This window comes from Cervus elaphus, chromosome 22 (genome assembly GCF_910594005.1).
Source record: "Cervus elaphus chromosome 22, mCerEla1.1, whole genome shotgun sequence".
Lineage (NCBI taxonomy): Eukaryota > Metazoa > Chordata > Mammalia > Artiodactyla > Cervidae > Cervus > Cervus elaphus.
The window spans coordinates 64,243,148-64,313,859 of record NC_057836.1 but is presented as its reverse complement, the minus strand read 5'-3'; positions in this window follow the sequence as shown (position 1 = coordinate 64,313,859).

The following is a 70,712-nucleotide window of genomic DNA, read 5'->3' as shown; positions in this document are numbered from 1 at the left end:
CCTCTTGAGGTGCTTGTGGTAAGGTGGTATTCCTCTGGAGTCGAAGCCAGGGACTAACCTCTCATCTCGAGTTGATTTTTGGTCCACGGAGCTCTTTCTTGTTGCTACAGTGACCTCAGGATCCCTCTAGTCTTGAAACAGTGTTCTTGGGGTTTCTCTGGAGTGCCATCAAGGAAATCAAGGCTCCTTTCATGTGTGATGTGCAACACGGAATTCCTCTGCACGCAGTGCAGGGGAATCGGGCCTCATCTCGCTGCGAGGGGGAAGTCTCATGGTTTTTCTCGAGTTGCGGCGGGAACCTGGGGTATATTCTCGAGTTACGACGGGGATGGCCCTTCCACCCACGTGTTTGTTCAGCGACGTCAGGACTCCTGCCTAGTTGCGAGTGACAACTTGCGATTCTCCTCGAGGCTTGGCAGGGCAATTGGGATGCCTCTCCAGCTGAGGCGGGAGACCAAGGGTCCCTTTCCACGTGCCACAGGAATCCTGGGACTCCTATCAAGTTTCACGAGGAGTCAGGCATCGTCTCCTTTGGAGGCACTGATCTCCGCGTACCTCTGGAGTTTTCAAAGGATGTGAGGCCTCCGGTCGCGATGAGGTGGGGAACTAGGTCTTTCTCTGTGGTCTCCACATGGGATTCAGACATCCTTTCGCCTTAGGAGATGCAAGACGAGCCTGCATTCAAGTCACTGCAGGGATATCCGGCCTTATTTCGAGTCAGGGCATCGCGGTGTCCATTCCACTTGAGGCCGCAAAATCAGGGTCCCTCTCACATACCTAGAGCTGAGAGAAGCCTCCTCTTGAGGTGCTTGTGGTAAGGTGATTTCCTCTGGAGTCGAAGCCAGGGACTAACCTCTCATCTCGAGTTGATTTTTGGTCCACGGAGGTCTTTCGTGTAGCTACACTGACCTCAGGATCCCTCTAGCCTTGAAACAGTGTTCTTGGGGTTTCTCTGGAGTGCCATCAAGGAAATCAAGGCTCCTTTCATGTGTGATGTGCAACACGGAATTGCTCTGCACGCAGTGCAGGGGAATCGGGCCTCATCTCGCGGCGAGGGGGAAGTCTCATGGTTTTTCTCGAGTTGCGGCGGGAACCTGGGGTATCATCTCGAGTTACGACGGGGATGGTCCTTCCACCCACGTGTTTGTTCAGCGACGTCAGGACTCCTGCCTAGTTGCGAGGGACAACTCGGGATTCTCCTCGAGGCTTGGCAGGGCAATTGGGACGCCTCTCCAGCTGAGGCGGTAGACCAAGGGTCCCTTTCCACGAGCCACAGGAATCCTGGGACTCTTATCAAATTTCACGAGGAGTCAGGCATCGTCTCCTTTGGAGGCACTGATCTCCGCGTACCTCTGGAGTTTTCAAAGGATGTGAGGCCTCCGGTCGCCATGAAGTGGGGAACTAGGTCTTTCTCTGTGGTCTCCACAGGGGATTCAGACATCCTTTCATCTTGGGAGATGCAAGACGAGCCTGCATTCAAGTCACTGCATGGATATCCGGCCTTATTTCGCGTCAGGGCATCGCAGTGTCCATTCCACTTGAGGCCGCAAACTCAGGGTCCCTCTCACATACCTAGAGCTGAGAGAAGCCTCCTCTTGAGGTGCTTGTGGTAAGGTGGTATTCCTCTGGAGTCGAAGCCAGGAACTAACCTCTCATCTCGAGTTGATTTTTGGTACACGGAGCTCTTTCGTGTTGCTACAGTGACCTCAGGATCCCTCTAGCCTTGAAACAGTGTTCTTGGGGTTTCTCTGGAGTGCCATCAAGGAAATCAAGGCTTCTTTCATGTGTGATGTGCACACGGAATTGCTCTGCATGCAGTGCAGGGGAATCGGGCCTCATCTCACGGCGAGGGGGAAGTCTCATGGTTTTTCTCGAGTTGCGGCGAGAACCTGGGGTATATTCTCGAGTTACGACGGGGGTGACCGCTCCACCCTTGTGTTTATTCAGAGACGTCAGGACTCCTTCCTAGTTGCGAAGGACAAGTCGGGATTCTCCTCGAGGCTTGGCAGGGCAATTGGAACGCCTCTCCAGCTGAGGCGGGAGACCAAGTGTCCCTTTTCACGTGCCACAGGAATCCTGGGACTCCTATCAAGTTTCACGAGGAGTTAGGCATCGTCTCCTTTGGAGGCACTGATCTCCGCATACCTCTGGAGTTTTCAAAGAATGTGAGGCCTCCAGTCGCGATGAGGTGGGGAACTAGGTCTTTCTCTGTGGTCTCCACAGAGAATTCAGACATCCTTTCGTCTTGGGAGATGCAAGACGAGCCTGCATTCAAGTCACTGCAGGGATATCCGGCCTTATTTCGAGTCAGCGCATCGCGGTGTCCATTCCACTTGAGGCCGCAAACTCAGGGTACCTCTCACATACCTAGAGCTGAGAGAAGCCTCCTCCTGAGGTGCTTGTGGTAAGGTGGTATTCCTCTGGAGTCGAAGCCAGGGACTAACCTCTCATCTCGAGTTGATTTTTGGTCCACGGAGCTCTTTCGTGTTGCGACAGTAACCTCAGAATCCCTCTAGCCTTGAAACAGTGTTCTTGGGGTTTCTCTGGAGTGCCATCAAGGAAATCAAGGCTCCTTTCATGTGTGATGTGCAACACGGAATTGCTCTGCACGCAGTGCAGGGGAATCGGGCCTCATCTCGCGGCGAGGGGGAAGTCTCATGGTTTTTCTCGAGTTGCGGCGGGAACCTGGGATATATTCTCGAGTTACGACGGGGATGGGCCTTCCACACACGTGTTTGTTCAGCGACGTCAGGACTCCTGCCTAGTTGCAAGGGACAACTTGCGATTCTCCTCGAGGCTTGGCAGGGCAATTGGGATGCCTCTCCAGCTGAGGCGGGAGACCAAGGGTCCCTTTCCACGTGCCACAGGAATCCTGGAACTCCTATCAAGTTTCACGAGGAGTCAGGCATCGTCTCCTTTGGAGGCACTGATCTCCGCGTACCTCTGGAGTTTTCAGAGGATGTGAGGCCTCCGGTCGCGATGAGGTGGGGAACTAGGTCTTTCTCTCTGGTCTCCACAGGGGATTCAGACATCCGTTCGTTTTGGGAGATGAAAGACGAGCCTGCATTCAAGTCACTGCAGGGATATCCGGCCTTATTTCGAGTCAGGGCATCGCGGTGTCCATTCCACTTGAGGCCGCAAACTCAGGGTCCCTCTCACATACCTAGAGCTGAGAGAAGCCTCCTCTTGAGGTGCTTGTGGTAAGGTGATTTCCTCTGGAGTCGAAGCCAGGGACTAACCTCTCATCTCGAGTTGATTTTTGGTCCACGGAGGTCTTTCGTGTAGCTACACTGACCTCAGGATCCCTCTAGCCTTGAAACAGTGTTCTTGGGGTTTCTCTGGAGTGCCATCAAGGAAATCAAGGCTCCTTTCATGTGTGATGTGCAACACGGAATTGCTCTGCACGCAGTGCAGGGGAATCGGGCCTCATCTCGCGGCGAGGGGGAAGTCTCATGGTTTTTCTCGAGTTGCGGCGGGAACCTGGGGTATCATCTCGAGTTACGACGGGGATGGTCCTTCCACCCACGTGTTTGTTCAGCGACGTCAGGACTCCTGCCTAGTTGCGAGGGACAACTCGGGATTCTCCTCGAGGCTTGGCAGGGCAATTGGGACGCCTCTCCAGCTGAGGCGGGAGACCAAGGGTCCCTTTCCACGAGCCACAGGAATCCTGGGACTCCTATCAAATTTCACGAGGAGTCAGGCATCGTCTCCTTTGGAGGCACTGATCTCCGCGTACCTCTGGAGTTTTCAAAGGATGTGAGGCCTCCGGTCGCCATGAAGTGGGGAACTAGGTCTTTCTCTGTGGTCTCCACAGGGGATTCAGACATCCTTTCATCTTGGGAGATGCAAGACGAGCCTGCATTCAAGTCACTGCATGGATATCCGGCCTTATTTCGCGTCAGGGCATCGCAGTGTCCATTCCACTTGAGGCCGCAAACTCAGGGTCCCTCTCACATACCTAGAGCTGAGAGAAGCCTCCTCTTGAGGTGCTTGTGGTAAGGTGGTATTCCTCTGGAGTCGAAGCCAGGAACTAACCTCTCATCTCGAGTTGATTTTTGGTACACGGAGCTCTTTCGTGTTGCTACAGTGACCTCAGGATCCCTCTAGCCTTGAAACAGTGTTCTTGGGGTTTCTCTGGAGTGCCATCAAGGAAATCAAGGCTTCTTTCATGTGTGATGTGCACACGGAATTGCTCTGCATGCAGTGCAGGGGAATTGGGCCTCATCTCACGGCGAGGGGGAAGTCTCATGGTTTTTCTCGAGTTGCGGCGAGAACCTGGGGTATATTCTCGAGTTACGACGGGGGTGACCGCTCCACCCTTGTGTTTATTCAGAGACGTCAGGACTCCTTCCTAGTTGCGAAGGACAAGTCGGGATTCTCCTCGAGGCTTGGCAGGGCAATTGGAACGCCTCTCCAGCTGAGGCGGGAGACCAAGTGTCCCTTTTCACGTGCCACAGGAATCCTGGGACTCCTATCAAGTTTCACGAGGAGTTAGGCATCGTCTCCTTTGGAGGCACTGATCTCCGCATACCTCTGGAGTTTTCAAAGAATGTGAGGCCTCCGGTCGCGATGAGGTGGGGAACTAGGTCTTTCTCTGTGGTCTCCACAGAGAATTCAGACATCCTTTCGTCTTGGGAGATGCAAGACGAGCCTGCATTCAAGTCACTGCAGGGATATCCGGCCTTATTTCGAGTCAGGGCATCGCGGTGTTCATTCCACTTGAGGCCGCAAACTCAGGGTACCTCTCACATACCTAGAGCTGAGAGAAGCCTCCTCCTGAGGTGCTTGTGGTAAGTTGGTTTCCTCTGGAGTCGAAGCCAGGGACTAACCTCTCATCTCGAGTTGATTTTTGGTCCACGGAGCTCTTTCGTGTAGCTGCCGTGACCTCAGAATCCCTCTAGCCTTGAAACAGTGTTCTTGGGGTTTCTCTGGAGTGCCATCAAGCAAATCAAGGCTCCTTTCATGTGTGATGTGCAGCACGGAATTGCTCTGCACACACTGCAGGGGAATGTGGCCTCATCTCGCGGCGAGGGGGACGTCTCATGGTTTTTCTCGAGTTGCGGCGGGAACCTGGGGTATATTCTCGAGTTAGGCCGGGGATGGCCCTTCCACCCACGTGTTTGTTCAGCGACGTCAGTACTCCTGCCTAGTTGCGAGGGACAACTCGGGATTCTCCTCGAGGCTTGGCAGGGCAATTGGGATGCCTCTCCAGCTGAGGCGGGAGACCAAGGGTCCCTTTCCACATGCCACAGGAATCCTGGGACTCCTATCAAGTTTCACGAGGCGTCAGGCATCGTCTCCTTTGGAGGCACTGATCTCCGCGTACCTCTGGAGTTTTCAAAGGATGTGAGGCCTCCGGTCGCGATGAGGTGGGAAACTAGCTCTTTCTCTGTGGTCTTCACAGGGGATTCAGACATCCTTTCGTCTTGGGAGATGCAAGACGAGCCTGCATTCAAGTCACTGCAGGGATATCCGGCCTTATTTCGCGTCAGGGCATCGCGGTGTCCATTCCACATGAGGCCGCAAACTCAGCATCCCTCTCACATACCTAGAGCTGAGAGAAGCCTCCTCTTGAGGTGCCTGTGGTAAGGTGGTATTCCTCTGGATTCGAAGCCAGGGACTAACCTCTCATCTCGAGTTGATTTTTGGTCCACGGAGCTCTTTCGTGTGGCTACAGTGACCTCAGGATCCCTCTAGCCTTGAAACAGTGTTCTTGTGGTTTATCTGGAGTGCCATCAAGGAAATCAAGGCTCCTTTCATGTTTGATGTGCAACACGGAATTCCTCTGCACGCAGTGCAGGGAAATCGGGCCTCATCTCGCGGCGAGGGGGAAGTCTCATTGTTTTTCTCGAGTTGCGGCGGGAACCTGGGGTATATTCTCGAGTTACGACGGAAATGTCCCTTCCAAACACGTGTTTGTTCAGCGACGGCAGGACTTCTGCCTAGTTGCGAGGGAAAACTCGGGATTCTCCTCGAAGCTTGGCAGGGCAATTGGGACGCCTCTCCAGTTGCCGCGGGAGACCAAGGGTCCCTTTCCAAGAGCCACAGGAATCCTGGTACTCCTAAGAAGTTTCACGAGGAGTCAGGCATCGTCTCCCTTGGAGGCACTGGTCTCCGCATACGTCTGGAGTTTTCAAAGGATGTGAGGCCTCCGGTCGCGATGAGGTGGGGAACTAGGTCTTTCTCTGTGGTCTCCACAGGGGATTCAGATATCCTTTCGTCTTGGGAGATGCAAGACGAGCCTGCATTTAAGTCACTGCAGGGATATCCGGCCTTATTTCGAGTCAGGGCGTCGCGATGTCCATTTGACTTGAGGCCACAAACTCAGGGTCCCTCTCACAGAGCTAGAGCTGAGAGAAGCCTCCTCTTGAGGTGCTTGTGGTAAGGTGGTATTCCTCTGGAGTCCAAGCCAGGGACTACCCTCTCATCTCGAGTTGATTTTTGGTCCACGGAGCTCTTTCGTGTTGCTACAGTGACCTCAGGATCCCTCTAGCCTTGAAACAGTGTTCTTGGGGTTTCTCTGGAGTGCCATCAAGGAAATCAAGGCTTCTTTCATGTGTGATGTGCAACACGGAATTGCTCTGCATGCAGTGCAGGGGAATCGGGCCTCATCTCACGGCGAGGGGTGAGTCTCATGGTTTTTCTCGAGTTGCGGCGAGAACCTGGGGTATATTCTCGAGTTACGACGTGGATGGTCACTCCACCTTTGTGTTTATTCAGAGACGTCAGGACTCCTTCCTAGTTGCGAGGGACAAGTCGGGATTCTCCTCGAGGCTTCGCAGGGCACCTGGAACGCCTCTCCAGCTGAGGCGGGAGACCAAGGGTCCCTTTTCACGTGCCACAGGAATCCTGGGACACCTATCAAGTTTCACGAGGAGTCAGGCATCGTCTCCTTTGGAGGCACTGATCTCCGCGTACCTCTGGAGTTTTCAAAGGATGTGAGGCCTCCGGTCGCCATGAAGTGGGGAACTAGGTCTTTCTCTGTTGTCTCCAAAGGGGATTCAGACACCCTTTCATCTTGGGAGATGCCAGACGAGCCTGCATTCCAGTCACTGCAGGGATATCCGGCCTTATTTCGCGTCAGGGCATCGCGATGTCCATTCCACTTGAGGCCGCAAACTCAGGGTCCCTCTCACATACCTAGAGCTGAGAGAAGCCTCCTCTTGAGGTGCTTGTGGTAAGGTGGTATTCCTCTGGAGTCGAAGCCAGGGACGAACCTCTCTTCTAGAGTTGATTTGTGGTCCATGGAGCTCTTTCGTGTTACTACAGTGTCCTCAGGATCCCTCTAGCCTTGAAACAGTGTTCTTGGGGTTTCTCTGGAGTGCCATCAAGGAAATCAAGGCTCCTTTCATGTGTGATGTGCAACACGGAATTGCTCTGCACGCAGTGCAGGGGAATCAGGCCTCATTTCGCAGCGAGGGGGAAGTCTCATGGTTTATCTCGAGTTGCGGCGGGAACCTGGGGTATATTCTCGCGTTACAACGGGGATGGCCCTTCCACACACGTGTTTGTTCAGCGACGTCAGGACTCCTGCCTAGTTGCGAGGGACAACTCGGGATTCTCCTCGAGGCTTGGCAGGGCAATTGGGACGCCTCTCCAGCTGTGGCGGAAGACCAAGGGTCCCTTTCCACGTGCCACAGGAATCCTGGGACTCCTATCAAGTTTCACGAGGAGTCAGGCATCGTCTCCTTTGGAGGCACTGCTCTCCGCGTCCCTCTGGAGTTTTCAAAGGATGTGAGGCCTCCGGTCGCGATGAGGTGGGGAACTAGGTCTTTCTCTGTGGTCTCCACAGGTGATTCAGACATCCTTTCGTCTTGGGAGATGCAAGACGAGCCTGCATTCAAGTCACTGCAGGGATATCCAGCCTTATTTAGAGTCAGGGCATCGCGGTGTCCATTCCACTTGAGGCCGCAAATTCAGGGTCCCTCTCACATACCTAGAGCTGAGAGAAGACTCCTCTTGAGGTGCTTGTGATAAGGTGGTATTCCTCTGGAGTCGAAGCCAGGGACTAACCTCTCATCTCGAGTTGATTTTTGGTCCCCGGAGCACTTTCGTGTTGCTACAGTGACCTCAGGATCCCTCTAGCCTGAAAACAGTGTTCTTGGGGTTTCTCTGGAGTGCCATCAAGGAAATCAAGGCTCCTTTCATGTGTGATGTGCAACACGGAATTGCTCTGCACGCAGTGCAGGGGAATCAGGCCTCATTTCGCGGCGAGGGGGAAGTCTCATGGTTTATCTCGAGTTGCGGCGGGAACCTGGGGTATATTCTCGCGTTACAACGGGGATGGCCCTTCTACACACGTGTTTGTTCAGCGATGGCAGGACTCCTGCCTAGCTGCGAGGGACAATTCGAGATTCTCCTCGAGGCTTGGCAGGGCAATTGGGACGCCTCTCCAGCTGAGGCGGGAGACCAAGGGTCCCTTTCCACGTGCCACAGGAATCCTGGGACTCCTATCAAGTTTCACGAGGAGTCAGGCATCGTCTCCTTTGGAGGCACTGATCTCCGCGTACCTCTGGAGTTTTCAAAGGATGTGAGGCCTCCGGTCGCCATGAGGTGGGGAACTAGGTCTTTCTCTGTGGTCTCCACAGTGGATTCAGACATCCTTTCGTCTGGGAGATGCAAGACGAGCCTGCATTCAAGTCACTGCAGGGATAACAGGCCTTATTTCGAGTCAGGGCATCACGGTGTCCATTTCACTTGAGGCCGCAAACTCAGGGTCCCTCTCACATACCTAGAGCTGAGAGAAGCCTTCTCTTGAGGTGCTTGTGGTAAGGTGGTATTCCTCTGGAGTCGAAGCCTGGGACTAACCTCTCATCTCGAGTTGATTTTTCGTCCACGGAGCTCTTTTGTGTTGCTACAGTGACCTCAGGATCCCTCTAGCCTTGAAACTGTGTCCTTGGGGTTTCTCTGGAGTGCCATCAAGGAAATCAAGGCTCCTTTCCTGTGTGATGTGCAACACGGCATTGCTCTGCACGCAGTGCAGGGGAATCGGGCCTCATCTCGCGGCGAGGGGGAAGTCTCATGGTTTTTCTCGAGTTGTGGCGGGAACCTGGGGTATATTCTCGAGTTACGACGGGGAAGGTCCTTCCACACACGTGTTTGTTCAGCGACGTCAGGACTCCTGCCTAGTTGCGAGGGACAACTCGGGATTCTCCTCGAGGCTTGGCAGGGCAATTGGGACGCCTCTCCAGCTGAGGCGGGAGACCAAGGGTCCCTTTCCACGTGCCACAGGAATCCTGGGACTCCTATCAAGTTTCACGAGGAGTCAGGCATCGTCTCCTTTGGAGGCACTGATCTCCGTGTACCTCTGGAGTTTGCAAAGGATGTGAGGCCTCCGGTCGCCATGAAGTGGGGAACTAGGTCTTTCTCTGTGGTCTCCACAGGGGATTCAGACATTCTTTCATCTTGGGAGATGCAAGACGAGCCTGCATTCAAGTCACTGCAGGGATATCCGACCTTATTTCGAGTAAGTGCATCGCGGTGTCCATTCCACTTGAGGCCACAAACTCAGGGTCCCTCTCACATAGCTAGAGCTGAGAGAAGCCTCCTCTTGAGGTGCTTGTGGTAAGGCGGTATTCCTCTGGAGTCGAAGCCAGGGACTAACCTCTCATCTCGAGTTGATTTTTGGTCCACGGAGCTCTTTCGTGTGGCTACTGTGACCTCAGGATCCCTCTAGCCTTGAAACAGTGTTCTTTTGGTTTCTCTGGAGTACCATCAAAGAAATCAAGGCTCCTTTCATGTTTGATGTGCAATACGGAATTGCTTTGAATGCAGTGCAGGGGAAGCGGGCCTCTTCTTGCGGCGAGGGGGAAGTCTCATGGTTTTTCTCGAGTTGCGGCGGGAACCTGGGGTATATTCTCGAGTTACGACGGGTATGGCCCTTCCACCCACGTGTTTGTTCAGCGACGGCAGGACTCCTGCCTAATTGCGAGGGACAACTCGGGATTCTCCTCGAGGCTTGGCAGGGCAATTGGGACGCCTCTCCAGCTGCGGCGGGAGACCGAGGGTCCCTTTCCACATGCCACAGGAATCCTGGGACTCCTATCACGTTTCACGAGGAGTCAGGCATCGTCTTCTTTGGAGGCACTGATCTCCGCGTACCTCTGGAGTTTTCAAAGGATGTGAGGCCTCCGGTCGCGATGAGGTGGGGAACTAGGTGTTTCTCTGTGGTCTTCACAGGGGATTCAGACATCCTTTCTTCTTGCGAGATGCAAGACGAGCCTGCATTCAAGTCACTGCAGGGATATCCGGCCTTATTTCGCGTCAGGGCATCGCGGTGTCCATTCCACTTGAGGCCGCAAACTCAGGGTCCCTCTCACATAGCTAGAGCTGAGAGAAGCCTCCTCTTGAGGTGCTTGTGGTAAGGTGGTTTCCTCTGGAGTCGAAGCCAGGGACTAACCTCTCATCTCGAGTTGATTTTTGGTCCACGGAGCTCTTTCGTGTAGCTGCCGTGACCTCAGAATCCCTCTAGCCTTGAAACAGTGTTCTTGGGGTTTCTCTGGAGTGCCATCAAGCAAATCAAGGCTCCTTTCATGTGTGATGTGCAGCACGGAATTGCTCTGCACGCACTGCAGGGGAATCTGGCCTCATCTCGCGGCGAGGGGGACGTCTCATGGTTTTTCTCGAGTTGCGGCGGGAACCTGGGGTATATTCTCGAGTTATGACGGGGATGGCCCTTCCACACACGTGTTTGTTCGGCGACGTCAGGACTCCTGCCTAGTTGCGAGGGACAACTCGGGATTCTCCTCGAGGCTTGGCAGGGCAATTGGGATGCCTCTCCAGCTGAGGCGGGAGACCAAGGGTCCCTTTCCACGTGCCACAGGAATCCTGGGACTCCTATCAAGTTTCACGAGGAGTCAGGCATCGTCTCCTTTGGAGGCACTGATCTCCGCGTACCTCTGGAGTTTTCAAAGGATGTGAGGCCTCCGGTCGCCATGAGGTGGGGAACTAGCTCTTTCTCTGTGGTCTTCACAGGGGATTCAGACATCCTTTCATCTTGGGACTTGCAAGACGAGCCAGCATTCAAGTCACTGCAGGGATATCCGGCCTTATTTCGTGTCAGGGCATCGCGGTGTCCATTCCACTTGAGGCCGCAAACTCAGCGTCCCTCTCACATACCTAGAGCTGAGAGAAGCCTCCTCTTGAGGTGCTTGTGGTAAGGTGGTATTCCTCTGGAGTCGAAGCCAGGGACTAACCTCTCATCTCGTGTTGATTTTTGGTCCACGGAGCTCTTTCGTGTTGCTACAGTGACCTCAGGATCCCTCTAGCCTTGAAACAGTGTTCTTGGGGTTTCTCTGGAGTGCCATCAAGGAAATCAAGGCTCCTTTCATGTGTGATGTGCAACACGGAATTGCTCTGCACGCAGTACAGGGGAATCTGGCCTCATATCGCGGCGAGGGGGAAGTCTCATGGTTTTTCTTGAGTTGCGGCGGGAACCTGGGGTATATTCTCGAGTTATGACGGGGATGGCCCTTCCACCCACGTGTTTGTTCAGCGACGGCAGGACTCCTGCCTAGTTGCGAGGGACAACTCGGGATTCTCCTCGAGGCTTGGCAGGGCAATTAGGACGCCTCTCCAGCTTAGGCGGGAGACCAAGGGTCCCTTTCCACGTGCCACAGGAATCCTGGGACTCCTATCAAGTTTCACGAGGAGTCAGGCATCGTCTCCTTTGGAGGCACTGATCTCCGCGTACCTCTGGAGTTTTCAAAGGATGTGAGGCCTCCGCTCGCGATGAAGTGGGGAACTAGGTCTTTCTCTGTGGTCTGCACAGGGGATTCAGACATGCTTTCGTCTTGGGAGATGCAAGACGAGCCTGCATTCAAGTCACTGCAGGAATATCCGGCCTTATTTCGAGCCAGGGCATCGCGGTGTCCATTCCACTTGAGGCCGCAAACTCAGGGTCCCACTCACATACCTAGCGATGAGAGAAGCCTCCTCTTGAGGTGCTTGTGGTAAGGTGGTATTCCTCTGGAGTCGAAGCCAGGGACTAACCTCTCATCTCGAGTTGATTTTTGGTCCACGGAGCTCTTTCGTGTTGCTACAGTGACCTCAGGATCCCTCTAGCCTTGAAACAGTGTTCTTGGGGTTTCTCTGGAGTACCATCAAGGAAATCAAGGCTCCTTTCATGTGTGATGTGCAACACGGAATTGCTCTGCTCGCAGTGACAGGGGAATCGGGCCTCATCTCGCGGCGAGGGGGAAGTCTCATGGTTTTTCTCGAGTTGCGGTGGGAACCTGGGGTATATTCTCAAGTTACGACGGGGATGGCCCTTCCACCCACGTGTTTGTTCAGCGACGTCAGGACTCCTGCCTAGTTGGGAGGGACAACTCGGGATTCTCCTCGAGGCTTGGCAGGGCAATTGGGACGCCTCTCCAGCTGAGGCGGGAGACCAAGGGTCCCTTTCCACGTGCGACAGTAATCCTGGGACTCCTATCAAGTTCACGAGGAGTCAGGCATCGTCTCCTTTGGAGGCACTGATCTCTGCGTACCTCTGGAGTTTTCAAATGATGTGAGGCCTCCGGTCGCCATGAGGTGGGGAACTAGGTCTTTCTCTGTGGTCTCCACAGGGGATTCAGACATCCTTTCGTCTTGGGAGATGCAAGACGAGCCTGCATTCAAGTCACTGCAGCGATATCCGGCCTTATTTCGCGTCAGGGCATCGCAGTGTCCATTCCACTTGAGGCCGCAAACTCAGGGTCCCTCTCACATACCTAGAGCTGAGAGAAGCCTCCTCTTTAGGTGCTTGTGGTAAGGTGGTATTCCTCTGCAGTCGAAGTTAGGGACTAACCTCTCATCTCGAGTTGATTTTTGGTCCACGGAGCTCTTTCGTGTTGCTACAGTGACCTCAGGATCCCTCTAGCCTTGAAACAGTGTTCTTGGGGTTTCTCTGGAGTGCCATCAAGGAAATCAAGGCTCCTTTCATGTGTGATGTGCAACACGGAATTGCTCTGCACGCAGTGCAGGGGAATCGGGCCTCATCTCGCGGCGAGGGGGAAGTCTCATAGTTTTTCTTGAGTTGCGGCGGGAACCTGGGGTATATTCTCGAGTTACGACGGGGATGGCCCATCCACCCACGTGTTTGTTCAGCGACGTCAGGACTCCTGCCTAGTTGCGAGGGACAACTCGGGATTCTCCTCGAGGCTTGGCAGGGCAATTGGGACGCCTCTCCAGCTGAGGCGGGAGACCAAGGGTCCCTTTCCAAGTGCCACAGGAATCCTGGGACTCCTATCAAGTTTCACGAGGAGTCAGGCATCGTCTCCTTTGGAGGCACTGATCTCCGCGTACCTCTGGAGTTTTCAAAGGATGTGAGGCCTCCGGTCGCCATGAGGTGGGGAACTAGGTCTTTCTCTGTGGTCTCCACAGGGGATTCAGACATCCTTTCATCTTGGGCGATGCAAGACGAGCCTGCATTCAAGTCACTGCAGGGATATCCGGCCTTATTTCGCGTCAGGGCATCGCGGTGTCCATTCCACTTGAGGCCGCAAACTCAGGGTCCCTCTCACATACCTAGAGCTGAGAGAAGCCTCCTCTTGAGGTGCTTGTGGTAAGGTGGTATTCCTCTGGAGTCGAAGCCAGGGACTAACCTCTCATCTCGAGTTGATTTGTGGTCCACGGAGCTCTTTCGTGTTGCTACAGTGACGTCAGGATCCCTCTAGCCTTGAAACAGTGTTCTTGGGGTTTCTCTGGAGTGCCATCAAGGAAATCAAGGCTTTTTTCATGTGTGATGTGCAAGACGGTATTGCTCTCCACGCAGTGACAGGGGAATCGGGCCTCATCTCGCGGCGAGGGGGAAGTCTCATGGTTTTTCTCGAGTTGCGGCGGGAACCTGGGGTATATTCTCGAGTTACGACGGGGATGGCCCTTCCACCCACGTGTTTGTTCAGCGACGTCAGGACTCCTGCCTAGTTGCGAGGGACAACTCGGGATTCTCCTCGAGGCTTGGCAGGGCAATTGGGACGCCTCTCCAGCTGAGGCGGGAGACCAAGTGTCCCTTTCCACGTGCCACAGGAATCCTGGGACTCCTATAAAGTTTCACGAGGAGTCAGGCATCGTCTCCTTTGGAGGCACTGATCTCCGCGTACCTCTGGAGTTTTCAAAGGATGTGAGGCCTCCGGTCGCGATGAGGTGGGGAACTAGGTCTTTCTCTGTGGTCTACACAGGGGATTCAGACATCCTTTCATCTTGGGAGATGCAAGACGAGCCTGCATTCAAGTCACTGCAGGGATATCCGGCCTTATTTCGAGTCAGGGCATCACGGTGTCCATTCCACTTGAGGCCGCAAACTCAGGGTCCCTCTCACATACCTAGAGCTGAGAGAAGCCTCCTCTTGAGGTACTTGTGGTTAGGTGGTATTCCTCTGGAGTCGAAGCCCGGAACTAACCTCTCATCTCGAGTTGATTTGTGGTCCACGGAGCTCTTTCTTGTTGCTACAGTGACCTCAGGATCCCTCTAGCCTTGAAACAGTGTTCTTGGCGTTTCCCTGGAGTGCCATCAAGGAAATCAAGGCTCCTTTCATGTGTGATGTGCAACACGGAATTGCTCTGCACGCAGTGCAGGGGAATCGGGCCTCATCTCGCGGCGAGGTGGAAGTCTCATGGTGTTTCTCGAGGTGCGGCAGGAACCTGGGGTATATTCTCGAGTTACGAATGGGATTGCCCTTCCACACACGTGTCTCTTCAGCGACGTCAGGACTCCTGCCTAGTTGCGAGGGACAACTCGGGATTCTCCTCGAGGCTTGGCAGGGCAATTGGGATGCCTCTCCAGCTGAGGCGGGAGACCAAGTGTCCCTTTCCACGTGCCACAGAAATCCTGGGAATCCTATAAAATTTCACGAGGAATCAGGCATCGTCTCCTTTGGAGACACTGATCTCCGCATACCTCTGGAGTTTTCAAAGGATGTGAGGGCTCCGGTCGCGATGAGGTGGGGAACTAGGTCTTTCTCTGTGGTCTCCACAGGGGATTCAGACATCCTTTCGTCTTGGGAGATGCAAGACGAGCCTGCATTCCAGTCACTGCAGGGATATCCGGCCTTATTTCGAGTCAGGGCTTCGCGGTGTCCATTCCACTTGAGGCCGCAAACTCAGGGTCCCTCTCACATAGCTAGAGCTGAGAGAAGCCTCCTCTTGAGGTGCTTGTGGTAAGGTGGTATTCCTCTGGAGTCGAAGCCAGGGACTAACCTCTCATCTCGAGTTGATTTTTGGTCCACGGAGCTCTTTCGTGTTGCTACAGTGACCTCAGGATCCCTCTAGCCTTGAAACAGTGTTCTTGGGGTTTCTCTGGAGTGCCATCAAGGAAATCAAGGCTCCTTTCATGTGTGATGTGCAACACGGAATTGCTCTGCACGCAGTGCAGGGGAATCGGGCCTCATCTCGCGGCGAGGGGGAAGTCTCATAGTTTTTCTCGAGTTGCGGCGGGAACCTGGGGTATATTCTCGAGTTACGACGGGGATGGCCCTTCCACCCACGTGTTTGTTCAGCGACGTCAGGACTCCTGCCTAGTTGCGAGGGACAACTCGGGATTCTCCTCGAGGCTTGGCAGGGCAATTGGGACGCCTCTCCAGCTGAGGCGGGAGACCAAGGGTCCCTTTCCACGTGCCACAGGAATCCTAGGACTCCTATCAAGTTTCACGAGGAGTCAGGCATCGTCTCCTTTGGAGGCACTGATCTCTGCGTACCTCTGGAGTTTTCAAAGGTTGTGAGGCCTCCGGTCGCGATGAGGTGGGGAACTAGGTCTTTCTCTGTGGTCTCCACAGGGGATTCAGACATCCTTTCGTCTTGGGAGATGCAAGACGAGCCTGCATTCAAGTCACTGCAGGGATATCCGGCCTTATTTCGAGCCAGGGCATCGCGGTGTCCATTCCACTTGAGGCCGCAAACTCAGGGTCCCTCTAACATACCTAGAGCTGAGAGAAGCCTCCTCTTGAGGTGCTTGTGGTAAGGTGGTAGTCCTCTGGATTCGAAGCCAGGGACTAACCTCTCAAATCGAGTTGATTTTTGGTCCACGGAGCTCTTTCGTGTTGCTACAGTGACCTCAGGATCCCTCTAGCCTTGAAACAGTGTTCTTGGGGTTTCTCTGGAGTGCCATCAAGGAAATCATGGCTCCTTTCACGTGTGATGTGCAACATGGAATTGCTCTGCACGCTGTGCAGGGGAATCAGGCCTCATCTCGCGGCGAGGGGGAAGTCTCATGGTTTTTCTCGAGTTGCGGCGGAAACCTGGGGTATATTCTCGAGTTACGACGGGGATGGCCCTTCCACCCACGTGTTTGTTCAGCGACGTCAGGACTCCTGCCTAGTTGCGAGGGACAACTCGGGATTCACCTCGAGGCTTGGCAGGGCAATTTAGACGCCTCTCCAGCTGAGGCGGGAGACCAAGGGTCCCTATCCACGTGCCACAGGAAACCTGGGACTTCTATCAAGTTTCACGATTAGTCAGGCATCTTCTCCTTTGGAGGCACTGATCTCCGCGTACCTCTGGAGTTTTCAAAGGATGTGAGGCCTCCGGTCGCCATGAGGTGGGAAACTAGGTCTTTCTCTCTGGTCTCCACAGGGGATTCAGACATTCTTTCATCTTGGGAGATGCAAGACGAGCCTGCATTCAAGTCACTGCAGGGATATCCGGCCTTATTTCGAGTCAGGTCATCGTGGTGTCCATTCCACTTGAGGCCGCAAACTCAGAACATAGCTAGAGCTGAGAGAAGCCTCCTCTTGAGGTGCTTGTGGTAAGGTGGTATTCCTCTGGAGTCGAAGCCAGGGACTAACCTCTCATCTCGAGTTGATTTTTGGTCCACGGAGTTCTTTCGTGTTGCTACTCTGACCTCAGGATCCCTCTAGCCTTGAAACAGTGTTCTTGGGGTTTCTCTGGAGTGCCATCAAGGAAATCAAGGCTCCTTTCATGTGTGATGTGCAACACGGAATTGCTCTGCACGCTGTGCAGGGGAATCAGGCCTCATCTCGCGGCGAGGGGGAAGTCTCATGGTTTTTCTCGAGTTGCGGCGGGAACCTGGGGTATATTCTCGAGTTACGACGGGGATGGCCCTTCCACCCACGTGTTTGTTCAGCGACGTCAGGACTCCTGCCTAGTTGCGAGGGACAACTCGGGATTCACCTCGAGGCTTGGCAGGGCAATTGAGACGCCTCTCCAGCTGACGCGGGAGACCAAGGGTCCCTTTCCACGTGCCACAGGAATCCTGGGACTCCTATCAAGTTTCACGAGGAGTCAGGCATCGTCTCCTTTGGAGGCACTGATCTCCGCGTACCTCTGGAGTTTTCAAAGGATGTGAGGCCTCCGGTAGCGATGAGGTGGGAAACTAGGTTTTTCTCTGTGGTCTCCACAGGGGATTCAGACATCCTTTCGTCTTGGGAGATGCAAGACGAGCCTGCATTCAAGTCACTGCAGGGATATCCGGCCTTATTTCGAGTCAGGGCATCGTGGTGTTCATTCCACTTGATGCCGCAAACTCAGGGTCCCTCTCAGATACCTAGAGCTGAGAGAAGCCTCCTCTTGAGGTGCTTGTGGTAAGGTGGTATTCCTCTGGAGTCGAAGCCAGGGACTAACCTCTCATCTCGAGTTGATTTTTGGTCCACGGAGCTTTTTTGTGTTGCTACAGTGACCTCACGATCCCTCTAGCCTTGAAACAGTGTTCTTGGGGTTTCTCTGGAGTGCCATGAAGGAAATCAAGGCTTCTTTCAGGTGTGATGTGCAACACGGAATTGCTCTGCACGCAGTGCAGTGGAATCGGGCCTCATCTCGCGGCGAGGGGGAAGTCTCATGGTTTTTCTCGAGTTGCGGTGGGAACCTGGGGGATATTCTCGAGTTACGACGGGGATGGCCCTTCCACACACGTGTTTGTTCAGCGACGTCAGGACTCCTGCCTAGTTGCCAGGGAAAACTCGGGATTCTCCTCGAGGCTTGGCAGGGCAATTGGGACGCCTCTCCAGCTGAGGTGGGAGACCAAGGGTCCCTTTCCACGTGCCACAGGAATCCTGGGACTCCTATCAATTTTCATGAGGAGTCAGGCATCGTCTCCTTTGGAGGCACTGATCTCCGCGTACCTCTGGAGTTTTCAAAGGATGTGAGGCCTCCGGTCGCGATGAGGTGGGGAACTAGGTCTTTCTCTGTGGTCTCCACAGAGGATTCAGACATCCTTTCGTCTTAGGAGATGCAAGACGAGCCTGCATTTATGTCATTGAGGGTTATCCGGCCTTATTTCGAGTCAGGGCATTGCGGTGTCCATTCCACTTGAGGCTGCAATCTCAGGGTCCCTCTCACATACCTATAGCTGCGAGAAGCCTCCTCTTGAGGTGCTTGTGGTTAGGTGGTATTCCTCTGGAGTCGAAGTTAGGGACTAACCTCTCATCTCGATATGATTTTTGGTCCACAGAGTTCTTTCTTTTTGCTACAGTGTCCTCAGGATCCCTCTAGCCTTGAAACAGTGTTCTTGGGGTTTCTCTGGAGTGCCATGAAGGAAATCAAGGCTCCTTTCATGTGTGATGTGCAACACGGAATTTCTCTGCCCGCAGTGCAGGGGAATCGGGCCTCATCTCTCGGCGAGGGGGAAGTCTCATGGTTTTTCTCGAGTTGCGGCGGGAACCCGGGGTATATACTCGAGTTACGACGGGGATGGCCCTTCCACCCACGTGTTTGTTCAGCGACGGCAGGACTCCTTCCTAGTTGCGAGGGACAACTCGGGATTCTCCTCGAGGCTTGGCAGGGCAATTGGGACGCCTCTCCAGCTGAGGCGGGAGACCAAGGGTCCCTTTCCAAGTGTGACAGTAATCCTGGGACTCCTATCAAGTTTCACGAGGAGCCAGGCATCGTCTCCTTTGGAGGCACTGATCTCCGCGTACCTCTGGAGTTTTCAAAGGATGTGAGGCCTCCGGTCGCGATGAGGTGGGGAACTAGGTCTTTCTCTGTGGTCTCCACAGGGTATTCAGACATCCTTTCGTCTTGGGAGATGCAAGACGAGCCTGCATTCAAGTCACTGCAGGGATATCCGGGCTTATTTCGAGTCAGGGCATCGCGGTGTCCATTCCACTTGAGGCCGCAAACTCAGGGTCCCTCTCACATACCTAGAGCTGAGAGAAGCCTCCTCTTGAGGTGCTTGTGGTAAGGTGGTATTCCTCTGGTGTCAAAGTTAGAGACTAACCCCTCATCTCGAGTTGCTTTTTGGTCCACGGAGCTCTTTCTTGTTGCTACAGTGACCTCAGGATCCCTCTAGCCTTGAAACAGTGTTCTTGGGGTTTCTCTGGAGTGCCATCAAGGAAATCAAGGCTCCTTTCGTGTGTGATGTGCAACACGGAATTGCTCTGCACGCAGTGCAGGGGAATCGGGCCTCATTTTGCGGTGAGGGGGAAGTCTCATGGTTTTTCTTGAGTTGCGGCGGGAACCTGGGGTATATTCTCGAGTTACGACGGGGATGGCCCTTCCACACACGTGTTTGTTCCGCGACGTCAGGACTTCTGCCTAGTTGCGAGGGACAACTCGGGATTCTCCTCGAGGCTTGGCAGGGCAATTGGGATGCCTCTCCAGCTGAGGCGGGAGACCAAGTTTCCCTTTCCACGTGCCACAGGAATCCTGGGACTCCTATCAAGTTTCACGAGGAGTCAGGCATCGTCTCATTTGGAGGCACTAATCTCTGCATACCTCTGGATTTATCAAAGAATGTGAGGCCTCCGGTCGCGATGAGGTGGGGAACTAGGTCTTTCTCTGTGGTCTCCACAGGCGATTCAGACATCCTTTCATCTTGGGAGATGCAAGACGAGCCTGCATTCAAGTCACTGCAGGGATATCCAGCCTTATTTCGAGTCAGGGCATCGCGGTGTCCATTCCACTTAAGGCCGGAAACTCAGGGTCCCTCTCACATACCTAGAGCTGAGAGAAGCCTTCTCTTGAGGTGCTTGTGGTAAGGTGGTATTCCTCTGGAGTCGAAGTCAGGGACTAACCTCTCATCTCGAGTTGCTTTTTGGTCCACGGAGCTCTTTCGTGTTGCTACAGTGACCTCAGGATCCCTCTAGCCTTGAAACAGTGTTCTTGGGGTTTCTCTGGAGTGCCATCAAGGAAATCAAGGCTCCTTTCATTTGTGATGTGCAACACGGAATTGCTCTGCACTCAGTGCAGGGGAATCGGGCCTCATCTCGCGGCGAGGGGGAAGTCTCATGGTTTTTCTCGAGTTGTGGCGGGAACCTGGGGTATATTCTCGAGTTACGACGGGGATGGCCCTTCCACCCAAGTGTTTGTTCAGCGACGGCAGGACTCCTGCCTAGTTGCGAGGGACAACTCGGGATTCTCCTCGAGGCTTGGCAGGGCAATTGGGAAGCCTCTCCAGCTGAGGTGGGAGACCAAGGGTCCCTTTCCACGTGCCACAGGAATCCTGGGACTCCTATCAAGTTTCACGAGGAGTCAGGCATCGTCTCCTTTGGAGGCACTGATCTCCGCGTACCTCTGGAGTTTTCAAAGGATGTGAGGCCTCCGGTCGCGATGAGGTGGGGAACTAGGTCTTTCTCTGTGGTCTACACAGGGGATTCAGACATCCTTTCGTCTTGGGAGATGCAAGACGAGCCTGCATTCAAGTCACTGCAGGGATATCCGTCCTTATTTCAAGTCAGGGAATCGGGTGTCCATTCCACTTGAGGCCGCATTCTCAGGGTCCCTCTCACATACCTAGAACTGAGAGAAGCCTCCTCTTGAGGTGCTTGTGGTAAGGTGGTATTCCTCTGGAGTCGAAGCCAGGGACTAACCTCTCATCTCGAGTTGATTTTTGGTCCACGGAGATGTTTCGTGTTGCTACAGTGACCTCAGGATCCCTCTAGCCTTGAAACAGTGTTCTTGGGGTTTCTCTGCAGTGCCATCAAGGAAATCCAGGCTCCTTTCATGTGTGATGTGCAAGACAGAATTGCTCTGCACGCAGTGCAGAGGATTCGGGCCTCATCTCGCGACGAGGGGGAAGTCTCATGGATTTTCTCGAGTTGCGTCGGGAACCTTGGGTATATACTCGAATTACGACGGGGATGGCCCTTCCACACACGTTTGTTTAGCGACGTCAGGACTCCTGCCTAGTTGCGAGGGACAATTCGGGATTCTCCTCGAGGCTTGGCAGGGCAAATGGGACGCCTCTCCAGCTGAGGCGGGAGACCAAGGGTCCCTTTCCACGTGCCACAGGAATCCTGGGACTCCTGTCAAGTTTCACGAGGAGTCAGGCATCGTCTCCTTTGGAGGCACTGATCTCCGTGTACCTCTGGAGTTTTCAAAGGATGTGAGGCCTCCGGTCGCGATGAGGTGGGGAACTAGGTCTTTCTCTGTGGTCTCCACAGGGGATTCAGACATCCTTTCGTCTTCGGAGATGCAAGACGAGCCTGCATTCAAGTCACTGCAGGGATATCCAGCCTTATTTCGCGTCAGGGCATCGTGGTGTCCATTCCTCTTGAGGCCGCAAACTCAGGGTCCCTCTCACATAGCTAGAGCTGAGAGAAGCCTCCTCTTGAGGTGATTGTGGTAAGGTGGTATTCCTCTGGAGTCAAAGCCAGGGACTAACCTCTCATGTCGAGTTGATTTTTGCTCCACGGAGCTCTTTCGTGTTGCTACAGTAACCTCAGGATCCCTCTAGCCTTGAAACAGTGTTCTTGGGGTTTCTCTGGAGTGCCATCAAGGAAATCAAGGCTCCTTTCATGTGTGATGTGCAAGACGGAATTGCTCTGCATGCAGTGCAGGAGAATCGAGCCTCATCTCGCGGCAAGGGGTAAGTCTCATGGTGTTTCTCGAGTTGCGGCGGGGCCCTGGGGTATATTCTCGAGTTATGACGGGGATGGGCCTTCCAGCCACGTGTTTGTTCAGCGACTTCAGGACTCCTGCCTAGTTGCGAGGGACAACTCGGGATTCTCCTCGAGGCTTGGCAGGGCAATTGGGACGCCTCTCCAGCTGAGGCGGGAGACCAAGGGTACCTTTCCACGTGCCACAGGAATCCTGGGACTCCTATCAAGTTTCACGAGGAGTCAGGCATCGTCTCCTTTGGAGGCACTGATCTCCGTGTACCTTTGGAGTTTTCAAAGGATGTGAGGCCTCCAGTCGCGATGAGGTGGGGAACTAGGTCTTTCTCTGTGGTCTCCACAGGGGATTCAGACATCCTTTCGTCTTGGGAGATGGAAGACGAGCCTGCATTCAAGTCACTGCAGGGATATCCGGCCTTATTTCGAGTCAGGGAATCGCGGTGTCCTTTCCACTTGAGGCCGCAAAATCAGGGTCCCTCTCACATACCTAGAGCTGAGAGAAGCCTCCTCTTGAGGTGCTTGTGGTAAGGTGGTATTCCTCTGGAGTCGAAGTTAGGGACTATCCTCTCATCTCGAGTTAATTTTTGGTCCACGGAGCTCTTTCGTGTTGCAACAGTGACCTCAGGATCCCTCTAGCCTTGAAACAGTGTTCTTGGGGTTTCTCTGGAGTGCCATCAAGGAAATCAAGGCTCCTTTCATGTGTGATGTGCAACACGGAATTGCTCTGCACACAGTGCAGGGGAATCAGGCCTCATCTCGCGGCGAGGGGGAAGTCTCATGGTTTTTCTCGAGTTGCGGCGGGAACCTGGGGTATATTCTCGAGTTACGACGGGGATGGCCCTTCCACCCAGGTGTTTGTTCAGCGACGACAGGACTCCTGCCTAGTTGGGAGGGACAACTCGGGATTCTCCTCGAGGCTTGGCAGGGCAATTGGGACGCCTCTCCAGCTTAGGCGGGAGACCAAGGGTCCCTTTCCACGTGCCACAGGAATCCTGGATCTCCTATCAAGTTTCACGAGGAGTCAGGCATCGTCTCCTTTGGAGGCACTGATCTCCGCGTACCTCTGGAGTTTTCAAAGGATGTGAGGCCTCCGGTCGCGATGAGGTGGGGAACTAGGTCTTTCCTTGTGGTCTCCACAGGGGATTCAGACATCCTTTCGTCTTGGGAGATGCAAGACGAGCCTGCATTCAAGTCACTGCAGGGATATCCGGCCTTATTTCGAGTCAGGGCATCGCGGTGTCCATTCCGCCTGATGCCGCAAACTCAGGGTCCCTCTCACATACCTAGAGCTGAGAGAAGCCTCCTCTTGAGGTGCTTGTGGTAAGGTGGTATTCCTCTGGAGTCGAAGCCAGGGACTAACCTCTCATGTTGAGTTGATTTTTGGTCCACGGAGCTCTTTCGTGTTGCTACAGTAACCTCAGGATCCCTCTAGCCTTGAAACAGTGTTCTTGGGGTTTCTCTGGAGTGCCATCAAGGAAATCAAGGCTCCTTTCATGTTTGATGTGCAACACGGAATTGCTCTGCATGCAGTGCAGGAGAATCGAGCCTCATCTCTCGGCGAGGGGGAAGTCTCATGGTTTTTCTCGAGTTGCGGCGGGGCCCTGGGGTATATTCTCGAGTTGTGACGGGGATGGCCCTTCCAGCCATGTGATTGTTCAGCGACTTCAGGACTCCTGCCTAGTTGCGAGGGACAACTCGGGATTCTCCTCGAGGCTTGGCAGGGCAATTGGGACGCCTCTCCAGCTGAGGCGGGAGACCAAGGGACCCTTTCCACGTGCCACAGGAATCCTGGGACTCCTATCAAGTTTCACGAGGAGTCAGGCATCGTCTCCTTTGGAGGCACTGATCTCCTTGTACCTCTGGAGTTTTCAAAGATTGTGAGGCCTCCGGTCGCGATGAGGTGGGGAACTAGGTGTTTCTCTGTGGTCTCCACAAGGGATTCAGACATCCTTTCGTCTTGGGAGATGCAAGACGAGCCTGCATTCAAGTCACTGCAGGGATATCCGGCCTTATTTCGAGCCAGGACATCGCGGTGTCCATTCCACTTGAGGCCGCAAAATCAGGGTCCCTCTCACATACCTAGAGCTGAGAGAAACCTCCACTTGAGGTGCTTGTGGTAAAGTGGTATTCCTCTGGAGTCGAAGCCAGGGACTAACCTCTCATCTCGAGTTGATTTTTGGTCCACGGAGCTCTTTCGTGTTGCTACAGTGACCTCAGCATCCCTCTAGCCTTGAAACAGTGTTCTTGGGGATTCTCTGGAGGGCCATCAAGGAAATCAAGGCTCCTTTCATGTGTGATGTGCAACACGGAATTGCTCTGCACGCAGTGCAGGGGATTCGGGCCTCATATCGCGGTGAGGGGGAAGTCTCATGGTTTTTCTCGAGTTGCGGCGGGAACCTGGGGTATATTCTCGAGTTAAGACAGGGATGGCCCTTCCACACGTGTTTGTTCAGCTACGTCAGGACTCCTGCCTAGTTGCGAGGGTCAACTCGGGATTCCCCTCGAGGCTTGGCAGTGCAATTGGGACGCCTCTCCAGCTGAGGCGGGAGACCAAGGGTCCCTTTCCACGTGCCACAGGAATCCTGGGACTCCTATCAAGTTTCACGAGGAGTCAGGCATCGTCTCATTTGGAGGCACTAATCTCTGCATACCTCTGGATTTATCAAAGAATGTGAGGCCTCCGGTCGCGATGAGGTGGGGAACTAGGTCTTTCTCTGTGGTCTCCACAGGCGATTCAGACATCCTTTCATCTTGGGAGATGCAAGACGAGCCTGCATTCAAGTCACTGCAGGGATATCCAGCCTTATTTCGAGTCAGGGCATCGCGGTGTCCATTCCACTTAAGGCCGGAAACTCAGGGTCCCTCTCACATACCTAGAGCTGAGAGAAGCCTTCTCTTGAGGTGCTTGTGGTAAGGTGGTATTCCTCTGGAGTCGAAGTCAGGGACTAACCTCTCATCTCGAGTTGCTTTTTGGTCCACGGAGCTCTTTCGTGTTGCTACAGTGACCTCAGGATCCCTCTAGCCTTGAAACAGTGTTCTTGGGGTTTCTCTGGAGTGCCATCAAGGAAATCAAGGCTCCTTTCATTTGTGATGTGCAACACGGAATTGCTCTGCACTCAGTGCAGGGGAATCGGGCCTCATCTCGCGGCGAGGGGGAAGTCTCATGGTTTTTCTCGAGTTGTGGCGGGAACCTGGGGTATATTCTCGAGTTACGACGGGGATGGCCCTTCCACCCAAGTGTTTGTTCAGCGACGGCAGGACTCCTGCCTAGTTGCGAGGGACAACTCGGGATTCTCCTCGAGGCTTGGCAGGGCAATTGGGAAGCCTCTCCAGCTGAGGTGGGAGACCAAGGGTCCCTTTCCACGTGCCACAGGAATCCTGGGACTCCTATCAAGTTTCACGAGGAGCCAGGCATCGTCTCCTTTGGAGGCACTGATCTCCGCGTACCTCTGGAGTTTTCAAAGGATGTGAGGCCTCCGGTCGCGATGAGGTGGGGAACTAGGTCTTTCTCTGTGGTCTACACAGGGGATTCAGACATCCTTTCATCTTGGGAGATGCAAGACGAGCCTGCATTCAAGTCACTGCAGGGATATCCGGCCTTATTTCGAGTCAGGGCATCACGGTGTCCATTCCACTTGAGGCCGCAAACTCAGGGTCCCTCTCACATACCTAGAGCTGAGAGAAGCCTCCTCTTGAGGTACTTGTGGTTAGGTGGTATTCCTCTGGAGTCGAAGCCCGGAACTAACCTCTCATCTCGAGTTGATTTGTGGTCCACGGAGCTCTTTCTTGTTGCTACAGTGACCTCAGGATCCCTCTAGCCTTGAAACAGTGTTCTTGGCGTTTCCCTGGAGTGCCATCAAGGAAATCAAGGCTCCTTTCATGTGTGATGTGCAACACGGAATTGCTCTGCACGCAGTGCAGCGGAATCGGGCCTCATCTCGCGGCGAGGTGGAAGTCTCATGGTGTTTCTCGAGGTGCGGCAGGAACCTGGGGTATATTCTCGAGTTACGAATGGGATTGCCCTTCCACACACGTGTCTCTTCAGCGACGTCAGGACTCCTGCCTAGTTGCGAGGGACAACTCGGGATTCTCCTCGAGGCTTGGCAGGGCAATTGGGATGCCTCTCCAGCTGAGGCGGGAGACCAAGTGTCCCTTTCCACGTGCCACAGAAATCCTGGGAATCCTATAAAATTTCACGAGGAATCAGGCATCGTCTCCTTTGGAGACACTGATCTCCGCATACCTCTGGAGTTTTCAAAGGATGTGAGGGCTCCGGTCGCGATGAGGTGGGGAACTAGGTCTTTCTCTGTGGTCTCCACAGGGGATTCAGACATCCTTTCGTCTTGGGAGATGCAAGACGAGCCTGCATTCCAGTCACTGCAGGGATATCCGGCCTTATTTCGAGTCAGGGCTTCGCGGTGTCCATTCCACTTGAGGCCGCAAACTCAGGGTCCCTCTCACATAGCTAGAGCTGAGAGAAGCCTCCTCTTGAGGTGCTTTTGGTAAGGTGGTATTCCTCTGGAGTCGAAGCCAGGGACTAACCTCTCATCTCGAGTTGATTTTTGGTCCACGGAGCTCTTTCGTGTTGCTACAGTGACCTCAGGATCCCTCTAGCCTTGAAACAGTGTTCTTGGGGTTTCTCTGGAGTGCCATCAAGGAAATCAAGGCTCCTTTCATGTGTGATGTGCAACACGGAATTGCTCTGCACGCAGTGCAGGGGAATCGGGCCTCATCTCGCGGCGAGGGGGAAGTCTCATAGTTTTTCTCGAGTTGCGGCGGGAACCTGGGGTATATTCTCGAGTTACGACGGGGATGGCCCTTCCACCCACGTGTTTGTTCAGCGACGTCAGGACTCCTGCCTAGTTGCGAGGGACAACTCGGGATTCTCCTCGAGGCTTGGCAGGGCAATTGGGACGCCTCTCCAGCTGAGGCGGGAGACCAAGGGTCCCTTTCCACGTGCCACAGGAATCCTAGGACTCCTATCAAGTTTCACGAGGAGTCAGGCATCGTCTCCTTTGGAGGCACTGATCTCTGCGTACCTCTGGAGTTTTCAAAGGTTGTGAGGCCTCCGGTCGCGATGAGGTGGGGAACTAGGTCTTTCTCTGTGGTCTCCACAGGGGATTCAGACATCCTTTCGTCTTGGGAGATGCAAGACGAGCCTGCATTCAAGTCACTGCAGGGATATCCGGCCTTATTTCGAGCCAGGGCATCGCGGTGTCCATTCCACTTGAGGCCGCAAACTCAGGGTCCCTCTAACATACCTAGAGCTGAGAGAAGCCTCCTCTTGAGGTGCTTGTGGTAAGGTGGTAGTCCTCTGGATTCGAAGCCAGGGACTAACCTCTCAAATCGAGTTGATTTTTGGTCCACGGAGCTCTTTCGTGTTGCTACAGTGACCTCAGGATCCCTCTAGCCTTGAAACAGTGTTCTTGGGGTTTCTCTGGAGTGCCATCAAGGAAATCATGGCTCCTTTCACGTGTGATGTGCAACATGGAATTGCTCTGCACGCTGTGCAGGGGAATCAGGCCTCATCTCGCGGCGAGGGGGAAGTCTCATGGTTTTTCTCGAGTTGCGGCGGAAACCTGGGGTATATTCTCGAGTTACGACGGGGATGGCCCTTCCACCCACGTGTTTGTTCAGCGACGTCAGGACTCCTGCCTAGTTGCGAGGGACAACTCGGGATTCACCTCGAGGCTTGGCAGGGCAATTTAGACGCCTCTCCAGCTGAGGCGGGAGACCAAGGGTCCCTATCCACGTGCCACAGGAAACCTGGGACTTCTATCAAGTTTCACGATTAGTCAGGCATCTTCTCCTTTGGAGGCACTGATCTCCGCGTACCTCTGGAGTTTTCAAAGGATGTGAGGCCTCCGGTCGCCATGAGGTGGGAAACTAGGTCTTTCTCTCTGGTCTCCACAGGGGATTCAGACATTCTTTCATCTTGGGAGATGCAAGACGAGCCTGCATTCAAGTCACTGCAGGGATATCCGGCCTTATTTCGAGTCAGGTCATCGTGGTGTCCATTCCACTTGAGGCCGCAAACTCAGAACATAGCTAGAGCTGAGAGAAGCCTCCTCTTGAGGTGCTTGTGGTAAGGTGGTATTCCTCTGGAGTCGAAGCCAGGGACTAACCTCTCATCTCGAGTTGATTTTTGGTCCACGGAGTTCTTTCGTGTTGCTACTCTGACCTCAGGATCCCTCTAGCCTTGAAACAGTGTTCTTGGGGTTTCTCTGGAGTGCCATCAAGGAAATCAAGGCTCCTTTCATGTGTGATGTGCAACACGGAATTGCTCTGCACGCTGTGCAGGGGAATCAGGCCTCATCTCGCGGCGAGGGGGAAGTCTCATGGTTTTTCTCGAGTTGCGGCGGGAACCTGGGGTATATTCTCGAGTTACGACGGGGATGGCCCTTCCACCCACGTGTTTGTTCAGCGACGTCAGGACTCCTGCCTAGTTGCGAGGGACAACTCGGGATTCACCTCGAGGCTTGGCAGGGCAATTGAGACGCCTCTCCAGCTGACGCGGGAGACCAAGGGTCCCTTTCCACGTGCCACAGGAATCCTGGGACTCCTATCAAGTTTCACGAGGAGTCAGGCATCGTCTCCTTTGGAGGCACTGATCTCCGCGTACCTCTGGAGTTTTCAAAGGATGTGAGGCCTCCGGTAGCGATGAGGTGGGAAACTAGGTTTTTCTCTGTGGTCTCCACAGGGGATTCAGACATCCTTTCGTCTTGGGAGATGCAAGACGAGCCTGCATTCAAGTCACTGCAGGGATATCCGGCCTTATTTCGAGTCAGGGCATCGTGGTGTTCATTCCACTTGATGCCGCAAACTCAGGGTCCCTCTCAGATACCTAGAGCTGAGAGAAGCCTCCTCTTGAGGTGCTTGTGGTAAGGTGGTATTCCTCTGGAGTCGAAGCCAGGGACTAACCTCTCATCTCGAGTTGATTTTTGGTCCACGGAGCTTTTTTGTGTTGCTACAGTGACCTCACGATCCCTCTAGCCTTGAAACAGTGTTCTTGGGGTTTCTCTGGAGTGCCATGAAGGAAATCAAGGCTTCTTTCAGGTGTGATGTGCAACACGGAATTGCTCTGCACGCAGTGCAGTGGAATCGGGCCTCATCTCGCGGCGAGGGGGAAGTCTCATGGTTTTTCTCGAGTTGCGGTGGGAACCTGGGGGATATTCTCGAGTTACGACGGGGATGGCCCTTCCACACACGTGTTTGTTCAGCGACGTCAGGACTCCTGCCTAGTTGCCAGGGAAAACTCGGGATTCTCCTCGAGGCTTGGCAGGGCAATTGGGACGCCTCTCCAGCTGAGGTGGGAGACCAAGGGTCCCTTTCCACGTGCCACAGGAATCCTGGGACTCCTATCAATTTTCATGAGGAGTCAGGCATCGTCTCCTTTGGAGGCACTGATCTCCGCGTACCTCTGGAGTTTTCAAAGGATGTGAGGCCTCCGGTCGCGATGAGGTGGGGAACTAGGTCTTTCTCTGTGGTCTCCACAGAGGATTCAGACATCCTTTCGTCTTAGGAGATGCAAGACGAGCCTGCATTTATGTCATTGAGGGTTATCCGGCCTTATTTCGAGTCAGGGCATTGCGGTGTCCATTCCACTTGAGGCTGCAATCTCAGGGTCCCTCTCACATACCTATAGCTGCGAGAAGCCTCCTCTTGAGGTGCTTGTGGTTAGGTGGTATTCCTCTGGAGTCGAAGTTAGGGACTAACCTCTCATCTCGATATGATTTTTGGTCCACAGAGTTCTTTCTTTTTGCTACAGTGTCCTCAGGATCCCTCTAGCCTTGAAACAGTGTTCTTGGGGTTTCTCTGGAGTGCCATGAAGGAAATCAAGGCTCCTTTCATGTGTGATGTGCAACACGGAATTTCTCTGCCCGCAGTGCAGGGGAATCGGGCCTCATCTCTCGGCGAGGGGGAAGTCTCATGGTTTTTCTCGAGTTGCGGCGGGAACCTGGGGTATATACTCGAGTTACGACGGGGATGGCCCTTCCACCCACGTGTTTGTTCAGCGACGGCAGGACTCCTTCCTAGTTGCGAGGGACAACTCGGGATTCTCCTCGAGGCTTGGCAGGGCAATTGGGACGCCTCTCCAGCTGAGGCGGGAGACCAAGGGTCCCTTTCCAAGTGTGACAGTAATCCTGGGACTCCTATCAAGTTTCACGAGGAGCCAGGCATCGTCTCCTTTGGAGGCACTGATCTCCGCGTACCTCTGGAGTTTTCAAAGGATGTGAGGCCTCCGGTCGCGATGAGGTGGGGAACTAGGTCTTTCTCTGTGGTCTCCACAGGGTATTCAGACATCCTTTCGTCTTGGGAGATGCAAGACGAGCCTGCATTCAAGTCACTGCAGGGATATCCGGGCTTATTTCGAGTCAGGGCATCGCGGTGTCCATTCCACTTGAGGCCGCAAACTCAGGGTCCCTCTCACATACCTAGAGCTGAGAGAAGCCTCCTCTTGAGGTGCTTGTGGTAAGGTGGTATTCCTCTGGTGTCAAAGTTAGAGACTAACCCCTCATCTCGAGTTGCTTTTTGGTCCACGGAGCTCTTTCGTGTTGCTACAGTGACCTCAGGATCCCTCTAGCCTTGAAACAGTGTTCTTGGGGTTTCTCTGGAGTGCCATCAAGGAAATCAAGGCTCCTTTCGTGTGTGATGTGCAACACGGAATTGCTCTGCACGCAGTGCAGGGGAATCGGGCCTCATTTTGCGGTGAGGGGGAAGTCTCATGGTTTTTCTTGAGTTGCGGCGGGAACCTGGGGTATATTCTCGAGTTACGACGGGGATGGCCCTTCCACACACGTGTTTGTTCCGCGACGTCAGGACTTCTGCCTAGTTGCGAGGGACAACTCGGGATTCTCCTCGAGGCTTGGCAGGGCAATTGGGATGCCTCTCCAGCTGAGGCGGGAGACCAAGTTTCCCTTTCCACGTGCCACAGGAATCCTGGGACTCCTATCAAGTTTCACGAGGAGTCAGGCATCGTCTCATTTGGAGGCACTAATCTCTGCATACCTCTGGATTTATCAAAGAATGTGAGGCCTCCGGTCGCGATGAGGTGGGGAACTAGGTCTTTCTCTGTGGTCTCCACAGGCGATTCAGACATCCTTTCATCTTGGGAGATGCAAGACGAGCCTGCATTCAAGTCACTGCAGGGATATCCAGCCTTATTTCGAGTCAGGGCATCGCGGTGTCCATTCCACTTAAGGCCGGAAACTCAGGGTCCCTCTCACATACCTAGAGCTGAGAGAAGCCTTCTCTTGAGGTGCTTGTGGTAAGGTGGTATTCCTCTGGAGTCGAAGCCAGGGACTAACCTCTCATCTCGAGTTGCTTTTTGGTCCACGGAGCTCTTTCGTGTTGCTACAGTGACCTCAGGATCCCTCTAGCCTTGAAACAGTGTTCTTGGGGTTTCTCTGGAGTGCCATCAAGGAAATCAAGGCTCCTTTCATTTGTGATGTGCAACACGGAATTGCTCTGCACTCAGTGCAGGGGAATCGGGCCTCATCTCGCGGCGAGGGGGAAGTCTCATGGTTTTTCTCGAGTTGTGGCGGGAACCTGGGGTATATTCTCGAGTTACGACGGGGATGGCCCTTCCACCCAAGTGTTTGTTCAGCGACGGCAGGACTCCTGCCTAGTTGCGAGGGACAACTCGGGATTCTCCTCGAGGCTTGGCAGGGCAATTGGGAAGCCTCTCCAGCTGAGGTGGGAGACCAAGGGTCCCTTTCCACGTGCCACAGGAATCCTGGGACTCCTATCAAGTTTCACGAGGAGTCAGGCATCGTCTCCTTTGGAGGCACTGATCTCCGCGTACCTCTGGAGTTTTCAAAGGATGTGAGGCCTCCGGTCGCGATGAGGTGGGGAACTAGGTCTTTCTCTGTGGTCTACACAGGGGATTCAGACATCCTTTCGTCTTGGGAGATGCAAGACGAGCCTGCATTCAAGTCACTGCAGGGATATCCGTCCTTATTTCAAGTCAGGGAATCGGGTGTCCATTCCACTTGAGGCCGCATTCTCAGGGTCCCTCTCACATACCTAGAACTGAGAGAAGCCTCCTCTTGAGGTGCTTGTGGTAAGGTGGTATTCCTCTGGAGTCGAAGCCAGGGACTAACCTCTCATCTCGAGTTGATTTTTGGTCCACGGAGATGTTTCGTGTTGCTACAGTGACCTCAGGATCCCTCTAGCCTTGAAACAGTGTTCTTGGGGTTTCTCTGCAGTGCCATCAAGGAAATCCAGGCTCCTTTCATGTGTGATGTGCAAGACAGAATTGCTCTGCACGCAGTGCAGAGGATTCGGGCCTCATCTCGCGACGAGGGGGAAGTCTCATGGATTTTCTCGAGTTGCGTCGGGAACCTTGGGTATATACTCGAATTACGACGGGGATGGCCCTTCCACACACGTTTGTTTAGCGACGTCAGGACTCCTGCCTAGTTGCGAGGGACAATTCGGGATTCTCCTCGAGGCTTGGCAGGGCAAATGGGACGCCTCTCCAGCTGAGGCGGGAGACCAAGGGTCCCTTTCCACGTGCCACAGGAATCCTGGGACTCCTGTCAAGTTTCACGAGGAGTCAGGCATCGTCTCCTTTGGAGGCACTGATCTCCGTGTACCTCTGGAGTTTTCAAAGGATGTGAGGCCTCCGGTCGCGATGAGGTGGGGAACTAGGTCTTTCTCTGTGGTCTCCACAGGGGATTCAGACATCCTTTCGTCTTCGGAGATGCAAGACGAGCCTGCATTCAAGTCACTGCAGGGATATCCAGCCTTATTTCGCGTCAGGGCATCGTGGTGTCCATTCCACTTGAGGCCGCAAACTCAGGGTCCCTCTCACATAGCTAGAGCTGAGAGAAGCCTCCTCTTGAGGTGATTGTGGTAAGGTGGTATTCCTCTGGAGTCAAAGCCAGGGACTAACCTCTCATGTCGAGTTGATTTTTGCTCCACGGAGCTCTTTCGTGTTGCTACAGTAACCTCAGGATCCCTCTAGCCTTGAAACAGTGTTCTTGGGGTTTCTCTGGAGTGCCATCAAGGAAATCAAGGCTCCTTTCATGTGTGATGTGCAAGACGGAATTGCTCTGCATGCAGTGCAGGAGAATCGAGCCTCATCTCGCGGCAAGGGGTAAGTCTCATGGTGTTTCTCGAGTTGCGGCGGGGCCCTGGGGTATATTCTCGAGTTATGACGGGGATGGGCCTTCCAGCCACGTGTTTGTTCAGCGACTTCAGGACTCCTGCCTAGTTGCGAGGGACAACTCGGGATTCTCCTCGAGGCTTGGCAGGGCAATTGGGACGCCTCTCCAGCTGAGGCGGGAGACCAAGGGTACCTTTCCACGTGCCACAGGAATCCTGGGACTCCTATCAAGTTTCACGAGGAGTCAGGCATCGTCTCCTTTGGAGGCACTGATCTCCGTGTACCTTTGGAGTTTTCAAAGGATGTGAGGCCTCCAGTCGCGATGAGGTGGGGAACTAGGTCTTTCTCTGTGGTCTCCACAGGGGATTCAGACATCCTTTCGTCTTGGGAGATGGAAGACGAGCCTGCATTCAAGTCACTGCAGGGATATCCGGCCTTATTTCGAGTCAGGGAATCGCGGTGTCCTTTCCACTTGAGGCCGCAAAATCAGGGTCCCTCTCACATACCTAGAGCTGAGAGAAGCCTCCTCTTGAGGTGCTTGTGGTAAGGTGGTATTCCTCTGGAGTCGAAGTTAGGGACTATCCTCTCATCTCGAGTTAATTTTTGGTCCACGGAGCTCTTTCGTGTTGCAACAGTGACCTCAGGATCCCTCTAGCCTTGAAACAGTGTTCTTGGGGTTTCTCTGGAGTGCCATCAAGGAAATCAAGGCTCCTTTCATGTGTGATGTGCAACACGGAATTGCTCTGCACACAGTGCAGGGGAATCAGGCCTCATCTCGCGGCGAGGGGGAAGTCTCATGGTTTTTCTCGAGTTGCGGCGGGAACCTGGGGTATATTCTCGAGTTACGACGGGGATGGCCCTTCCACCCAGGTGTTTGTTCAGCGACGACAGGACTCCTGCCTAGTTGGGAGGGACAACTCGGGATTCTCCTCGAGGCTTGGCAGGGCAATTGGGACGCCTCTCCAGCTGAGGCGGGAGACCAAGGGTCCCTTTCCACGTGCCACAGGAATCCTGGATCTCCTATCAAGTTTCACGAGGAGTCAGGCATCGTCTCCTTTGGAGGCACTGATCTCCGCGTACCTCTGGAGTTTTCAAAGGATGTGAGGCCTCCGGTCGCGATGAGGTGGGGAACTAGGTCTTTCCTTGTGGTCTCCACAGGGGATTCAGACATCCTTTCGTCTTGGGAGATGCAAGACGAGCCTGCATTCAAGTCACTGCAGGGATATCCGGCCTTATTTCGAGTCAGGGCATCGCGGTGTCCATTCCGCCTGATGCCGCAAACTCAGGGTCCCTCTCACATACCTAGAGCTGAGAGAAGCCTCCTCTTGAGGTGCTTGTGGTAAGGTGGTATTCCTCTGGAGTCGAAGCCAGGGACTAACCTCTCATGTTGAGTTGATTTTTGGTCCACGGAGCTCTTTCGTGTTGCTACAGTAACCTCAGGATCCCTCTAGCCTTGAAACAGTGTTCTTGGGGTTTCTCTGGAGTGCCATCAAGGAAATCAAGGCTCCTTTCATGTTTGATGTGCAACACGGAATTGCTCTGCATGCAGTGCAGGAGAATCGAGCCTCATCTCTCGGCGAGGGGGAAGTCTCATGGTTTTTCTCGAGTTGCGGCGGGGCCCTGGGGTATATTCTCGAGTTGTGACGGGGATGGCCCTTCCAGCCATGTGATTGTTCAGCGACTTCAGGACTCCTGCCTAGTTGCGAGGGACAACTCGGGATTCTCCTCGAGGCTTGGCAGGGCAATTGGGACGCCTCTCCAGCTGAGGCGGGAGACCAAGGGACCCTTTCCACGTGCCACAGGAATCCTGGGACTCCTATCAAGTTTCACGAGGAGTCAGGCATCGTCTCCTTTGGAGGCACTGATCTCCTTGTACCTCTGGAGTTTTCAAAGATTGTGAGGCCTCCGGTCGCGATGAGGTGGGGAACTAGGTGTTTCTCTGTGGTCTCCACAAGGGATTCAGACATCCTTTCGTCTTGGGAGATGCAAGACGAGCCTGCATTCAAGTCACTGCAGGGATATCCGGCCTTATTTCGAGCCAGGACATCGCGGTGTCCATTCCACTTGAGGCCGCAAAATCAGGGTCCCTCTCACATACCTAGAGCTGAGAGAAACCTCCACTTGAGGTGCTTGTGGTAAAGTGGTATTCCTCTGGAGTCGAAGCCAGGGACTAACCTCTCATCTCGAGTTGATTTTTGGTCCACGGAGCTCTTTCGTGTTGCTACAGTGACCTCAGCATCCCTCTAGCCTTGAAACAGTGTTCTTGGGGATTCTCTGGAGGGCCATCAAGGAAATCAAGGCTCCTTTCATGTGTGATGTGCAACACGGAATTGCTCTGCACGCAGTGCAGGGGATTCGGGCCTCATATCGCGGTGAGGGGGAAGTCTCATGGTTTTTCTCGAGTTGCGGCGGGAACCTGGGGTATATTCTCGAGTTAAGACAGGGATGGCCCTTCCACACGTGTTTGTTCAGCTACGTCAGGACTCCTGCCTAGTTGCGAGGGTCAACTCGGGATTCCCCTCGAGGCTTGGCAGTGCAATTGGGACGCCTCTCCAGCTGAGGCGGGAGACCAAGGGTCCCTTTCCACGTGCCACAGGAATCCTGGGACTCCTATCAAGTTTCACGAGGAGTCAGGCATCGTCTCATTTGGAGGCACTAATCTCTGCATACCTCTGGATTTATCAAAGAATGTGAGGCCTCCGGTCGCGATGAGGTGGGGAACTAGGTCTTTCTCTGTGGTCTCCACAGGCGATTCAGACATCCTTTCATCTTGGGAGATGCAAGACGAGCCTGCATTCAAGTCACTGCAGGGATATCCAGCCTTATTTCGAGTCAGGGCATCGCGGTGTCCATTCCACTTAAGGCCGGAAACTCAGGGTCCCTCTCACATACCTAGAGCTGAGAGAAGCCTTCTCTTGAGGTGCTTGTGGTAAGGTGGTATTCCTCTGGAGTCGAAGTCAGGGACTAACCTCTCATCTCGAGTTGCTTTTTGGTCCACGGAGCTCTTTCGTGTTGCTACAGTGACCTCAGGATCCCTCTAGCCTTGAAACAGTGTTCTTGGGGTTTCTCTGGAGTGCCATCAAGGAAATCAAGGCTCCTTTCATTTGTGATGTGCAACACGGAATTGCTCTGCACTCAGTGCAGGGGAATCGGGCCTCATCTCGCGGCGAGGGGGAAGTCTCATGGTTTTTCTCGAGTTGTGGCGGGAACCTGGGGTATATTCTCGAGTTACGACGGGGATGGCCCTTCCACCCAAGTGTTTGTTCAGCGACGGCAGGACTCCTGCCTAGTTGCGAGGGACAACTCGGGATTCTCCTCGAGGCTTGGCAGGGCAATTGGGAAGCCTCTCCAGCTGAGGTGGGAGACCAAGGGTCCCTTTCCACGTGCCACAGGAATCCTGGGACTCCTATCAAGTTTCACGAGGAGTCAGGCATCGTCTCCTTTGGAGGCACTGATCTCCGCGTACCTCTGGAGTTTTCAAAGGATGTGAGGCCTCCGGTCGCGATGAGGTGGGGAACTAGGTCTTTCTCTGTGGTCTACACAGGGGATTCAGACATCCTTTCGTCTTGGGAGATGCAAGACGAGCCTGCATTCAAGTCACTGCAGGGATATCCGTCCTTATTTCAAGTCAGGGAATCGGGTGTCCATTCCACTTGAGGCCGCATTCTCAGGGTCCCTCTCACATACCTAGAACTGAGAGAAGCCTCCTCTTGAGGTGCTTGTGGTAAGGTGGTATTCCTCTGGAGTCGAAGCCAGGGACTAACCTCTCATCTCGAGTTGATTTTTGGTCCACGGAGATGTTTCGTGTTGCTACAGTGACCTCAGGATCCCTCTAGCCTTGAAACAGTGTTCTTGGGGTTTCTCTGCAGTGCCATCAAGGAAATCCAGGCTCCTTTCATGTGTGATGTGCAAGACAGAATTGCTCTGCACGCAGTGCAGAGGATTCGGGCCTCATCTCGCGACGAGGGGGAAGTCTCATGGATTTTCTCGAGTTGCGTCGGGAACCTTGGGTATATACTCGAATTACGACGGGGATGGCCCTTCCACACACGTTTGTTTAGCGACGTCAGGACTCCTGCCTAGTTGCGAGGGACAATTCGGGATTCTCCTCGAGGCTTGGCAGGGCAAATGGGACGCCTCTCCAGCTGAGGCGGGAGACCAAGGGTCCCTTTCCACGTGCCACAGGAATCCTGGGACTCCTGTCAAGTTTCACGAGGAGTCAGGCATCGTCTCCTTTGGAGGCACTGATCTCCGTGTACCTCTGGAGTTTTCAAAGGATGTGAGGCCTCCGGTCGCGATGAGGTGGGGAACTAGGTCTTTCTCTGTGGTCTCCACAGGGGATTCAGACATCCTTTCGTCTTCGGAGATGCAAGACGAGCCTGCATTCAAGTCACTGCAGGGATATCCAGCCTTATTTCGCGTCAGGGCATCGTGGTGTCCATTCCACTTGAGGCCGCAAACTCAGGGTCCCTCTCACATAGCTAGAGCTGAGAGAAGCCTCCTCTTGAGGTGATTGTGGTAAGGTGGTATTCCTCTGGAGTCAAAGCCAGGGACTAACCTCTCATGTCGAGTTGATTTTTGCTCCACGGAGCTCTTTCGTGTTGCTACAGTAACCTCAGGATCCCTCTAGCCTTGAAACAGTGTTCTTGGGGTTTCTCTGGAGTGCCATCAAGGAAATCAAGGCTCCTTTCATGTGTGATGTGCAAGACGGAATTGCTCTGCATGCAGTGCAGGAGAATCGAGCCTCATCTCGCGGCAAGGGGTAAGTCTCATGGTGTTTCTCGAGTTGCGGCGGGGCCCTGGGGTATATTCTCGAGTTATGACGGGGATGGGCCTTCCAGCCACGTGTTTGTTCAGCGACTTCAGGACTCCTGCCTAGTTGCGAGGGACAACTCGGGATTCTCCTCGAGGCTTGGCAGGGCAATTGGGACGCCTCTCCAGCTGAGGCGGGAGACCAAGGGTACCTTTCCACGTGCCACAGGAATCCTGGGACTCCTATCAAGTTTCACGAGGAGTCAGGCATCGTCTCCTTTGGAGGCACTGATCTCCGTGTACCTTTGGAGTTTTCAAAGGATGTGAGGCCTCCAGTCGCGATGAGGTGGGGAACTAGGTCTTTCTCTGTGGTCTCCACAGGGGATTCAGACATCCTTTCGTCTTGGGAGATGGAAGACGAGCCTGCATTCAAGTCACTGCAGGGATATCCGGCCTTATTTCGAGTCAGGGAATCGCGGTGTCCTTTCCACTTGAGGCCGCAAAATCAGGGTCCCTCTCACATACCTAGAGCTGAGAGAAGCCTCCTCTTGAGGTGCTTGTGGTAAGGTGGTATTCCTCTGGAGTCGAAGTTAGGGACTATCCTCTCATCTCGAGTTAATTTTTGGTCCACGGAGCTCTTTCGTGTTGCAACAGTGACCTCAGGATCCCTCTAGCCTTGAAACAGTGTTCTTGGGGTTTCTCTGGAGTGCCATCAAGGAAATCAAGGCTCCTTTCATGTGTGATGTGCAACACGGAATTGCTCTGCACACAGTGCAGGGGAATCAGGCCTCATCTCGCGGCGAGGGGGAAGTCTCATGGTTTTTCTCGAGTTGCGGCGGGAACCTGGGGTATATTCTCGAGTTACGACGGGGATGGCCCTTCCACCCAGGTGTTTGTTCAGCGACGACAGGACTCCTGCCTAGTTGGGAGGGACAACTCGGGATTCTCCTCGAGGCTTGGCAGGGCAATTGGGACGCCTCTCCAGCTGAGGCGGGAGACCAAGGGTCCCTTTCCACGTGCCACAGGAATCCTGGATCTCCTATCAAGTTTCACGAGGAGTCAGGCATCGTCTCCTTTGGAGGCACTGATCTCCGCGTACCTCTGGAGTTTTCAAAGGATGTGAGGCCTCCGGTCGCGATGAGGTGGGGAACTAGGTCTTTCCTTGTGGTCTCCACAGGGGATTCAGACATCCTTTCGTCTTGGGAGATGCAAGACGAGCCTGCATTCAAGTCACTGCAGGGATATCCGGCCTTATTTCGAGTCAGGGCATCGCGGTGTCCATTCCGCCTGATGCCGCAAACTCAGGGTCCCTCTCACATACCTAGAGCTGAGAGAAGCCTCCTCTTGAGGTGCTTGTGGTAAGGTGGTATTCCTCTGGAGTCGAAGCCAGGGACTAACCTCTCATGTTGAGTTGATTTTTGGTCCACGGAGCTCTTTCGTGTTGCTACAGTAACCTCAGGATCCCTCTAGCCTTGAAACAGTGTTCTTGGGGTTTCTCTGGAGTGCCATCAAGGAAATCAAGGATCCTTTCATGTTTGATGTGCAACACGGAATTGCTCTGCATGCAGTGCAGGAGAATCGAGCCTCATCTCTCGGCGAGGGGGAAGTCTCATGGTTTTTCTCGAGTTGCGGCGGGGCCCTGGGGTATATTCTCGAGTTGTGACGGGGATGGCCCTTCCAGCCATGTGATTGTTCAGCGACTTCAGGACTCCTGCCTAGTTGCGAGGGACAACTCGGGATTCTCCTCGAGGCTTGGCAGGGCAATTGGGACGCCTCTCCAGCTGAGGCGGGAGACCAAGGGACCCTTTCCACGTGCCACTGGAATCCTGGGACTCCTATCAAGTTTCACGAGGAGTCAGGCATCGTCTCCTTTGGAGGCACTGATCTCCTTGTACCTCTGGAGTTTTCAAAGATTGTGAGGCCTCCGGTCGCGATGAGGTGGGGAACTAGGTGTTTCTCTGTGGTCTCCACAAGGGATTCAGACATCCTTTCGTCTTGGGAGATGCAAGACGAGCCTGCATTCAAGTCACTGCAGGGATATCCGGCCTTATTTCGAGCCAGGACATCGCGGTGTCCATTCCACTTGAGGCCGCAAAATCAGGGTCCCTCTCACATACCTAGAGCTGAGAGAAACCTCCACTTGAGGTGCTTGTGGTAAAGTGGTATTCCTCTGGAGTCGAAGCCAGGGACTAACCTCTCATCTCGAGTTGATTTTTGGTCCACGGAGCTCTTTCGTGTTGCTACAGTGACCTCAGCATCCCTCTAGCCTTGAAACAGTGTTCTTGGGGATTCTCTGGAGGGCCATCAAGGAAATCAAGGCTCCTTTCATGTGTGATGTGCAACACGGAATTGCTCTGCACGCAGTGCAGGGGATTCGGGCCTCATATCGCGGTGAGGGGGAAGTCTCATGGTTTTTCTCGAGTTGCGGCGGGAACCTGGGGTATATTCTCGAGTTAAGACAGGGATGGCCCTTCCACACGTGTTTGTTCAGCTACGTCAGGACTCCTGCCTAGTTGCGAGGGTCAACTCGGGATTCCCCTCGAGGCTTGGCAGTGCAATTGGGACGCCTCTCCAGCTGAGGCGGGAGACCAAGGGTCCCTTTCCACGTGCCACAGGAATCCTGGGACTCCTATCAAGTTTCACGAGGAGTCAGGCATCGTCTCCTTTGGAGGCACTGATCTCCGTGTACCTCTGGAGTTTTCAAAGTATGTGAGGCCTCCGGTCGCGATGAGGTGTGGAACTAGGTCTTTCTCTGTGGTCTACACAGGGGATTCAGACATCCTTTCGTCTTGGGAGATGCAAGACGAGCCTGCATTCAAGTCACTGCAGGGATATCCGGCCTTATTTCGAGTCAGGGCATCGCGGTGTCCATTCCACTTGAGGCCGCAAACTCAGGGTCCCTCTCACATACCTAGAGCTGAGAGAAGCCTCCTCTTGAGGTGCTTGTGGTAAGGTGGTTTCCTCTGGAGTCGAAGCCAGGGACTAAACTCTCATCTCCAGTTGATTTTTGGTCCACGGAGCTCTTTCGTGTGGCTACAGTGACCTCAGGATCCCTCTAGCCTTGAAACAGTGTTCTTGGGGTTTCTCTGGAGTGCCATCAAGGAAATCAAGGATCCTTTCATGTGTGATGTGCAACACGGAATTGCTCTGCATGCAGTGCAGGGGAATCGGGCCTCATCTCGCGGCGAGGGGGAAGTCTCATGGTTTTTCTCGAGTTGCGGCGGGAACCTGGGGTATAATCTCGAGTTACGACGGGGATGGCCCTTCCACACACGTGTTTGTTCAGCTACGTCAGGATTCCTGCCTAGTTGCGAGGGACAACTCGGGATTCTCCTCGAGGCTTGGCAGGGCAATTGGGACGCCTCTCCAGCTGAGGCGGGAGACCAAGGGTCCCTTTCCATGTGCCACAGGAATCCTGGGACTCCTATCAAGTTTCACGAGGAGTCAGGCATCGTCTCCTTTGGAAGCACTGATCTCCGCGTACCTCTGGAATTTTCAAAGGATGTGAGGCCTCCGGTCGCGATGAGGTGGGGAACTAGGTCTTTCTCTGTGGTCTCCACAGGGGATTCAGACATCCTTTCATCTTGGGAGATGCAAGACGAGCCTGCATTCAAGTCACTGCAGGGATATCCGGCCTTATTTCGAGTCAGGGCGTCGCGGTGTATATTCCACTTGAGGGCGCAAACTCAGGGTCCCTCTCACATAGCGAGAGCTGAGAGAAGCCTCCTCTTGAGGTGCTTGTGGTAAGGTGGTATTCCTCTGGAGTTGAAGCCAGGGACTAACCTCTCATCTCGAGTTGATTTTTGGTCCACGGAGCTCTTTCGTGTTGCTACAGTGACCTCAGGATCCCTCTAGCTTTGAAACAGTGTTCTTGGGGTTTCTCTGGAGTGCCATCAAGGAAATCAAGGCTCCTTTCAGGTGTGATGTGCAACACGGAATTGCTCTGTACGCAGTGCAGGGGAATCGGGCCTCATCTCGCGGCGAGGGGGAAGTCTCATGGTTTTTTTCGAGTTGCGGCGGGAACCTGGGGTATATTCTCGAGTTACGACGGGGATGGCCCTTCCACCCACGTGTTTGTTCAGCGACGTCAGGACTCCTGCCTAGTTGCGAGGGACAACTCGGGATTCTCCTCGAGGCTTGGCAGGGAAATTGGGATGCCTCTCCAGGTGAGGCGGGAGACCAAGGGTCCCTTTCCACGTGCCAAAGGAATCCTGGGACTCCTTTCAAGTTTCACGAGGAGTCAGGCATCGTCTCCTTTGGAGGCACTGATCTCCGTGTACCTCTGAAGTTTTCAAAGGATGTGAGGCCTCCTGTCGCGATGAGGTGGGGAACTAGGTCTTTCTCTGTGGTCTCCACAGGGGATTCAGACATTCTTTCATCTTGGGAGATGCAAGACGAGCCTGCATTCAAGTCACTGCAGGGATATCCGGCCTTATTTCGAGTCAGGGTATCGCAGTGTCCATTCCACTTGAGGCCGCAAACTCAGCGTCCCTCTCACATACCTAGAGCTGAGAGAAGCCTCCTCTTGAGGTGCTTGTGGTAAGGTGGTATTCCTGTGGAGTTGAAGCCAGGGACTAACCTCTCATCTCGAGTTGATTTTTGGTCCACGGAGCTCTTTCGTGTTGCTATAGTGACCTCAGGATCCCTCTAGCCTTGAAACAGTGTTCTTGGGGTTTCTCTGGAGTGCCATCAAGGAAATCAAGGCTCCTTTCATGTGTGATGTGCAACATGGAATTGCTCTGCACGCAGTGCAGGGAAATCGGGCCTCATCTCGTGGCGAGGGGGAAGTCTCATGGTTTTTCTCGAGTTGCGGCGGGAACCTGGGGTATATTCTCGAATTACGACGGGGATGGCCCTTCCACCCACGTGTTTGTTCAGCTATGTCAGGACTCCTGCCTAGCTGCGAGGGATAACTCGGGATTCTCCTCGAGACTTCGCAGGGCAATTGGGACGCCTCTCCAGCTGAGGCGGGAGACGAAGGGTCGCTTTCCACGTGCCACAGGAATCCTGGGACTCCTATCAAGTTTCACGAGGAGTCAGGCATCGTCTCCTTTGGAGGCACTGAACTCCGCGTACCTCTGGAATTTTCAAGGGATGTGAGGCCTCCGGTCGCGATGAGGTGGGGAACTAGGTCTTTCTCTGTGGTCTCCACAGGGGATTCAGACATCCTTTCGTCTTGGGAGATGCAAGACGAGCCTGCATTCAAGTCACTGCAGGGATATCCGGCCTTATTTCGAGCCAGGGCATCGCGGTGTCCATTCCACTTGAGGCCGCAAACTCAGGGTCCCTCTCACATAGCTAGAGCTGAGAGAAGCCTCCTCTTGAGGTGCTTCTGGTTAGGTGGTATTCCTCTGGAGTCGAAGCCAGGGACTAACCTCTCATCTCGAGTTGATTTTGGGTGCACGGAGCTCTTTCGTGTTGCTACAGTGACCTCAGGATCCCTCTAGCCTTGAAACAGTGTTCTTGGTGTTTCTCTGGAGTGCCATCAAGGAAATCAAGGATCCTTTCATGTGTGATGTGCAGCACGGAATTGCTCTGCATGCAGTGCAGGGGAATCGGGCCTCATCTCGCGGCGAGGGGGAAGTCTCATGCTTTTTCTCGAGTTGCGGCGGGAACCTGGGGTATATTCTCGAGTTACGATGGGGATGGCCCTTCCACACACGTGTTTGTTCAGCTACGTCAGGACTCCTGCCTAGTTGCGAGGGACAACTCGGGATTCTCCTCGAGGCTTGGCAGGGCAATTGGGACGCCTCTCCAGATGAGGCGGGAGACCAAGGGTCCCTTTCCACGTGCCACAGGAATCCTGGGACTCCTATCAAGTTTCACGAGGAGTCAGGCATCGTCTCCTTTGGAGGCACTGATCTCCGCGTACCTCTGGAGTTTTCAAAGGATGTGAGGCCTCCGGTCGCGATGAGGTGGGGTACTAGGTCTTTCTCTGTGGTCTCCACAGGGGATTCACACATCCTTTCATCTTGGGAGATGAATGACGAGCCTGCATTCAAGTCACTGCAGGGACATCCGGCCTTATATCCCGTCAGGGCATCGCAGTGTCCATTCCACTTGAGGCCACAAAATCAGGGTCCCTCTCACATACCTAGAGCTGAGAGAAACCTCCTCTTGAGGTTCTTGTGGTAAAGTGGCATTCCTCTGGAGCCGAAGACAGGGACTAACCTTCATCTCGAGTTGAATTCTGGTCCACGGAGCTCTTTCGTGTTGCTACAGTGACCTCAGCATCCCTCTAGCCTTGAAACATGGTTTTTGGGGATTCTCTGGAAGGCCATCAAGGAAATCAAGGCTCCTTTCATATTTGATGTGCAACACGGAATTGCTCTGCATGCATTGCAGGGGAATCGGGCCTCATCTCGCGGCGAGGGGGAAGTCTCATGGCTTTTCTCGAGTTGCGGCGGGAACCTGGGGTATATTCTCGAGTTACGACGGGGATGGCCCTTCCACCCACGTGTTTGTTCAGCGACGTCAGGACTCCTGCCTAGTTGCGAGGGACAACTCGGGATTCTCCTCGAGGCTTGGCAGGGCAATTGGGACGCCTCTCCAGCTGAGGCGGGAGACCAAGGGTCCCTTTCCACGTGCCACAGGAATCCTGGGACTCCTATCAAGTTTCACGAGGAGTCAGGCATCGTCTCCTTTGGAGGCACTGATCTCCGCGTACCTCTGGAGATTTCAAAGGATGTGAGGCCTCCGGTCACGATGAGATGGGGAACTAGGTCTTTCTCTGTGGTCCCCACAGGGGATTCAGACATCCTTTCATCTTGGGCGATGCAAGACGAGCCTGCATTCAAGTCACTGCAGGGATATCCGGCCTTATTTCGAGTCAGGGCATCGCGGTGTCCATTCCACTTGAGGCCGCAAACTCAGGGTCCCTCTCACATACCTAGAGCTGAGAGAAGCCTCCTCTTGAGGTGCTTGTGGTAAGGTGGTATTCCTGTGGAGTCGAAGCCAGGGACTAACCTCTCATGTCGAGTTGATTTTTGGTCCACGGAGCTCTTTCGTGTTGCTACAGTGACCTCAGGATCCCTCTAGCCTTGAAACAGTGTTCTTGGGGTTTCTCTGGAGTGCCATCAAGGAAATCAAGGCTCCTTTCATGTGTGATGTGCAACACGGAATTGCTCTGCACGCAGTGCAGGGGAATCGGGCCTCATCTCGCGGCAAGGGAAAAGTCTCATGGTTTTTCTTGAGTTGCGGTGGGAACCCGGGGTATATTCTCGAGTTAAGACGGGGATGGCCCTTCCAGCCACGTGTTTGTTCAGCGACGTCAGGACTCCTTCCTAGTTGCGAGGGACAACTCGGGATTCTCCTCGAGGCTTGGCAGGGCAATTGGGACGCCTCTCCAGCTGAGGCGGGAGACCAAGGGTCCCTTTCCACGTGCCACAGGAATCCTGGGACTCGTATCTAGGTTCAGGAGGAGTCAGGCATCGTCTCCTTTGGAGGCACTGATCTCCGCTTACCTCTGGAGTTTTCAAAGGATGTGAGGCCTCCGGTCGCGTTGAGGTGGGGAACTAGGCCTTTCTCTTTGGTCTCCACAGGGGATTCATACATCCTTTCATCTTGGGAAATGCAAGACGAGCCTGCATTCAAGTCACTGCAGGGATATCCGGCCTTATTTCGAGTCAGGGCATCGCGGTGTCCATTCCACTTGAGGCCGCAAACTCAGGGTCCCTCTCACATACCTAGAGCTGAGAGAAGCCTCCTCTTGAGGTGCTTGCATTAAGGTGGTATTCCTGTGGAGTCGAAGCTAGGGACTAACCTCTCATCTCGAGTTGATTTTTGGTCCACGGAGCTCTTTCGTGTTGCTACAGTGACCTCAGGATCCCTCTAGCCTTGAAACAGTGTTCTTGGGGATTCTCTGGAGGGCCATCAAGGAAATCAAGGCTCCTTTCATGTGTGATGTGCAACACAGAATTACTCTGCACGCAGTGCTGGGGAATCGGGCCTCATCTCGCGGTGAGGGGGAAGTCTCATGGTTTTTCTCGAGTTGCGGTGGGAACCTGGGGTATATTCTCGAGTTAAGACGGGGATGGCCCTTCCACACACGTGTTTGTTCAGCGACGTCAGGACTCCTGCCTAGTTGCGAGGGACAACTCGGGATTCTCCTCGAGGCTTGGCAGGGCAATTGGGACGCCTCTCCAGCTGAGGCGGGAGACCAAGGGACCCTTTCCACGTGCCACAGGAATCCTGGGACTCCTATCAAGTTTCACGAGGAGTCAGGCATCGTCTCCTTTGGAGGCACTGATCTCCTTGTACCTCTGGAGTTTTCAAAGGTTGTGAGGCCTCCGGTCGCGATGAGGTGGGGAACTAGGTCTTCCTCTGTGGTCTCCACAGGGGATTCAGACATCCTTTCGTCTTGGGAGATGCAAGACGAGCCTGCATTCAAGTCACTGCAGGGATATCCGGCCTTATTTCGAGCCAGGACATCGCGGTGTCCATTCCACTTGAGGCCGCAAAATCAGGGTCCCTCTCACATACCTAGAGCTGAGAGAAACCTCCACTTGAGGTGCTTGTGGTAAAGTGGTATTCCTCTGGAGTCGAAGCCAGGGACTAACCTCTCATCTCGAGTTGATTTTTGGTCCACGGAGCTCTTTCGTGTTGCTACAGTGACCTCAGCATCCCTCTAGCCTTGAAACAGTGTTATTGGGGATTCTCTGGAGGGCCATCAAGGAAATCAAGGCTCCTTTCATGTGTGATGTGCAACACGGAATTGCTCTGCACGCAGTGCAGGGGATTCGGGCCTCATATCGCGGTGAGGGGGAAGTCTCATGGTTTTTCTCGAGTTGCGGCGGGAACCTGGGGTATATTCTCGAGTTAAGACAGGGATGGCCCTTCCACACGTGTTTGTTCAGCGACGTCAGGACTCCTGCCTAGTTGCGTGGGTCAACTCGGGATTCCCCTCGAGGCTTGGCAGTGCAATTGGGACGCCTCTCCAGCTGACGCGGGAGACCAAGGGTCCCTTTCCACGTGCCACAGGAATCCTGGGACTCCTATCAAGTTTCACGATGAGTCAGGCATCGTCTCCTTTGGAGGCACTGATCTCCGTGTACCTCTGGAGTTTTCAAAGTATGTGAGGCCTTCGGTCGCGATGAGGTGGGGAACTAGGTCTTTCTCTGTGGTCTCCACAGGGGATTCAGACATCCTTTCTTCTTGGGAGATGCAAGACGAGCCTGCATTCAAGTCACTGCAGGGATATCCGGCCTTATTTCGAGTCAGGGCATCGCGGTGTCCATTCCACTTGAGGCCGCAAACTCAGGGTCCCTCTCACATACCTAGAGCTGAGAGAAGCCTCCTCTTGAGGTGCTTGTGGTAAGGTGGTTTCCTCTGGAGTCGAAGCCAGGGACTAACCTCTCATCTCGAGTTGATTTTTGGTCCACGGAGCTCTTTCGTGTTGCTACAGTGACCTCAGGATCCCTCTAGCTTTGAAACAGTGTTCTTGGGGTTTCTCTGAAGTGCCATCAAGAAAATCAAGGCTCCTTTCAGGTGTGATGTGCAACACGGAATTGCTCTGTACGCAGTGCAGGGGAATCGGGCCTCATCTCGCGGCGAGGGGGAAGTCTCATGGTTTTTCTCGAGTTGCGGCGGGAACCTGGGGTATATTCTCGAGTTACGACGGGCATGGCGCTTCCACCCACGTGTTTGTTCAGCGACGTCAGGACTCCTGCCTAGTTGCGAGGGACAACTCGGGATTCTCCTCGAGGCTTGGCAGGGAAATTGGGATGCCTCTCCAGGTGAGGCGGGAGACCAAGGGTCCCTTTCCACGTGCCACAGGAATCCTGGGACTCCTTTCAAGTTTCACGAGGAGTCAGGCATCGTCTCCTTTGGAGGCACTGATCTCCGTGTACCTCTGGAGTTTTCAAAGTATGTGAGGCCTCCGGTCGCGATGAGGTGGGGAACTAGGTCTTTCTCTGTGGTCTCCACAGGGGATTCAGACATCCTTTCGCCTTGGGAGATGCAAGACGAGCCTGCATTCAAGTCACTGCAGGGATATCCGGCCTTATTTCGAGCCAGGGCATCGCGGTGTCCATTCCACTTGAGGCCGCAAACTCAAGGTCCCTCTCACATACCTAGAGCTGAGAGAAGCCTCCTCTTGAGGTGCTTGTGGTAAGGTGGTTTCCTCTGGAGTCGAAGCCAGGGACTAACCTCTCATCTCGAGTTGATTTTTGGTCCACGGAGCTCTTTCGTGTGGCTACAGTGACCTCAGGATTCCTCTAGCCTTGAAACAGTGTTCTTGGTGTTTCTCTGGAGTGCCATCAAGGAAATCAAGGATCCTTTCATGTGTGATGTGCAGCACGGAATTGCTCTGCATGCAGTGCAGGGGAATCGGGCCTCATCTCGCGGCGAGGGGGAAGTCTCATGCTTTTTCTCGAGTTGCGGCGGGAACCTGGGGTATATTCTCGAGTTACGATGGGGATGGCCCTTCCACACACGTGTTTGTTCAGCTACGTCAGGACTCCTGCCTAGCTGCGAGGGACAACTCGGGATTCTCCTCGAGGCTTGGCAGGGCAATTGGGACGCCTCTCCAGATGAGGCAGGAGACCAAGGGTCCCTTTCCACGTGCCACAGGAATGCTGGGACTCCTATCAAGTTTCACGAGGAGTCAGGCATCGTCTCCTTTGGAGGCACTGATCTCCGTGTACCTCTGGAGTTTTCAAAGGATGTGAGGCCTCCGGTCGCGATGAGGTGGGGTACTAGGTCTTTCTCTGTGGTCTCCACAGGGGATTCACACATCCTTTCATCTTGGGAGATGAATGACGAGCCTGCATTCAAGTCACTGCAGGGACATCCGGCCTTATATCCCGTCAGGGCATCGCAGTGTCCATTCCACTTGAGGCCACAAAATCAGGGTCCCTCTCACATACCTAGAGCTGAGAGAAACCTCCTCTTGAGGTTCTTGTGGTAAAGTGGCATTCCTCTGGAGCCGAAGACAGGGACTAACCTTCATCTCGAGTTGAATTCTGGTCCACGGAGCTCTTTCGTGTTGCTACAGCGACCTCAGCATCCCTCTAGCCTTGAAACATGGTTCTTGGGGATTCTCTGGAGGGCCATCAAGGAAATCAAGGCTCCTTTCATATTTGATGTGCAACACGGAATTGCTCTGCACGCATTGCAGGGGAATCGGGCCTCATCTCGCGGCAAGGGGGAAGTCTCATGGCTTTTCTCGAGTTGCGGCGGGAACCTGGGGTATATTCTCGAGTTACGACGGGGATAGCCCTTCCACCCACGTGTTTGTTCAGCGACGTCAGGACTCCTGCCTAGTTGCGAGGGACAACTCGGGATTCTCCTCGAGGGTTGGCAGGGCAATTGGGACGCCTCTCCAGCTGAGGCGGGAGACCAAGGGTCACTTTCCACGTGCCACAGGAATCCTGGGACTCCTATCAAGTTTCACGAGGAGTCAGGCATCGTCTCCTTTGGAGGCACTGATCTCCGCGTACCTCTGGAGATTTCAAAGGATGTGAGGCCTCCGGTCACGATGAGATGGGGAACTAGGTCTTTCTCTGCGGTCTCCACAGGGGATTCAGACATCCTTTCATCTTGGGCGATGCAAGACGAGCCTGCATTCAAGTCACTGCAGGGATATCCGGCCTTATTTCAAGTCAGGGCATCGCGGTGTCCATTCCACTTGAGGCCGCAAACTCAGGGTCCCTCTCACATACCTATAGCTGAGAGAAGCCTCCTCTTGAGGTGCTTGTGGTAAGGTGGTATTCCTGTGGAGTCGAAGCCAGGGACTAACCTCTCATGTCGAGTTGATTTTTGGTCCACGGAGCTCTTTCGTGTTGCTACAGTGACCTCAGGATCCCTCTAGCCTTGAAACAGTGTTCTTGGGGTTTCTCTGGAGTGCCATCAAGGAAATCAAGGCTCCTTTCATTTGTGACGTGCAACACGGAATTGCTCTGCACGCAGTGCAGGGGAATCGGGCCTCATCTCGCGGCAAGGGAAAAGTCTCATGGTTTTTCTTGAGTTGCGGTGGGAACCTGGGGTATATTCTCGAGTTAAGACGGGGATGGCCCTTCCAGCCACGTGTTTGTTCAGCGACGTCAGAACTCCTGCCTAGTTGCGAGGGACAACTCGGGATTCTCCTCGAGGCTTGGCAGGGCAATTGGGACGCCTCTCCAGCTGAGGCGGGAGACCAAGGGTCCCTTTCCACGTGCCACAGGAATCCTGGGACTCGTATCTAGGTTCATGAGGAGTCAGGCATCGTCTCCTTTGGAGGCACTGATCTCCGCTTACCTCTGGAGTTTTCAAAGGATGTGAGGCCTCCGGTCGCGTTGAGGTGGGGAACTAGGCCTTTCTCTTTGGTCTCCACAGGGGATTCAGACATCCTTTCATCTTGGGAGATGCAAGACGAGCCTGCATTCAAGTCACTGCAGGGATATCCGGCCTTATTTCGAGTCAGGGAATCGCGGTGTCCATTCCACTTGAGGCCGCAAACTCAGGGTCCCTCTCACATACCTAGAGCTGAGAGAAGCCTCCTCTTGAGGTGCTTGCATTAAGGTGGTATTCCTGTGGATTCGAAGCTAGGGACTAACCTCTCATCTCGAGTTGATTTTTGGTCCACGGAGCTCTTTCGTGTTGCTCCAGTGACCTCAGGATCCCTCTAGCCTTGAAACAGTGTTCTTGGGGATTCTCTGGAGGGCCATCAAGGAAATCAAGGCTCCTTTCATGTGTGATGTGCAACACAGAATTACTATGCACGCAGTGCAGGGGAATCGGGCCTCATCTCGCGGTGAGGGGGAAGTCTCATGGTTTTTCTCGAGTTGCGGTGGGAACCTGGGGTATATTCTCGAGTTAAGACGGGGATGGCCCTTCCACACACGTGTTTGTTCAGCGACGTCAGGACTCCTGCCTAGTTGCGAGGGACAACTCGGGATTCTCCTCGAGGCTTGGCAGGGCAATTGGGACGCCGCTCCAGCTGAGGCCGGAGACCAAGGGACCCTTTCCACGTGCCACAGGAATCCTGGGACTCCTATCAAGTTTCACGAGGAGTCAGGCATCGTCTCCTTTGGAGGCACTGATCTCCTTGTACCTCTGGAGTTTTCAAAGGTTGTGAGGCCTCCGGTCGCGATGAGGTGGGGAACTAGGTCTTCCTCTGTGGTCTCCACAAGGGATTCAGACATCCTTTCGTCTTGGGAGATGCAAGACGAGCCTGCATTCAAGTCACTGCAGGGATATCCGGCCTTATTTCGAGCCAGGACATCGCGGTGTCCATTCCACTTGAGGTCGCAAAATCAGGGTCCCTCTCACATACCTAGAGCTGAGAGAAGCCTCCTCTTGAGGTGCTTGTGGTAAGGTGGTTTCCTCTGGAGTCGAAGCCAGGGACTAACCTCTCATCTCGAGTTGATTTTTGGTCCACGGAGCTCTTTCGTGTTGCTACAGTGACCTCAGGATCCCTCTAGCCTTGAAACAGTGTTCTTGGGGTTTCTCTGGAGTGCCATCAAGGAAATCAAGGCTCCTTTCATTTGTGATGTGCAACACGGAATTGCTCTGCATGCAGTGCAGGGGAATCGGGCCTCATCTCGCGGCAAGGGGGAAGTCTCATTGTTTTTCTTGAGTTGCGGTGGGAACCTGGGGTATATTCTCGAGTTACGACGGGGATGGCCCTTCCAGCCACGTGTTTGTTCAGCGACGTCAGGACTCCTGCCTAGTTGCGAGGGACAACTCGGGATTCTCCTCGAGGCTTGGCTGCAATTGGGACGCCTCTCCAGCTGAGGCGGGAGACCAAGGGACCCTTTCCACGTGCCACAGGAATCCTGGGACTCCTATCAAGTTTCACGAGGAGTCAGGCATCGTCTCCTTTGGAGGCACTGATCTCCTTGTACCTCTGGAGTTTTCAAAGATTGTGAGGCCTCCGGTCGCGATGAGGTGGGGAACTAGGTGTTTCTCTGTGGTCTCCACAAGGGATTCAGACATCCTTTCGTCTTGGGAGATGCAAGACGAGCCTGCATTCAAGTCACTGCAGGGATATCCGGCCTTATTTCGAGCCAGGACATCGCGGTGTCCATTCCACTTGAGGCCGCAAAATCAGGGTCCCTCTCACATACCTAGAGCTGAGAGAAACCTCCACTTGAGGTGCTTGTGGTAAAGTGGTATTCCTCTGGAGTCGAAGCCAGGGACTAACCTCTCATCTCGAGTTGATTTTTGGTCCACGGAGCTCTTTCGTGTTGCTACAGTGACCTCAGCATCCCTCTAGCCTTGAAACAGTGTTCTTGGGGATTCTCTGGAGGGCCATCAAGGAAATCAAGGCTCCTTTCATGTGTGATGTGCAACACGGAATTGCTCTGCACGCAGTGCAGGGGATTCGGGCCTCATATCGCGGTGAGGGGGAAGTCTCATGGTTTTTCTCGAGTTGCGGCGGGAACCTGGTGTATATTCTCGAGTTAAGACAGGGATGGCCCTTCCACACGTGTTTGTTCAGCTACGTCAGGACTCCTGCCTAGTTGCGAGGGTCAACTCGGGATTCCCCTCGAGGCTTGGCAGTGCAATTGGGACGCCTCTCCAGCTGAGGCGGGAGACCAAGGGTCCCTTTCCACGTGCCACAGGAATCCTGGGACTCCTATCAAGTTTCACGAGGAGTCAGGCATCGTCTCCTTTGGAGGCACTGATCTCCGTGTACCTCTGGAGTTTTCAAAGTATGTGAGGCCTCCGGTCGCGATGAGGTGTGGAACTAGGTCTTTCTCTGTGGTCTACACAGGGGATTCAGACATCCTTTCGTCTTGGGAGATGCAAGACGAGCCTGCATTCAAGTCACTGCAGGGATATCCGGCCTTATTTCGAGTCAGGGCATCGCGGTGTCCATTCCACTTGAGGCCGCAAACTCAGGGTCCCTCTCACATACCTAGAGCTGAGAGAAGCCTCCTCTTGAGGTGCTTGTGGTAAGGTGGTTTCCTCTGGAGTCGAAGCCAGGGACTAACCTCTCATCTCCAGTTGATTTTTGGTCCACGGAGCTCTTTCGTGTGGCTACAGTGACCTCAGGATCCCTCTAGCCTTGAAACAGTGTTCTTGGGGTTTCTCTGGAGTGCCATCAAGGAAATCAAGGATCCTTTCATGTGTGATGTGCAACACGGAATTGCTCTGCATGCAGTGCAGGGGAATCGGGCCTCATCTCGCGGCGAGGGGGAAGTCTCATGGTTTTTCTCGAGTTGCGGCGGGAACCTGGGGTATAATCTCGAGTTACGACGGGGATGGCCCTTCCACACACGTGTTTGTTCAGCTACGTCAGGACTCCTGCCTAGTTGCGAGGGACAACTCGGGATTCTCCTCGAGGCTTGGCAGGGAAATTGGGACGCCTCTCCAGCTGAGGCGGGAGACCAAGGGTCCCTTTCCACGTGCCACAGGAATCCTGGGACTCCTATCAAGTTTCACGAGGAGTCAGGCATCGTCTCCTTTGGAAGCACTGATCTCCGCGTACCTCTGGAATTTTCAAAGGATGTGAGGCCTCCGGTCGCGATGAGGTGGGGAACTAGGTCTTTCTCTGTGGTCTCCACAGGGGATTCAGACATCCTTTCATCTTGGGAGATGCAAGACGAGCCTGCATTCAAGTCACTGCAGGGATATCCGGCCTTATTTCGAGTCAGGGCGTCGCGGTGTATATTCCACTTGAGGGCGCAAACTCAGGGTCCCTCTCACATAGCGAGAGCTGAGAGAAGCCTCCTCTTGAGGTGCTTGTGGTAAGGTGGTATTCCTCTGGAGTTGAAGCCAGGGACTAACCTCTCATCTCGAGTTGATTTTTGGTCCACGGAGCTCTTTCGTGTTGCTACAGTGACCTCAGGATCCCTCTAGCTTTGAAACAGTGTTCTTGGGGTTTCTCTGGAGTGCCATCAAGGAAATCAAGGCTCCTTTCAGGTGTGATGTGCAACACGGAATTGCTCTGTACGCAGTGCAGGGGAATCGGGCCTCATCTCGCGGCGAGGGGGAAGTCTCATGGTTTTTCTCGAGTTGCGGCGGGAACCTGGGGTATATTCTCGAGTTACGACGGGGATGGCCCTTCCACCCACGTGTTTGTTCAGCGACGTCAGGACTCCTGCCTAGTTGCGAGGGACAACTCGGGATTCTCCTCGAGGCTTGGCAGGGAAATTGGGATGCCTCTCCAGGTGAGGCGGGAGACCAAGGGTCCCTTTCCACGTGCCACAGGAATCCTGGGACTCCTTTCAAGTTTCACGAGGAGTCAGGCATCGTCTCCTTTGGAGGCACTGATCTCCGTGTACCTCTGAAGTTTTCAAAGGATGTGAGGCCTCCTGTCGCGATGAGGTGGGGAACTAGGTCTTTCTCTGTGGTCTCCACAGGGGATTCAGACATTCTTTCATCTTGGGAGATGCAAGACGAGCCTGCATTCAAGTCACTGCAGGGATATCCGGCCTTATTTCGAGTCAGGGTATCGCAGTGTCCATTCCACTTGAGGCCGCAAACTCAGCGTCCCTCTCACATACCTAGAGCTGAGAGAAGCCTCCTCTTGAGGTGCTTGTGTTAAGGTGCTATTCCTCTGGAGTCGAAGCCAGGGACTAACCTCTCATCTCGAGTTGATTTTTGGTCCACGGAGCTCTTTCGTGTTGCTATAGTGACCTCAGGATCCCTCTAGCCTTGAAACAGTGTTCTTGGGGTTTCTCTGGAGTGCCATCAAGGAAATCAAGGCTCCTTTCATTTGTGACGTGCAACACGGAATTGCTCTGCACGCAGTGCAGGGGAATCGGGCCTCATCTCGCGGCAAGGGGGAAGTCTCATGGTTTTTCTCGAGTTGCGGCGGGAACCTGGGGTATATTCTCGAGTTACGACGGGGATGGCCCTTCCAGCCACGTGTTTGTTCAGCGACTTCAGGACTCCTGTCTAGTTGCGAGGGACAACTCGGGATTCTCCTCGAGGCTTGGCTGCAATTGGGACGCCTCTCCAGCTGAGGCGGGCGACCAAGGGTCCATTTCCACGTGCCACAGGAATCCTGGGACTCGTATCTAGGTTCATGAGGAGTCAGGCATCGTCTCCTTTGGAGGCACTGATCTCCGCGTACCTCTGGAGTTTCCAAGGATGTGAGGCCTCCGGTCGCGATGAGGTGGGGAACTAGGCCTTTCTCTTTGGTCTCCACAGAGGATTCAGACATCCTTTCATCTTGGGAGATGCAAGACGAGCCTGCATTCAAGTCACTGCAGGGATATCCGGCCTTATTTCGAGTCAGGGCATCGCGGTGTCCATTCCATTTGAGGCCGCAAACTCAGGGTCCCTCTCACATACCTAGAGCTGAGAGAAGCCTCCTCTTGAGGTGCTTGCATTAAGGTGGTATTCCTGTGGAGTCGAAGCCAGGGACTAACCTCTCATCTCGAGTTGATTTTTGGTCCACGGAGCTCTTTCGTGTTGCTACAGTGACCTCATGATCCCTCTAGCCTTGAAACAGTGTTCTTGGGGTTTCTCTGGAGTGCCATCAAGGAAATCAAGGCTCCTTTCATGTGTGATGTGCAACACGGAATTGCTCTGCACGCAGTGCAGGGGAATCGGGCCTCATCTCGCGGTGAGGGGGAAGTCTCATGGTTTTTCTCGAGTTCGGCGGGTCCCTGGGGTATATTCTCGAGTTACGACTGGTATGGCCCTTCCACACACGTGTTTGTTCAGCGACGTCAGGACTCCTGCCTAGTTGCGAGGGACAACTCGGGATTCTCCTCGAGGCTTGGCAGGGCAATTGGGACGCCTCTCCAGCTGAGGCGGGAGACCAAGTTTCCCTTTCCACGTGCCACAGGAATCCTGGGACTCCTATCAAGTTTCACGAAGAGTCAGGCATCGTCTCCTTTGGAGGCAGTGATCTCCGCGTACCTCTGGAGTTTTCTAAGGATGTGAGGCTTCCGGTCGCGATGAGGTAGGGAACTAGGTCTTTCTCTGTGGTCTCCACAGGGGATTCAGACATCCTTTCGTCTTGGGAGATGCAAGACGAGCCTGCATTTAAGGCACTGCAGGCATATCCGGCCTTATTTCGAGTCAGGGCATCGCGGTGTCCATTCCACTTGAGGCCGCAAACTCAGGGTTCCTCTCACATACCTAGAGCTCAGAGAAGCCTCCTCCTGAGGTGCTTGTGGTAAGGTGGTATTCCTCTGGAGTCGAAGCCAGGGACTATCCTCTCATCTCGAGTTGATTTTTGGTCAATGGTGCTCTTTCTTGTTGCTACAGTGACGTCAGGATCCCTCTAGCCTTGAAACAGTGTTCTTGGGGTTTCTCTGGAGTGCCATCAAGGAAATCAAGGCTCCTTTCATGTGTGATGTTCAACATGGAATTGCTCTGCACGCAGTGCAGGGGAATCAGGCCTCATCTCGCGGTGAGGGGGAAGTCTCATGGTTTTTCTCGAGTTGCGGCGGGACCCTGGGGTATATTCTCGAGTTACGACTGGTATGGCCCTTCCACACACGTGTTTGTTCAGCGACGTCAGGACTCCTGCCTAGCTGCGAGGGACAACTCGGGATTCTCCTCGAAGCTTCGCAGGGCAATTGGGACGCCTCTACAGCTGAGGCGGGAGACCAAGGGTCGCTTTCCAAGTGCCACAGGAATACTGGGACTCCTATCAAGTTTCACGAGGAGTCAGGCATCGTCTCCTTTGGAGGCACTGATCTCCGCCTACCTCTGGAATTTTCAAGGGATGTGAGGCCTCCGGTCGCGATGAGGTGGGGAACTAGGTCTTTCTCTGTGGTCTCCACAGGGGATTCAGACATCCTTTCGTCTTGGGAGATGCAAGACAAGCCTGCATTCAAGTCACTGCAGGGATATCCGGCCTTATTTCGAGCCAGGTCGTCGCGGTGTCCATTCCACTTGAGGCCGCAAAATCAGGGTCCCTCTCACATAGTGAGAGCTGAGAGAAGCCTCCTCTTGAGGTGCTTGTGGTAAGGTGGTATTCCTCTGGAGTCGAAGCCAGGGACTAACCTCTCATCTCGAGTTGATTTTTGGTCCACGGAGCTCTTTTGTGTTGCTACAGTGACCTCAGGATGCCTCTAGCCTTGAAACAATGTTCTTCGGGTTTCTCTGGAGTGCCATCAAGGAAATCAAGGCTCCTTTCATGTGTGATGTGCAAGACGGAATTGCTCTGCACGCAGTGCAGGGGAATCGGGCCTCATACCGCGGCGAGGGGGAAGTCTCATGGTTTTTCTCGAGTTGCGGCGGGAACCTGGGGTATATTCTCGAGTTACAACGGGAATGCCCTTCCACACACGTGTTTGTTCAGCCACGTCAGGACTCCTGCCTATTTGCGAGGGACAACTCGGGATTCTCCTCGAGGCTTGGCAGGGCAATTGAGACGCCTCTCCAGCTGAGGCGGGAGACCAAGGGTCCCTTTCCACCTGCCACAGGAATCCTGGGACTCCTAACAAGCTTCACGAGGAGTCAGGTATCGTCTCCTTTGGAGGCACTGATCTCCGCGTACCTCTGGAGTTTTCAAAGGATGTGAGGCCTCCGGTCGCGATGAGGTGGTGAACTAGGTGTTTCTCTCTGGTCTCCACAGGGGATTCAGACATCCTTTCATCTTGGGAGATGCAAGACGAGCCTTCATTCAAGTCACTGCAGGGATATCCAGCCTTATTTCGGGTCAGGGCATCGCGGTGTCCATTCCACTTGAGGCCGCAAACTCAGGGTCCTTCTCACATACCTAGAGCTGAGAGAAGCCTCCTCTTGAGATGCGTGTGGTAAGGTGGTATTCCTCAGGAGTCGAAGTCAGGGACTACCCTCTCATCTCGTGTTGATTCTTCGTCCAAGGAGCTCATTCGTGTTGCTACAGTGACCTCAGGATCCCTCTAGCCTTGAAACAGTGTTCTTGGGGTTTCTCTGGAGTGCCATCAAGGAAATCAAGGCTCCTTTCATGTGTGATGTGCAACACGGAATTGCTCTGCACACAGTGCAGGGGAATCGGGCCTCATCTCGCGGCGAGGGGGAAGTCTCATGGTTTTTCTCGAGTTGCGGCGGGAACCTGGGGTATACTCTCGAGTTACGACGGGGATGGCCCTTCCACCCAGGTGTTTGTTCAGCGACGACAGGACTCCTGCCTAGTTGCGAGGGACAACTCGGGATTCTCCTCGAGGCTTGGCAGGGCAATTGGGACGCCTCTCCAGCTGAGGCGGGAGACCAAGGGTCCCTTTCCACGTGCCACAGGAATCCTGGGACTCCTATCAAGTTTCACGAGGAGTCAGGCATCGTCTCCTTTGGAGGCACTGATCTCCGTGTACCTCTGGAGTTTTCAAAGGATGTGAGGCCTCCGGTCGCCATGAGGTGGGGAACTAGGTCTTTCTCTGTGGTCTCCACAGGGGATTCAGACATCCTTTCGTCTTGGGAGATGCAAGACGAGCCTGCATTCAAGTCATTGCAGGGATATCCGGCCTTATTTCGAGCCAGGGCATCGCGGTGTCCATTCCGCCTGAGGCCGCAAACTCAGGGTCCCTCTCACATACCTAGAGCTGAGAGAAGCCTCCTCTTGAGGTGCTTGTGGTAAGGTGGTATTCCCCTGGAGTCAAAGCCAGGGACTAACCTCTCTTCTCGAGTTGATTTTTGGTCCAAGGAGCTCTTTCGTGTTGCTACAGTGACCTCAGGATCCCTCTATCCTTGAAACAGTGTTCTTGGGGTTTCTCTGCAGTGCCATCAAGGAAATCAAGGCTCCTTTCATGCTTGATGTGCAACACGGAATTGCTCTGCATGCAGTGCAGGAGAATCGAGCCTCATCTTCGGCGAGGGGGAAGTCTCATGGTGTTTCTCGAGTTGCGGCGGGGCCCTGGGGTATATTCTCGAGTTATGACGGGGATGGGCCTTCCAGCCACGTGTTTGTTCAGCGACTTCAGGACTCCTGCCTAATTGCGAGGGACAACTCGGGATTCTCCTCGAGGCTTGGCAGGGCAATTGGGACGCCTCTCTAGCTGAGGGGGGAGACCAAGGGTCCCTTTCCATGTGCCACAGGAATCATGGGACTCCTATCAAGTTTCACGAGGAGTCAGGCATCGTCTCCTTTGGAGGCACTGATCTCCGCGTACCTCTGGAGTTTTCAAAGGATGTGAGGCCTCCGGTCGCGATGAGGTGGGGAACTAGGTCTTTCTCTGTGGTCTCCACAGGGGATTCAGACATCCTTTCGTCTTGGGAGATGCATGACGAGCCTGCATTTAAATCTCTGCAGGGATATCCGGCCTTATTTCGAGTCAGGGCATCGCGGTGTCCATTCCACTTGAGGCCGCAAACTCAGGGTCCCTCTCACATACCTAGAGCTAGAGAAGCCTCCCCTTGAGGTGCTTGTGGTAAGGTGGATTTCCCCTGAAGTCGAAGCCATGGACTAACCTCTCATCTCGAGTTGATTGTTGGTCCACGGAGCTCTTTCGTGTTACTACAGTGACTTCAGGATCCCTCTAGCCTTGAAACAGTGTTCTTGGGGTTTCTCTGCAGTGCCATCAAGGAAATCAAGGCTCCTTTCATGTGTGATGTGCAACACGGCATTGCTCTGCACGCAGTGCAGGGCAATCGGGCCTCATCTCGGGGCGAGGGGGAAGTCTCATGGTTTTTCTCGAGTTGCGGCGGGAACCTGGGGTATATTCTCGAGTTAAGACGGGGATGGCCCTTCCACACACGTGTTTGTTCAGCGACGACAGGACTCCTGCCTAGTTGCGAGGGACAACTCGGGATTCTCCTCGAGGCTTGGCAGGGCAATTGGGACGCCTCTCCAGCTGAGGCGGGAGACCAAGTGTCCCTTTCAGCGTGCCACAGAAATCCTGGGACTGCTATCAAGTTTCACGAGGCGTCAGGCAATGTCTCCTTTGGAGGCACTGATCTCCTGGTCCCTCTGGAGTTTTCAAAGGATGTGAGGTCTCCGGTCGCGATGAGGTGGGGAACTAGGTCTTTCTCTGTGGTCTCCACAGGGGATTCAGACATCCTTTCATCTTGGGAGATGCAAGACGAGCCTGCATTCAAGTCACTGCAGGGATATCCGGCCTTATTTCGAGTCGGGGCATCGCGGTGTCCATTCCACTTGAGGCCGCAAACTCAGGGTCCCTCTCACATACCTAGAGCTGAGAGAAGCCTCCTCTTGAGGTGCTTGTGTTAAGGTGGTATTCCTCTGGAGTCGAAGCCAGGGACTAACCTCTCATCTCGAGTTGATTTGTGGTCCACGGAGTTCTTTCGTGTTGCTACAGTGACCTCAGGATCCCTCTAGCCTTGAAACAGTGTTCTTGGGGTTTCTCTGGAGTGCCATCAAGGAAATCAAGGCTCCTTTCCTGTGTGATGTGCAACACGGCATTGCTCTGCACGCAGTGCAGGGGAATCGGGCCTCATCTCGCGGCGAGGGGGAAGTCTCATGGTTTTTCTCGAGTTGCGGCGGGAACCTGGGGTATATTCTCGAGTTACGACGGGGATGACCCTTCCTCACACATGTTTGTTCAACGACATCAGGACTCCTGCCTAGTTGCGAGGGACAACTCGGGATTCTCCTGGAGGCTTGGCAGGGCAATTGGGACGCCTCTCCAGCTGAGGCGGGAGACCAAGGGTCCCTTTCCACGTGCCACAGGAATCCTGGGACTCCTATCAAGTTTCACGAGGCGTCAGGCATCGTCTCCTTTGGAGGTACTGATTTCCGCGTCCCTGTGGAATTTTCAAAGGATGTGAGGCCTCCGGTCGCGATGAGGTGGGGAACTAGGTCTTTCTCTGTGGTCTCCACAGGGGATTCAGACATCCTTTCTTCTTGGGAGATGCAAGACGAGCCTCCATTCAAGTCACTGCAGGGATATCCGGCCTTATTTCGCGTCAGGGCATCGCGGTGTCCATTCCACTTGAGGCCGCAAACTCAGGGTCCCTCTCACATACCTAGAGCTGAGAGAAGCCTCCTCTTGAGGTGCTTGTGGTAAGGTGGTATACCTCTAGAGTCGAAGCCAGGGCCTAACCTCTCATCTCGAGTTAATTTGTGGTCCACGGAGCTCTTTCGTTTTGCTACAGTGACCTCAGGATCCCTCTAGCCTTGAAACAGTATTCTTGGGCGTTCTCTGGAGTGCCATCAAAGAAATCAAGGCTCCTTTCTTGTGTGATGTGCAACACGGCATTGCTCTGCACGCAGTGCAGGGGAATCGGGCCTCATCTGGTAGCGAGGGGGAAGTCTCATGGTTTTTCTGGAGTTGCGGCGGGAACCTGGGGTATATTCTCGAGTTACGACGGGGATGGGCCTTCCACACACGTGTTTGTTCAGCAACGTCAGGACTCCTGCCTAGTTGCGAGGGACAACTCGGGATTCTCCTCGAGGCTTAGCAGGGCAATTGGGACGAATCTCCAGCTGAAGCGGGAGACCAAAAGTCCCTTTCCATCTGCCACAGGAATCCTGGGACTCCTATCAATTTTCACGAGGAGTCAGGCATCGTCTCCTTTGGAGGCACTGATCTCCGCGTGCCTCTGGAGTTTTCAAATGATGTGAGGCCTCCGGTCGCGATGAGGTGGGGAACTAGGTCTTTCTCTGTGGTATACACAGCGGATTCAGACATCCTTTCGTCTTGGGAGATGCAAGACGAGCCTGCATTTAAGTCTCTGCAGGGATATCCAGCCTTATTTCGACTCAGGGCATCGCGGTGTCCATTCCACTTGAGGCCGCAAACTCAGGGTCCCTCTCACATACCTAGAGCTAGAGAAGCCTCCCCTTGAGGTGCTTGTGGTAAGGTGGTATTCCTCTGGAGTCGAAGCCAGGGACTAACCTCTCATCTCAAGTTGATTTTTGGTCCACGGAGCTCTTTCGTTTTGCTACAGTGACCTCAGGATCCCTCTAGCCTTGAAACAGTGTTCTTGGGGATTCTCTGGAGTGCCATCAAGGAAATCAAGGCTCCTTTCCTGTGTGATGTGCAACACGGCATTGCTCTGCACGCAGTGCATGGCAATCGGGCCTCATCTCGCGGCGAGGGGGAAGTCTCATGGTTTTTCTCGAGTTGCGTCGGGAACCTGGGGTATATTCTCGAGTTACGACGGGGATGGCCCTTCCACACACGTGTTTGTTCAGCGACGGCAGGACTCCTGCCTAATTGCTACGGACAACTCGGGATTCTCCTCGAGGCTTGGCAGGGCAATTGGGACGAATCTCCAGCTGAAGCGGGAGACCAAGAGTCCCTTTCCATCTGCCACAGGAATCCTGGGACTCCTATCAATTTTCACGAGGAGTCAGGCATCGTCTCCTTTGGAGGCACTGATCTCCGCGTACCTCTGGAGTTTTCAAATGATGTGAGGCCTTCGGTCGCCTGAGGTGGGGAACTAGGTCTTTCTCTGTGGTATACACAGCGGATTCAGACATCCTTTCGTCTTGGGAGATGCAAGACGAGCCTGCATTTAAGTCTCTGCAGGGATATCCAGGCTTATTTCGAGTCAGGGCATCGCGGGGTCCATTGCACTTGAGGCCACAAACTCAGGGACCCTCTCACATACCTAGAGCTAGAGAAGCCTCCCCTTGAGGTGCTTCTGGTAAGGTGGTATTCCTCTGGAGTCGAAGCCAGGGACTAACCTCTCATCTCGAGTTGATTTTTGGTCCAAGGAGCTCTTTTGTTTTGCTACAGTGACCTCAGGATCCCTCTAGCCTTGAAACAGTATTCTTTGGCGTTCTCTGGAGTGCCAACAAGGAAATCAAGGCTCCTTTCCTGTGTGATGTGCAACACGGCAATGCTCTGCACGCAGTCCAGAGGAATCGGGCCTCATCTCGCGGCGAGGGGGAAGTCTCATGGTTTTTCTCGAGTTGCGGCGGGAACCTGGGGTATATTCTCGAGTTACGATGGGGATGGCCCTTCCACCCACGTGTTTGTTCAGCGACGTCAGGACTCCTGCCTAGTTGCGAGGGACAACTCGGGATTCTCCTCGAGGCTTGGCAGGGCAATTGGGACGCCTCTTCAGCTGAGGCGGGAGACCAAGTGTCCCTTTCCACGTGCCACAGGAATCCTGGGACCCCTATCAAGTTTCACGAGGAGTCATTCATCGTCTCCTTTGGAGGCACTGATCTCCGCGTACCTCTGAAGTATTCAAAGGATGTGAGGCCTCCGGTCGCGATGAGGTGGGAAACTAGGTCTTTCTCTGTGGTCTCCACAGGGGATTCAGACATCCGTTCATCTTGGGAGATACAAGACGAGCCTGCATTCAAGTCACTGCAGGGATATCCGGCCTTATTTCGAGTCAGGGCATCGCGGTGTCCATTCCACTTGAGGCCGCAAACTCAGGGTCCCTCTCACATACCTAGAGCTGAGAGAAGCCTCCTCTTGAAGTGCTTGTGGTAAGGTGGTATTCCTGTGGAGTTGAAGCCAGGGACTAACCTCTCATCTCTAGTTGATTTTTGGTCCACAGAGCTCTTTCGTGTTGCTAGAGTGACCTCAGGATCCCTCTAGCCTTGAAACAGTGTTCTTGGGGTTTCTCTGGAGTGCCATCAAGGAAATCAAGGCTCCTTTCATGTGTGATGTGCAACACGGAATTGCTCTGCACACAGTGCAGGGGAATCGGGCCTCATCTCGCGGCGAGGGGAACGTCTCATGGTTTTTCTCGAGATGCGGGAAGAACCTGGGGCATATTCTTGAGTTACAACGGGGATGGCCCTTCCACCCACGTGTTTGTTCAGTGACGTCAGGACTCCTGCCTAGTTGCGAGGGACAACTCGGGATTCTCCTCGAGGCTTGGCAGGGCAATTGGGACGCCTCTCCAGCTGAGGCGGGGACCAAGGGTCCCTTTACACGTGCCACAGGAATCCTGGGACTCCTATCAAGTTTCACGAGGAGTCAGGCATCGTCTCCTTTGGAGGCACTGATCTCCACGTACCTCTGGAGTTTTCATAGGATGTGAGGCCTCCGTTCACGATGATGTGGGGAACTAGGTCTTTCTCTGTGGTCTCCACAGGGGATTCAGACATCCTGTCGTCTTGGGAGATGCAAGACGAGCCTGCATTCAAGTCACTGCAGGGATATTCGGCCTTATTTCGAGTCAGGGCATCGCGGTGTCCATTCCACTTGAGGCCGCAAACTCAGGGTCCCTCTCACATACCTTGAGCTGAGAGAAGCCTCCTCTTGAGGTGCTTGTGGTAAGGTGGTATTCCTCTGGAGTCGAACCCAGGGACTAACCTCTCATCTCGAGTTGATTTTTGGTCCACGGAGCTCTTTCGTGTTGGTACAGCGACCTCAGGATCCCTCTAGCCTTGAAACAGTTTTCTTAGGGTTTCTCTGCAGTGCCATCAAGGAAATCAAGGCTCCTTTCATGTGTGATGTGCAACACGGAATTGTTCTGCACGCAGTGCAGGGGAATCGGGCCTCATCTCGCGGCGAGGTGAAAGTCTCATGGTTTTTCTCGAGTTGCGGCGGGAACCTGGGGTATATTCTCGAGTTACGACGGGGATGGCCTTTCCACCCACGTGTTTGTTCAGGCATGTCAGGACTCCTGCCTAGTTGCGAGGGACAACTCGGGATTCTCCTCGAGGCTTGGCAGGGCAATTGGGACGCCTCTCCAGCTGAGGCTGGAGACCAAGGTTCCCTTTCCACGTGCACAGGAATCCTGGGACTCCTATCAAGTTTCACGAGGAGTCAGGCATCGCCTCCTTTGGAGGCACTGATCTCCGCGTACCTCTGAAGTTTTCAAAGGATGTGAGGCCTTCGCTCGTGATGAGGTGGGAAACTAGGTCTTTCTCTGTGGTCTCCACAGGGGATTCAGACATCCGTTCATCTTGGGAGATGCAAGACGAGCCTGCATTCAAGTCACTGCAGGGATATCCGGCCTTATTTCGAGTCAGGGCATCGCGGTGTCCATTCCACTTGAGGCCGCAAACTCAGGGTCCCTCTCACATACCTAGAGCTGAGAGAAGCCTCCTCTTGAGGTGCTTGTGGTAAGGTGGTATTCCTCTGGAGTCGAAGCCAGGGACTAACCTCTCATCTCGAGTTGATTTTTGGTCCACGGAGCTCTTTCCTGTTGCTACAGTGACGTCAGGATCCCTCTAGCCTTGAAACAGTGTTCTTGGGCTTTCTCTGGAGTGCCATCAAGGAAATCAAGGCTCCTTTCATGTGTGATGTGCAACACAGAATTGCTCTGCACCCAGTGCAAGGGAATCGGGCCTCATCTCGCGGCGAGGGGGAAGTCTCATGGTTTTTCTCGAGTTGCGGAGGGAACCTGGGGTATATTCTAGAGTTACGACGGGGATGGCCCTTCCACCGACGTGTTTCTTCAGCGACGTCAGGACTCCTGCCTAGTTGCGAGGGACAACTCGGGGTTCTCCTCGAGGCTTGGCAGGGCAATTGGGACGCCTCTCCAGCTGAGGCGGGAGACGAAGGGTCCCTTTCCACGTGCCACAGGAATCCTGGGACTCCTATCAAGTTTCACGAGGAGTCAGGCATCGTCTCCTTTGGAGGCACTGATTTCCGCGTACCTCTGGAGTTTTCAAAGGATGTAAGGCCTCTGGTCGCGATGAGGTGGGGAACTAGGTCTTTCTCTGTGGTCTCCACAGGGGATTCAGACATCCTTTCGTCTTGGGAGATGCAAGACGAGCCTGCATTCAAGTCACTGCAGGGATATCCGGCCTTATTTCGAGCCAGGGCATCGCGGTGTCCATTCCACTTCAGGCCGCAAACTCAGGGTCCCTCTCACATACCTAGAGCTGAGAAAAGCCTCCTCTTGAGGTGCTTGTGGTAAGGTGGTATTCCTCTGGAGTCGAAGCCAGGGAATAACCTCTCATCTCGAGTTGATTTTTGGTCCACGGAGCTCTTTCGTGTTGCTACAGTGACCTCAGGATCCCTCTAGCCTTGAAACAGTGTTCTTGGTGTTTCTCTGGAGTGCCACCAAGGAAATCAAGGCTCCTTTCCTGTGTGATGTGCAACACGGAATTGCTCTGCATGCAGTCCAGGGGAATCGGGCCTCATATCGCGGCGAGGGGAAAGTCTCATGGTTTTTCTCGAGTTGCGGCGGGAACCTGGGGTATATTCTCGAGTTACAACGGGGATGGCCCTTTCAACCACGTGTTTGTTCAGCGACGTCAGGACTCCTGCCTAGTTGCGAGGGACAACTCGGGATTCTCCTCGAGGCTTGGCAGGGCAATTGGGACGCCTCTCCAGCTGAGGCGGGAGACCAAGTGTCCCTATCCACGTGCACAGGAATCCTGGGACTCCTATCAAGTTTCACGAGGAGTCAGGCATCGTCTCCTTTGGAGGCACTGATCTCCGCGTACCTCTGGAGTTTTCAAAGGATGTGAGGCCTCCGGTCGCGATGAGGTGGGGAACTAGGTCTTTCTCTGTGGTCTCCACAGGGGATTCAGACATCCTTTCGTCTTGGGAGATGCAAGACGAGCCTGCATTCAAGTCACTGCAGGGATATCCGGCCTTATTTCGAGTCAGGGCATCGCGGTGTCCATTACACTTGAGGCCGCAAACTCAGGGTCCCTCTCACATATCTAGAGCTGAGAGAAGCCTCCTCTTGAGGTGCTTGTGGTAAGGTGGTATTCCTGTGGAGTCGAAGCCAGGGACTAACCTCTCATCTCGAGTTGATTTCTGGTCCACGGAGCTCTTTCGTGATGCTACATTGACCTCAGGATCCCTCTAGCCTTGAAACAGTGTTCTTGGGGTTTCTCTGGAGTGCCATCAAGGAAATCAAGGCTCCTTTCCTGTGTGATGTGCCACACAGAATTGCTCTGCACCCAGTGCAGGGGAATCGGGCCTCATCTCGCGGCGAGGGGGAAGTCTCATGGTTTTTCTCGAGTTGCGGCGGGAACCTGGGGTATATTCTCGAGTTACGACGGGGATGGCCCTTCCACCGACGTGTTTCTTCAGCGACGTCAGGACTCCTGCCTAGTTGCGAGGGACAACTCGGGATTCTCCTCGAGGCTTGGCAGGGCAATTGGGACGCCTCTCCAGCTGAGGCGGGAGACGAAGGGTCCCTTTCCACGTGCCACAGGAATCCTGGGACTCCTATCAAGTTTCACGAGGAGTCAGGCATCGTCTCCTTTGGAGGCACTGATCTCCGCGTACCTCTGGAGTTTTCAAAGGATGTGAGGCCTCCGGTCGCGATGAGGTGGGGAACTAGGTCTTTCTCTGTGGTCTCCACAGGGGATTCAGACATCCTTTCGTCTTGGGAGATGCAAGACGAGCATGCATTCAAGTCACTGCAGGGATATCCGGCCTTATTTCGAGCCAGGGCATCGCGGTGTCCATTCCACTTGAGGCCGCAAACTCAGGGTCCCTCTCACATACCTAGAGCTGAGTGAAACCTCCTCTTGAGGGGCTTGTGGTAAGGTGGTATTCCTCTGGAGTCGAAGCCAGGGACTAACCTCTCATCTCGAGTTGCTTTTTGGTCCACGGAGCTCTTTCGTGTTGCTAAAGTGAGCTCAGGATCCCTCTGGCCTTGAAACAGTGTTCTTGGGGTTTCTCTGGAGTGCCATCAAGGAAATCAAGGCTCCTTTCATGTGTGATGTGCAACACGGAATTGCTCTGCACGCACTGCAGGGGAATCGGGCCTCATCTCGCGGCGAGGGGGAAGTCTCATGGTTTTTCTCGAGTTGCGGAGGGAACCTGGGGTATATTCTAGAGTTACGACGGGGATGGCCCTTCCACCGACGTGTTTCTTCAGCGACGTCAGGACTCCTGCCTAGTTGCGAGGGACAACTCGGGGTTCTCCTCGAGGCTTGGCAGGGCAATTGGGACGCCTCTCCAGCTGAGGCGGGAGACGAAGTGTCCCTTTCCACGTGCCACAGGAATCCTGGGACTCCTATCAAGTTTCACGAGGAGTCAGGCATCGTCTCCTTTGGAGGCACTGATTTCCGCGTACCTCTGGAGTTTTCAAAGGATGTAAGGCCTCTGGTCGCGATGAGGTGGGGAACTAGGTCTTTCTCTGTGGTCTCCACAGGGGATTCAGACATCCTTTCGTCTTGGGAGATGCAAGACGAGCCTGCATTCAAGTCACTGCAGGGATATCCGGCCTTATTTCGAGCCAGGGCATCGCGGTGTCCATTCCACTTCAGGCCGCAAACTCAGGGTCCCTCTCACATACCTAGAGCTGAGAAAAGCCTCCTCTTGAGGTGCTTGTGGTAAGGTGGTATTCCTCTGGAGTCGAAGCCAGGGAATAACCTCTCATCTCGAGTTGATTTTTGGTCCACGGAGCTCTTTCGTGTTGCTACAGTGACCTCAGGATCCCTCTAGCCTTGAAACAGTGTTCTTGGTGTTTCTCTGGAGTGCCACCAAGGAAATCAAGGCTCCTTTCCTGTGTGATGTGCAACACGGAATTGCTCTGCACGCAGTCCAGGGGAATCGGGCCTCATATCGCGGCGAGGGGAAAGTCTCATGGTTTTTCTCGAGTTGCGGCGGGAACCTGGGGTATATTCTCGAGTTACAACGGGGATGGCCCTTTCAACCACGTGTTTGTTCAGCGACGTCAGGACTCCTGCCTAGTTGCGAGGGACAACTCGGGATTCTCCTCGAGGCTTGGCAGGGCAATTGGGACGCCTCTCCAGCTGAGGCGGGAGACCAAGTGTCCCTATCCACGTGCACAGGAATCCTGGGACTCCTATCAAGTTTCACGAGGAGTCAGGCATCGTCTCCTTTGGAGGCACTGATCTCCGCGTACCTCTGGAGTTTTCAAAGGATGTGAGGCGTCCGGTCGCGATGAGGTGGGGAACTAGGTCTTTCTCTGTGGTCTCCACAGGGGATTCAGACATCCTTTCGTCTTGGGAGATGCAAGACGAGCCTGCATTCAAGTCACTGCAGGGATATCCGGCCTTATTTCGAGTCAGGGCATCGCGGTGTCCATTACACTTGAGGCCGCAAACTCAGGGTCCCTCTCACATACCTAGAGCTGAGAGAAGCCTCCTCTTGAGGTGCTTGTGGTAAGGTGGTATTCCTGTGGAGTCGAAGCCAGGGACTAACCTCTCATCTCGAGTTGATTTCTGGTCCACGGAGCTCTTTCGTGATGCTACATTGACCTCAGGATCCCTCTAGCCTTGAAACAGTGTTCTTGGGGTTTCTCTGGAGTGCCATCAAGGAAATCAAGGCTCCTTTCATGTGTGATGTGCAACACAGAATTGCTCTGCACCCAGTGCAGGGGAATCGGGCCTCATCTCGCGGCGAGGGGGAAGTCTCATGGTTTTTCTCGAGTTGCGGCGGGAACCTGGGGTATATTCTCGAGTTACGACGGGGATGGCCCTTCCACCGACGTGTTTCTTCAGCGACGTCAGGACTCCTGCCTAGTTGCGAGGGACAACTCGGGATTCTCCTCGAGGCTTGGCAGGGCAATTGGGACGCCTCTCCAGCTGAGGCGGGAGACGAAGGGTCCCTTTCCACGTGCCACAGGAATCCTGGGACTCCTATCAAGTTTCACGAGGAGTCAGGCATCGTCTCCTTTGGAGGCAGTGATTTCCTCGTACCTCTGGAGTTTTCAAAGGATGTGAGGCCTCCGGTCGCGATGAGGTGGGGAACTAGGTCTTTCTCTGTGGTCTCCACAGGGGATTCAGACATCCTTTCGTCTTGGGAGATGCAAGACGAGCCTGCATTCAAGTCACTGCAGGGATATCCGGCCTTATTTCGAGCCAGGGCATCGCGGTGTCCATTCCACTTGAGGCCGCAAACTCAGGGTCCCTCTCACATACCTAGAGCTGAGTGAAACCTCCTCTTGAGGGGCTTGTGGTAAGGTGGTATTCCTCTGGAGTCGAAGCCAGGGACTACCCTCTCATCTCGAGTTGCTTTTTGGTCCACGGAGCTCTTTCGTGTTGCTAAAGTGAGCTCAGGATCCCTCTGGCCTTGAAACAGTGTTCTTGGGGTTTCTCTGGAGTGCCATCAAGGAAATCAAGGCTCCTTTCATGTGTGATGTGCAACACGGAATTGCTCTGCACGCAGTGCAGGGGAATCGGGCCTCATCTCGCGGCGAGGGGGAAGTCTCATGGTTTTTCTCGAGTTGCGGCGGGAACCTGGGGTATATTCTCGAGTTACGACGGGGATGGCCCTTCCACCCACGTGTTTGTTCAGCGACGTCAGGACTCCTGCCTAGTTGCGAGGGACAACTCGGGATTCTCCTCGAGGCTTGACAGTGCAATTGGGACGCCTCTCCAGCTGAGGCGGGAGACCAAGTGTTCCTTTCAACGTGCCACAGGAATCCTGGGACCCCTATCAAGTTTCACGAGGGGTCATTCATCGTCTCCTTTGGAGGCACTGATCTCCGCGTACCTCTGAAGTATTCAAAGGATGTGAGGCCTCCGGTCGCGATGAGGTGGTAAACTAGGTCTTTCTCTGTGGTCTCCACAGGGGATTCAGACATCCGTTCATCTTGGGAGATGCAAGACGAGGCTGCATTCAAGTCACTGTAGGGATATCCGGCCTTATTTCGAGTCAGGGCATCCCGGTGTCCATTCCACTTGAGGCCGCAAACTCAGGGTCCCTCTCACATACCTAGAGCTGAGAGAAGCCTCCTCTTGAGGTGCTTGTGGTAGGGTGGTATTTCTGTGGAGTTGAAGCCAGGGACTAACCTCTTATCTCGAGTTGATTTTTGGTCCACAGAGCTCTTTCGTGTTACTACAGTGACCTCAGGATCCCTCTGGCCTTGAAACAGTGTTCTTGGGGTTTCTCTGGAGTGCCATCAAGGAAATCAAGGCTCCTTTCATGTGTGATGTGCAACACGGAATTGCTCTGCACACAGTGCAGCGGAATCGGGCCTCATCTCGCGGCGAGGGGAACGTCTCATGGTTTTTCTCGAGATGCGGGAGGAACCTGGGGCATATTCTCGAGTTACGACGGGGATGGCCCTTCCACCCACGTGTTTGTTCAGTGACGTCAGGACTCCTGCCTAGTTGCGAGGGACAACTCGGGATTCTCCTCGAGGCTTGGCAGGGCAATTGGGACGCCTCTCCAGCTGAGGCGGGAGACCAAGTGTCCCTTTCCACGTGCCACAGGAATCCTGGGACTCATATCAAGTTTCGCGAGGAGTCAGGCATCGTCTCCTTTGGAGGCACTGATCTCCGCGTACCTCTGGAGTTTTCAAAGGATGTGAGGCCTCCAGTCGCGATGAGGTGGGGAACTAGGTCTTTCTCTGTGGTCTCCATAGGGGATTCAGACATTCTTTCGTCTTGGGAGATGCAAGACGAGCCTGCATTCAAGTCACTGCAGGGATATCCGGCCTTATTTCGAGTCAGGGCATCGCGGT